This window comes from Capricornis sumatraensis, chromosome 1 (genome assembly GCF_032405125.1).
Source record: "Capricornis sumatraensis isolate serow.1 chromosome 1, serow.2, whole genome shotgun sequence".
NCBI classification, from domain to species: Eukaryota; Metazoa; Chordata; class Mammalia; order Artiodactyla; family Bovidae; genus Capricornis; species Capricornis sumatraensis.
The window spans coordinates 163,845,508-163,917,596 of NC_091069.1; the positions used below are offsets into that span (position 1 = coordinate 163,845,508).

General features: G+C 40.7%; 1 protein-coding gene across 1 annotated transcript; it reads right to left on the minus strand.

Annotated features, from left to right (window-relative positions):
* Positions 1–993: 993 nt before the first annotated feature.
* On the minus strand, positions 994–36,383 carry CCDC80 (coiled-coil domain containing 80). The gene is made up of 8 exons (XM_068965363.1): positions 35,627–36,383; positions 33,327–35,215; positions 25,284–25,440; positions 14,880–15,016; positions 12,983–13,131; positions 5,348–5,451; positions 2,713–2,793; positions 994–1,998 (listed from the first exon to the last, which is right to left on the minus strand). Exons 2-8 carry the CDS (start codon positions 35,202–35,204, stop codon positions 1,652–1,654), a joined length of 2,853 nt encoding a protein of 950 aa, XP_068821464.1. The 5' UTR covers positions 35,205–35,215; positions 35,627–36,383; the 3' UTR covers positions 994–1,651.
* Positions 36,384–72,089: the final 35,706 nt, after the last annotated feature.

Sequence of the window (72,089 nt, forward strand, 5' to 3'; positions counted from 1 at the left end):
TCCTTCATTATTGTATTTCCTTAAATTGAGACAATTTGGGCCCCTTACTTAGATATTGCCCCTATGTAATTTCAGAGGCAATAATAAATAAACCCATTTTTATTGGCAATTTTAAGCTGTGCTTCACCTTGCCAACAATTTAAGTGCAATGCACATCAGCCTGGTTCTTGCACCTGCCCTCCTCAAGCAGCTGGTACAGACTGCTTCTAGCAAAGAGGAGGAAAGATCTCCACCATGAGAGGAGGGGTGAACTGGAAGCATAATTTATACAATAAGAAAAGTATGCTCTGAAGTCACTTGTACTTTCTGAACTTCAGTTACCTGTAAAACAGGTAAGAATGAATGGTCTTTATGGAGAATAAAGGGCAGAATAAGTAATCCCTCAAGTTCATCTGAGGTAGAAATTCCACTTTTACTGTAGTTATAAGAAAGTTCAGGTGAAGTAAAAGACAGATTTGTGCAAATAGGCACAAATAAGTTAAATGCTGGTTGTATTCACATGTGACTTGAAAGCAATTATTAATATCTGGGCTCACTCACTAAGTCAATAACCAATAATCAAGATTATTTGGAAGATCAATTTTAACAACAGTGACAAAAAGAAAAATAAGCATCCCCATTACTGACAGAGGCTGACACTATCAGGATGCTAAAATCCAGGGACTCTGACTGCCTGCCTTCAGGCAAGCTCGTACATATTACTTGGTCATTGTTTGCTGGTAAAAAGTAAAATAGTATAGAAGGAAGGAGGGGAAAGAGGGAGGGAAGAAGAGAGAATATTTAGTTTATATGCCATATGTGAAAATCAATGCTCTATTTCAGAGACAAGGATTATATTTTGCACTCCAGTCATAATTTTATCCACTGTAATTTAGGAACACTTTCTTTTGAAGAAAAAAAGAATGCCTGAAAATAATCTCCTTTGTAGTTTTATTTTACAAGGTGCCATTAGCTAATGGGCCCATTAGCAAGCATGCTCAGGAAGTCAAGTGTGAAGAGTCAAGGTTTCCCATGCTGGGAATTCCATGGTACCTGATGGAACTCTGAAAGTGTCACCTTTAGCTGCACAGCCAGTTCTGGAGGTGATTGAGGGTTTCCTTTCCCCTGACACTAAAGATAAGAGAAACAGGGCAGGAAGTAGCTATGCTAACAAAGTGGAGTTTGGTACTTGCCCTGGCTTTGGAAGTCAATATCACTGGACTCCTCTGGTATCAAGCTTCAGGAAAGAAACTCACAGTATAAAGCAGAGCCATCTTAATCATTTTTAGACTGACATTTCAAAAAGGGTTAAGACGCTATCTGCTCTGTCTGTTCCATCTGCTCAGATGTTTATTTGAAAACATCTGTGCTGTGATCTTTAACAATCCTAGTTTTCACTTACCAATTAATACTTTTAAAAAAGTAAAACAGAGGTATAAATACTTATTCTCCAGTTAGAGAGGCAATTCTTTTGAACATCTTTATGATTTAAGGTTTCTTGACAACTCATGAGTAGGCAAAAGGTTGCTATTTATTTAATCTTGGAAGAACACTGAAAGAAAAAGGCAGGGAGTGCAGGCAGTGTGGAAGAACTCTCCTTTATGTAGCTGGCCACATGTGACTTTAACAGTTGCAGGGGAAACTGGCTGGGGCTAAGGTTACATATTTGTGTTCAGTAAGGATATCCATGGTGGTAACTCTCATGATGACGGTAGTCATCCTGGTAACCATCCTGGTATCCTTGATGGTAACTATGGTAACCATAGCCTGCATACTCATCTTCTGGACAGCGCATCCCCAGTGACTGCTGAATGGCCATTTCCTGTCTCCGGAGTTGCATCGAATCAATTAAATCATATACAATCACCATGGACCACATTGGGGAAGGATACCAGGATTTCACATTTCCATCTTTTCCAACTAGAAGCATGGAGAAGTACTCTGGGCTCACTTGGAAATAGTTGCGTATGTCTTTCACCAAATGGGCTGGTACGTCTTCTCGCTCCACAACAGAGCTCCCTAGAATAGGATTAGAAAAGTTGTTAGTGGATTAAAGAGGCAACACTCAGGAAAGCATCAAATGAGAAGAAATCACTGCGAGAACAGAGAAAGGACCCAAGGGTCTGTTCTCTACAGCTTAAAAATCCAGTTTAGGAACTTTGCTGGTCTTTCTACTAGCAATGAAATGTTCCTGCTATTCTACAACATGGATCACATTTTGAGGCAAATGTCTCTTTATAGGAGTATTATAAAATATAAAACCAATTTCTTTATTTAATCCTTGCAAGATCAACTGCCACATCAAGATCAACTCTGGCATCCCTTGTTCACTGATATGGCAGGAAATATTTAATTTCTCACGCTTTATAAAACTACCACAAGAATTAAATGAGATAACATAGGTGAAAATGCTTTGTAAGCCAATAAAGCCCCATGCAGACAAAAAAGAATTACATACCTCTACTAAGAAATGAATATCTTTGCTGTCACTTGTGAATGGTTTTTTAATAAAAACAACATGAGTGCTTATGCTCCCCTTCACATTCTGTGTATACATAAATTCTCACACCCACACACCCACCCACACACACACACACACATACACACACACACATGCATGGGGCACACACCAGGACCTTCAACTGAGGGTACATCCATTGCTTACATATGAATTAATATAACTTCATTGAACTTATCAGTAGTTTATACTCTTTTAAAGTAACAAAACTTTACCATTAATTGGGAACAGTTCTAAAACGCCCCCTACTTCCTCTCCAACACCTAAAAGCTTCAGAACCGTTATGTGGCGCAGACCTGAGAGAAAAAAGAAAGCCATAGAATCTGTAGTAAGTCTTTTGCTTCCAAAGACTGGATATCTGACAATTAAAATCTCTTAAGTTTAAAAGGAATATAAAACATAACCTGATTAAGTAAAACAAGTCATTAACATTTTTTCCATAAAAAATGCATTTAAACATTTATAAAATCTTGAAAAGAGATTAATTGCAGATTTTAGGATTAATAACAGGATCAAATGTGATTTTGTTTTGTTTTTGCAGATTGAAAAAGAATTTGCTCTTAAACTGTGGTACTCACTCTATTAAATGACAAAACAAAAATGAAGCCATTGGAACTTTAAAGTATCTGAGATGATCTAAGCTGATCAGTGTTCTGGAAAAAAGTCACGGCTGATGTTATAACAGCTTACATGGATAATTTAATTTTCTCTCAAAGAAAAGACTACAGAGCGAGCCAATATGATTGCTGAAGAAATTGCTCTGGCTTCCTCAAACGAAAGTTTGTCTGCTCATTGGGCGGGTTTTTATCCCTTTTTTAGAAGACTCAAAGGGGTGGCACTGAGGGAGGCACAGCTTGCTTCCTGCCCACCCTCAGCTAAAGTTTCAGGAAAGGAAAGAAGGTCACGGCTTGGTAGCTTGCTGGAATTCTTTTGAAGACGAAGCCCTTATGAAAAGGTTCAGGAGAAAGAACATAGGAAGGCAAGGGGGGTGTGGAGTCATCCTATTTAGATTTCATGGTTTTAGACAAAATCCAAGCCTAGTCACAGTAGTAACTTGGAACTATTAATAATAAATATGAACATTGACAGTGTTGATTGTCCAGGAGAGAAAACTAAAGAAGAGCTGAAATCCAGACAAAATGCTATTCAAAAAAAATTTTATGGGCTTTACTCTTCTCCCAGAGAAGTGAAGCATTTCTGTTCTGCATGTTAAATCATGTTTTCAAAAGGGAAGATCATGAATTTAATTATCCCTTTAAAACATGACTTGTTCACATTCCCCTGTCTACTACAAAAGAGTTTGACTTAGAGTCTTTGTGTAACGATTCAAAATGAAACATCACCTAATAGCTGCTGCAAAGATGTCTTTAGAAAATTAGCAAGCCATGATCTTATTTATATATTCATATCATGGAGGGTCATTAACTGCTCTAAGAACTTCTGTCTTACCCACCACTGTTGGTGGCTGTTAATAATTTAAATTATGCCTAAAAATACTGGCATAATCAAATCTTCCTTACATATGTTGATATAAATTTTTAAAGCATTAATCTTGATAATAAGAGTATAAATAAACATTTACAAATTTTCTAATTATCCTTACTGTTATAAGCTTGTTTTCTGCCTTTTTTTAAGTTATTATTTTACATCTTAAAACTAAAAAGTTTTTATTGTTTATAGGTACCTGGTCATAGCAAGGACCCAGTCTCTGTTAATGTTTTACAAAACTTATACAACCACCCCTCCCTTTTATAAATCAAACACAGTTTTATAACTAAAAAATGATTCTTCTTCCTAATAGAAATATCAGAATAATGTGGGTTCATCTATGTTCCAATTATGAAGTTTTAAATATGTGGCCACTAGCTACTTTCCACCTCTCTAAGTGAGTGAAGTCGCTCAGTCGTGTCCAACTCTTCGCGACCCCATAGACTGTAGCCTATCAGGCTCCTCCGTCCACGGGATTTTCCAGGCAAGAGTGCTGGAGTGGATTGCCATTTCCTTCTCCAGTCCACCCCTCTATTGACTCTCAAAAATTCTTCCTCTGCAGAGGTGTATCTTAAATAAAATTTTTGTAGTGATTCCAACTTTTGAAATTACCATTATCTCTCTGGTTCAACATTGAACTTATTAATAATGTTCTATGTATTATGCATTTCTTTTCTATATGTACATATTCAGAATAGTATTAGCCCTTTCTGACCACTAAGATAATAATGTTTGGTAAAGAAAGCATATATTCGTTTTCAAAACATTGAGCAATTCACTGCAAATAATGATAGTATAATAAACAGCATTTCTCTTTGACCTACTTGTCTTAAGCATAAGGCACTGTTTAACAAATCTTGCTGTCTTCCTAGTACTTAGTTAGAGATCAAAATCCTTTCAAAGGGACTGGTAATATAGTACAGTGGGGTTCAGTTCATTAATTAATTCTCAAAGGCATTCCTGTCTTACAAAAAATACTTAAATCTATGGAAAAGTACTCAGTGTTGGTACCTAATTATTACCTAAGTAATTGATGATATCTGAGTTATATGATCTTGAGACAATTTTTTTAAAAGCAAATAAGAAGACACATAATACAGATCACTGTAAGTAAAGCAGCAGGTATTTTCAAACATTTCAGTAAAAAACCTGAGAGGGGAGAATATTGAAAAAAGAAAAACAGACCCCAGTTGACTAAGATTCCAGTCTGAAAGCAACTTTATCCTCAATATAACTGAGTAAGTGTCTGGGAATCTACAGTCTGGGCTGGGGAATATTTGGATGACCTAAGCTTCTGTGTTCCATTTTAGACCAGGAAGAGGGTGGTATGGGAAAGCAGTGATGACGAGGCTTCCCACTCACCAAAATTGCATGCCTGACCACTGAGGGCAGAGAGCTGCTGTGAATAGGCCCAGTCTTCATCATTAGGGGCCGAGATCACCAGCAACCGCCTTCTCCAGCGGAACCTGGAAAAGAAGTAGAAGACCACAGTTACTGCTTCAAACAATAGAGGCCAGTGTGAAAAAGCAGAGTAACGTCGACTGTCGCTTTTTCCCTATGCCTCAAATAAAACCCAGTAACCTTAGAAACATTTCATAGCTCCTCAAAGCCTAACATTAGACTGTATGACCACCTTTCTTGCACTTTTTCCTCTATAACTTCATGGTCTGCCTATCGTAGCATTTGCCTGATGTGTCAGGCATGAGTCTGGTCACCAGGCCTGACGAGGTCACTTAGGGAGAGAAGACATTCTCAGATACAATGAAAAATAGCTGAAATTGTTTGTCAAATTATAGCAACAGAAATAAAGGAATTAGAAAATAACTGAAGAAAACTGAAGTTCTGGTCGAATTCCCTCCAGTTTGGCAGGGGGGGTGGTGGTGGTGGTGAATATGGACAGGAAATAGTACCAAAAAAAAAAAAAAAGTGACAGTAAGGAAGGAAAAGAGATAAGTGTCTTAAAGGGTCAAGCAAGGTTCCTGGAAAAATAAAGCTCTATGTACCTTCTTCAGTAGCCAGTGGTTCTTGCAGAAGCAAATGCTAGTTCTAAGATGTACCCTATCATCATAGTAAGAACCATCACTTACAGAGTACCCCTAAGAAGTAGAATGGAGCTAAACCTACAGTCATAGGATTTGAGAATATATAGTAAACTTCTTCCTGTTCTTATAGTTCCAACACAATTGGGCAGTGGAAAGAGATTTTGCCTTGTAGCCAAGAAACTTGACCTATATTTTCTCACTGCTACATTTTTTGGGTTCCTTGAGCATGCCACTCTGTTCATCTAAGCTATAGATTTTCCTTAGCTTTAGAATCAAAAAGAGCATTACCTCAAAGAGGTGTTATACGAATTAAACTCCAGGGACTTCCCTGGTGGTCCTATGGCTAAGACTCCACACCCTCAACGCAGGGGGCCTGGGTTTGATCCCTGGTCAGGGAACTAGATCCCACATGCCACAACTAAGAGTTCACATGCTGTAACTATACATTCAGAGTACTGCAACTAACACTCAGGCAGTCAAATGAGTAAATATTAAAAAAAAAAAAAAGAATTAAAAATCCATCAATGTAAGTTATCCATGTGTTGGCATAGATATTGACAGTGCCTTAGTCTGCAAGCTTTAGATTTAGAACACTGACAGATGGATAATGTCCGTTGTTCATTAACAGATTTTGGACATTATCTATCATGATGCATATGAAAATCAATTTAATCCTTATATTTGTATATCATTTCGCAGCTCAATTTCACCTACACAACACACATTCCTCACTGGAGGGCTTCTCTGGTGGCTCAGTGGTAAAGAATTGGCCTGCCAATACAGGAGGCATGGGTTCTATCCCTGATCCGGGAAGATCCCACGTCCTCCAAGAAGCTAAGCCCGTGCACCACAACTGTTGAGCCTGTGCTCTAGAGCCTGGGAACTGAAACTGCTGAGCACACTCGCCCTAGAGCCCGTGCTCCCCAACAGCAGGAGCCACCGCCGTGAGAAGGCCACGCACCTCAGCTGGAGAGTAGTCTGTGCAGCAAAGAAGACCCAGCGCAGCCAAAAATAAATAAGTAAATAAACAATAATTAAAAAAACAAAAAACATACATTCCTCACTGGAGTTCATCGAGGGCATGGCTTGCTTTCCCCATTTTGCATATAAAAAACAAGGTTTAGAGAAGTGAAGTGACTAGCCTAACCAATAAATCTAAGAGGTGGTACCAAAACTCAGATTTCTCTAACTCCTGGTCCAGTGCTTTCCCTAGTCTACCCCTCTCAGAGGTGCTAATGCTTGGTGGGCACTGTCAGGGTCCCTAAGGGGATATGAAGGAGAGGGGGTGTGCATCCAGAGAGAGGCTGAGTGCAGTTGTCTCAAAGTCCACCTTCACTGGAGAAAGGGCTTTTGCTTTCTGCCTTCAATGTTGCTGACTGCAGGGTGTCAGTGCATTCAAGGAACCAGAAGCCAGTTGATTATATTCATGGCTTCTCTCCCTGTGCCCCTTCTAGCCTCTCAGTGAACAGGAGAGTTTTCAATCCCAAAGAAAATGGCCTCTTGGGGGAATAGTGGTTTGGGTGAATGAGAGAAAATGATAGTCTGATGAAATACAGCATGTGAATGGATGCCTTAGCAAGACTCGCCAAAAGCTGCTTGCTGTGACATTACGTTAGCTTCCTCCGCTTGTTTTTCTTCAAAGGGAAAGAAAAACTTAAATCTCCACTGAGGATAGAAGATGAATGTATCTGGCACAAAGGAGGGAGGGGAGAGTCTGAGACTGTCCGAGGTTTCCTGGGAAAGGGAACAGGACTGGTGTTGGGTCACAGAAGACGGTCTCCTGTGCTTCCCCTGCCTCCTTAGGAGGCCTGCCAGACCAGCATCCCCCACCCCCACCCCTTCCCAGCCAGCACCACACCAGGCCAGCTTTTCTGGCCCCCATACAGAGCTGCAGGGTATCCTGGAGGGAGCTATTTTGGGTGAGGTCTATTTTGGCTTGTTTACCTGTGTGCACCACTGAATGCTGTCGGATTAGAGAGGGCTGGGATCTGAGACTTGTGGCAGACACAACGGAGAGAGGGTCGTTGCCCCTAAGTGGTGATTCTTTATCCCACAGACCTTCTTATTAAGATCCAAGGCCCCAGCTCCCAGCCCTAAAGGAACAAATGTTAATGGAACTACTTCTGTGGAAGTAAGAAGAGATGTGAATGTGGCCCAGATCCTTACTTTGCACAGATTGGCTTTTTGTCACTATAGTGTGTCAGTAAATAAAAACTTCAAGCTGTGTATGTATTTGCTTTTCTTAGCTGGCATTCCCAAATTAGTGTGCATGTGCCCACTCTTTGGGGCTTCTGTCTTAGAAAAAGATAATTATAGTCTGAACCAGATGAGTGTCACTAAAGACTAGACTGGCTTCAGAGTCTGGTCAGCTGAAACCAGGCTTTGTAGACCCACCAACTCAGCAAATTTGAAGGAAAATTCCCATTTGGATACTAGTTTATTTATAGAGCTGTTATATAGAAAAGAAAGGAAAAAATTCAGTTCTCTTTGCTTGGGTTTCAGTTCTGAAGGTGTTTATTAAGTCTCCTCTTTAGATTTAAGGGACTAGATCTGATAGACAGAGTGCCTGATGAACTATGGATGGAGGTTCACGACATCGTACAGGAGACAGGGATCAAGACCATCCCCAAGAAAAAGAAATGCAAAAAAGCAAAATGGCTGTCTGAGGAGGCCTTACCAATAGCTGTGAAAAGAAGAGAAGCAAAAAGCAAAGGAGAAAAGGAAAGATATAAGCATCTGAATGCAGAGTTCCAAAGAATAGCAAGAAGAGTTAAAGAAATCCTTCCTCAGTGATCAATGCAAAGAAATAGAGGAAAACAACAGAATGGGGAAGACTAGAGATCTCTTCAAGAAAATTAGAGATACCAAGGGAATATTTCATGCAAAGATGGGCTTGATAAAGGACAGAAATGGTATGGACCTAACAGAAGCAAAAGATATTAAAAAGAGGTGGCAAGAATACACAGGAGAACTGTATAAAAAAGAACTTCATGACCAAGATAATCATGATGGTGTGATCACTCACCTAGAGCCAGACATCCTGGAATATGAAGTCAAGTGGGCCTTAGAAAGCATCACTACGAACAAAGCTAGTGGAGGTGATGGAATTCCAGTTGAGCTGTTTCAAATCTTAAAAGATGATGCTGTGAAAGTGCTGCACTCAATATGCCAGCAAATTTGGAAAACTCAGCAGTGGCCACAGGAATGGAAAAGGTCAGTTTTCATTTCAATCCCAAAGAAAGGGAATGTCAAGAATGCTCAAACTACCACACAATTCCACTCATCTCACACACTAGTAAAGTAATGCTCAAAATTCTCCAATCCAGGCTCCAGCAATACGTGAACCGCGAACTTCCAGATGTTCAAGCTAGATTTAGAAAAGGCAGAGGAACCAAAGATCAAATTGCCAACATCTGCTGGATCATGGAAAAAGCAAGAGAGTTCCAGAAAAACATCTATTTCTGCTTGATTGACTATGCCAAAGCCTTTGACTGTGTGGATCACAATAAACTGTGGAAAATTCTTAAAAGAGATGGGAATACCAGACCACCTGACCTGCCTCTTGAGAAACCTGTATGCAGGTCAGGAAGCAACAGTTAGAACTGGACATGGAACAACAGACTGGTTCCAAATAGGAAAAGGAGTACGTCAAGGCTGTATATTGTCACCCTGCTAATTTAACTTATATGCAGAGCACATCATGAGAAACGCTGGGCTGGAAGAAGCACAAGCTGGAATCAAGATTGCCAGGACAAATATCAATAACCTCAGATATGCAGATGACACCACCCTTATGGCAGAAAGTGAAGAGGAACTAAAAAGCCTCTTGATGAAAGTGAAAGAGGAGAGTGAAAAGAAAGAAAGAAAGTGAAGTTGCTCAGTTGTGTCTGACTCTGTGACCCCATGGACTGTAGCTTGCCAGGCTCCTCCATCCATGGGATTCTCCACGCAAGAGTACTGGAGTGGGTTGCCATTTCTGGTTGGCTTAAAGCTCAACATTCAGAAAACTAAGGTCATGACATCTGGTCCCATCACTTCATGGGAAATAGATGGGGAAACAGTGTCAGACTTTATTTTTCTGGGCTCCAAAATCACTGCAGATGGTGATGGCAGCCATGAAATTAAAAGATGCTTACTCCTTGGAAAGAAAGTTATGACCAACCTAGATAGCATATTGAAAAGCAGAGATATTACTTTGCCAACAAAGGTCTGTCTAGTCAAGGCTATGGTTTTTCCAGTGGTCATGTATGGATATGAGAGTTGGACTGTGAAGAAAGCTGAGCGCTAAAGAATTGATGCTTTTGAACTGTGGTGTTGGAGAAGACTCTTGAGAGTCCCTTGGACTGCAAGGAGATCCAACCAGTAAACCCTAAAGGAGATCAGTCCTGGGTGTTCATTGGAAGGACTGATGTTGAAGCTGAAACTCCAATACTTTGGCCACCTGATGGGAAGAGTTGACTCATTGGAAAACACCCTGATACTGGGAGGGATTAGTGGCAGGAGTAGAAGGGGACGACAGAGGATGAGATGGCTGGATGGCGTCACTGACTCGATGGACATGAGTTTGAATGAACTCTGGGAGTTGGTGATGGACAGGGAGGCCTGGCGTGATTCATGGGGTCGCAAAGAGTCAGACACGACTGAGCGACTGAACTGAACTGAATACTACTAATCACCAGTGTTTATTAATTACTTGCTTTGTGCTAAGTTCTAAGCTATCATTACCTTTAGTATTTCCTTTCATAATGATCTTAAGAATAGATAAACTTATTATCTCCATTTTGCAAATGAAAAAACTAAAGCCCAAAGAGATTTAGCAATAAATCCAAGGTCACACGGCTGATAAGTGTAAAACCAGGAATCAACCCATGCCTTTAACTAACATACTATTCCACTTTAATTTTTAAGATCAATGATTATTATCAGCACAATGAGTCCATGAGTTGTGACCATAAGTCATAGATAGCCATAGGACATCTAAATTATAATCATAGGCTATTCTGAATATCCATAAGAGATGTATATTCTTGAAACAGCAGTGAATATGAGAACTTGTAGCCTTCCACAATGGAAGGAAAATACATTTGCTTATGTGTTGTAGGGCCCTATCTAGTTCAAAAGACTTTCGATGCAAAATATGTATAATTTCTTAAGAATAAAAAAATGCAAATGCAAATCAGTGACCAACTTGAACGAGCATTGCAAGCTTTGTGAGTGAACAAAAGTGAGATAATGCCAGCTTTTCCTTTGAAGTTTTGAAACCCGTGACATTGCGATTATAAAAAGAACCTCTGTCTGGATGGCACGAATAATTCTTCATAATGTTTGAAACTGCAGGTCTCAGGGCTGGCCTAAATCCTGAGTTGTAAATAATATCAATGAGCTAGACAATAACTGTCTGCTTTACAGATCAGGCTATCTGAGTTTAATGGGTTGGTTCAATAGGTATATACCTTTCAGTCTTGGAAGATTTAGAATTAAGAAGAGGAAGTTTGGAAAGAATCAAAATTATAGGAATAATATATTTTTCTAAGAAGGATCCTGATTTTCTTTATGAATTTATGTTCTTGGGAAACTTAAGAGTATCTGGCTTGAAATGATAGCCTTGAAACTCCAAACTAGGAAGTGTGATTGAGTATGTGGTTTAGTTGTATGGTTTTAGGTTGAAATCTTACTAAGCATATACAGTTACTGGAACATGTGAGAAAACTTTACCATATTTACAAGATTAACTTATTAAATTTACGGATCAAATAAATACTCAGAAAGATTGTGTTTATTTCAAGCAATTGAAAGAAATATGGTAAATGTAAAATGACTATTTTGACACCCAAAACTCTGTCTCCAAGATTTGATTCGGCACTGGTGCAAAGAGGCCGAGCTTTCAGTATTATTGACTCTAACTCAGTGATGGAAGTTATTTGATCTCCATTAGCCTGAGTGGTCTCCATTAGTGTGAGACTAGTTACAGTATTTAGATCATGGGATTGTTGTGAAACAACAGGAGGGAAGATGAAGTGCTTGGCACAAAAGGTGATATGGCAACACTGGAGTGGAGGGAGGGCTACTTGCTCTTGTTATTCTCATGAGTGAGAGATTTTAAGACAGGTTAATTGGAAGCATAGGGACAACATATCTAGAAAATTATAAACTGAAAACTTGGATGAATGGTGAGTCCTATGCTCTTTAGACATCATGATGTTATTTCCTAAGAGACCCAAGCTTCCCAAATCTAGAGGAATTCAGATTATCTGTTTCCTAACCATAGAATTTTTGCTGCTGTAGGTGAAATTTCTGCATCCCTGCACCCCTTAAAGTCCCAAATATCTGTAGAATTTTCATCCATCATGGGGGAAGTGATGAAGAAGGGAAAAAGTAGAGTGATTTTTTTTTAAACACTTTTTTGTGTATGTACCAGAGTTTCCCTACAAGGGTTTTCAACAAACCACACTCCCCAAGGAATCACGGATCTGGGTCAAGAGAATTTCTCCTTTTAAGGTCTTAGTGGAACTTCTGTTGTTCTCTGCGGAGTTGGAAGGAAGCAGAAAGTCAAGCAGTGTTCCAAATCCCATTTGGAACTAGAAAGGGCCCAATAAATATAAGTACAATATACAAAGCTCCCCAAATTGACTGAATGAATTAACCCTCACAGAAGGTCAGAAGTATGTATCAGTGTCCCAAAAAAAGCAGAAGAGAAAGAAAAGACTTATCCAAAGCCACCAAATCAACACTCAAGCTTGGAACTGATCCCAGCCAGCCTTGCAACCAGAGCCATTTCCAATAGGACAAGAATAAGCCTACTGGGCATAGTGCTGTGAAGCAGACAGACACTTCCCTTCTCACAGGGAAGGTCATCCTGCACAGATGCGTCTGCTTTGAGTTTCTCTGGGGTTTTCATTAGCTCAGTCAGAACGCTCTCCTGCCTTCCTCCTCAGTGTCTCCAAAGGAGATGTACCTGGATAGGAAGTTTTCCAGTGACTGCTTCTTGTCTTCCTTGCAAATGATGCCATCCTTCTTCTGCTTTTCCATGTCTTTGATTCGGGACTGGAAAGTATCGATCAAATCAAACACAGACTTCATTGCTATAGGCACCTCATAATATTGCTGTTGAAGGAAAAGTAAGAAGTATATAATGCATTAAAGGTGTTTCTTCCCTCTGTCCAGAGGGTGGAGAGCCTGGGAGAATTCATGAGAGCTATGGGGAAAACAGAATCTGGAGGGCTCATTCGTTTATAAACTCTCTCCTGCAATAGTACCTCTGCTGATGTTTTGAGGTTCTGAATCCATGAAACAACTGCCTTTACCTTCCATGAGGATTTCTTCTTTACTTAACACTTTTTACTGGAACGGGTCCATGCCCTCTTTATCACACATATCCTAGATTTACTTCCTTATCTCTGGGACTAACCTGGTTCCTGTTCATTACACATCTGGAAAGTCAGAAACTCTGTACCTAACACAAAAAATCAAATGTAAGAACATGTAAGAGTATCTGACCTCAGCAATAAGGGTAATTTTCCACCAGAAGGATGCCTGCTCTGTGGTCATCAGGAATCTACATGGGACGCCCCTAGTGGTCCAGGGCTAATTAAGACTCCATGCTGCCAATGCAGGGACTATGGGTTTGATCCTTGTTGGGGGAAGATTGCACATGCCTTGTGGCACAGCCAAAAAAGTAAATAAATAAATGAATAAACAATCTATATAAACTCTTTGTGATTCCCAGGGACTATTTTATTGAGTGAGCATTACTTAAAATTAGGTAATGTTTGCTAATGTATTCTCAGAAAAAAATTTTGGAAATCTAAGTTAAGGATAATGAAATTCAGTTTCCTGCCTCAAAGCTGTCTGGACTTCGAACAGCAACCTGAAATGGATTTGGGAGCTGGCTGAGCGTAATCAGCATAAGCTAGAGAGAGAAGTCTGGACATGGCTTGGAGCTGTGCCCTGAATGGGAATTCAGTAAATCATGAAATGTGTAAGCTGGCAGACACCTTAGGCATCATCTAGTCCAAACTTTCACATTAGAGGTGGCAAAACACAAAAGCAGAATGAATTATTGAAGGGATCTCTCTCCAGATCCAGAAAAATACTTCAGGCTGAACCAGGTATTCTAAAGCCCAGGCAGCCTTTTTCTTAAGGATTTTCATGTAAGCATGGGCTCTGGAGCCAATCTGTGTGCATATGAAGTCTAACATTAACTGGGTAAAGTTAGGCAAGTTACTTAACAACTCTAGATTCCTGGCCTCTCTGAAACAAAGATAATACTTGTTATTTCTCTTAGAGGTTTGAGATAAGAATTGTAAACATTTGAGGTGAGTGCTTGGCATAATGAAATAACTCAATAAAGTTAGGTATTATTGTTATTATGACTACATGGCATAATTTTTCATGGTTCAGAACTTTTGTCCCTATCATAGGAAGAAATTAGGTGTAAAGCCCTACCGTCTTGCCCATGCTGAATCAGGAGATAAATTTCCAGGTTCTTCCAAATTATGCCTATATTAAATCTGAGTTTTCTTAAAACAGAAGCTAAATGCTCTTCACTTTTTCTCACCAGGGTCTGACACATCATAGCTATTCAAAAAGTGTCTGGTGAATTCATGACTTTAATGTTATAGAAGAATTTAGTCTGAGTCAAGTAACTGAGCTACACGGGGGTCATCCAATTTAATATTTTCCATAGACCACAAATTCTAGAGGACAGTGGTAACTATTTGGACCATTTCCAAACTTTCCCGTTTATGAAATAATTTGTGCTCAGTCGTATGTGTAATAGACTCACTGATCCCCCCAAAATGAGTTTCTCTCTTAAGGAATGGCACTGCACCATCCCAAACAGGAACCCATACCTTGACTCTGAGGTCCACGTCCGTGAGCACCATAAAGAAATCATTGTAGGTCATTCCATACTCCTTCCTCAGCTCGCTGATGAGATGCTGGTCTACCAAGTCCTCATCATCCACGACTCGCATAGGTTTTTCATTGTCTTAAGGCAAATGAAATGTGAATAAATATGGATGTGACAAAAACAGAAATCAGTGGGAAACCAAAGAGTGGAGGATCTGAGCCTCCATCCCGAGTTAATTAGAACTGCTTTCATTAGTTGCACACATTCAAAGAGTACTTTGTTTGAACTAATGTTTCCAAAGTGAACAAATATATAAACAAACGAATAAATAAGCTCATTTTGAAAGTCACTCTTCCCAAGATGATCGAACCCCATCTCTGCCCACCCTGGTTACAGTGAATCAGAAGGAGCAACATTAGAATGAAGCTACTGAGTCATTCCTGGAAGAAGATTGCCAACTCAACCTGGGATGAGTCATTATTATGACTTACCAGGGAAACAGACCCAGATTCTTTGGTTAAGCTTTATTTCACTTAAAATTTTATTTTAGTTTTAGTTATTTATTTAAGTCTAAAATTGGTGTCTGTTCCTTCCTTTTATTAGAGCATTTTTTGGGACACAGTAAACTATGTCATTGCTATGTGTGTGTATATTAGTCACTCGGTCATGTCTGACTCTATGTAACCCCATGGACTGTAGCCAGCCAGGCTCCTCTGACCATGGAATTCTCCAGTCATTGCCATAGAGAAAAATAAAAAGCCGATGTTTAAATCTGGTCATTTGACTCCAAAAAATCAAGCTTTTCATAAAATAAATTTTGTAAGTGAATACAAGGTTAAGTAAAATGTTACCGAATTTCTAGAAGTTCTTAATGTTATATCTATTTTCAAATATCAAGCCCTGAAAACTATTATAATTCACAGTGGTTCCTGCAGGTGCCACTGAGTTAATGGGAAGTATGAACATGACAAACTATTAATACCATGCCTGGAAAACACTTTGAAATGATAGAAGGGCTTATTTACTTCTTTCCTCCCATACAGGTTACAATGCTTCCCTCAACCCTATTAAAATTTTCATTGGTAGAATAATTCCCTGTATTAAAAAAATTACAAATATTAAACCTAGCAAATATGTAATAATAAACCTATTACAGAAGGAAACTTATTGGTTATTATCAACACTGTTACCCAATGAATAGCACTACTGTAGAAGAAAAACACAATTTTGTAGCTACAAAGGGAATCTAGCCAAGTATCACAGACTATTCTGCTTTTATTGATATAAAGGGGGCAATTATAATTTAGGTATTACTTTGGTTTACTCGATTAAAATTGTTGAAAGTATATAAATAAGACGCTTGATTCTCCCAAGTAGATCACAATGAGAGGGGAAAGAATACTATCATTAATAAAATATGTTAATTTAAAAGAATTGTTAGGTTCTTCATGCTGTTGGTTTCTTTTTTAATTTTTTAAAATTTATTTACTTTTTTTTTTTAATTTTACTTTACAATACTGTATTGGTTTTGCCATACATCAACATGCTGTTGGTTTTTGTTTAGTTTATCTATTGAGTAAAAATAGCAACTTGAAGAATAAAATACAAAGTATGATGTTGCTGCTGCTGCTGCTGCTGCTGCTAAGTCACTTCAGTCGTGTCCGACTCTGTGTGACCCCATAGACGGCAGCCCACCAGGCTCCCCCGTCCCTGGGATTCTCCAGGCAAGAATACTGGAGTGGATTGCCATTTCCTCCTCCAACGCATGAAAGTGAAAAGCGAAATTGAAGTCTCTCAGTCGTGTCCAACTCTTCGCGACCCCATGGACTGCAGCCTACCAGGCTCCTCCATCCATGGGATTTTCCAGGCAAGAGTACTGGAGTGGGGTGCCATTGCCTTCTCCAAAGTATGATGTTATTCTTGGTTAACAGGAAATAAAGCAAAAGAAAACACATCCATATGGGAATATACATAGGAAAAAGTCCAGAAGGACATAGAGCTAATAATAATAGTTGCCTCTGGGGAGTGAGAAGAGGTGAGGTAGAAACTTTGACTGTTTACTTTATTTGAGCCTATATTATTTAAATTTTAACAAGGAGCATATTTTATTTTGTGATTAATAATATTAATATGAATTATGATGATGAAGGAAATCATTAAAAAACTGATTTGTAAGCATCCTTAACAACTAATGTTCTGATTTTAACACTTTACAAATCAGATTTTATCTTGAACCTAGGAACTGCTATTTTTAATTCTCAACATACATTCATTTTTGGTTTTTTATTTGGAACTTCTTATTAAATTTATCCAGATTCTGCCGAAGTTCTCTCGTCTTCGTCACGGGTGGCAGGGCTTAAAAACAAACATTCCTTAGAATACATCCTATAAATTGTCCACTTGGTCCCAATCCAGCTAAAATGATTCATGGATCCAAGCCCATTTTGTGGGATTTGGTCATTTCACACAACCTGCCCCTGGACCTAAGATTTTTGAGGAGGGCCAGCAGGAAGGGTGAGCTCTGCTGTGTGCTGATGAGGACTGGCCCTATAAATGATAGGACTTGCCTAGTTTCCCACCCTTTAAGAATTCCAGCTCCAAAAAGTCAGTGGTTAAATTCAGGTAGTAGTAAATTTCTTCATGCATTTGTTTTTCCATGTCTGACTATAGACAGCAATGACACTGCAGAAAAATTCAGCTTCAAAGGCAACTTATTAAACACCAACTGTATGCCAGGCATTGTATCTAAAGCCTCCATCTGTGACTGCTGCCTCTCTGTGACACCCATGGTTTCTCCTCCTCCTCCTTCTCATCCCTATATTCAGGCCATTCTTCCAATGTCCTGGGACAACTTCAGCTCTCTGTTTGCTTCAGGAGCTCCAAATCTGCTCTGGCAGTTTTTCAAAGTAGGATTCACTGTATACCTTCATCATGAACACCTGGAGTGCATGTTAAAATTACAATCCTTGGACCCAGATCTATCTGGCTCATGGCCCCAGGAGCACCAATCAGTTGTCTCAGGGTCAGGAACCGGGCAATTAGGAAATATCCTGCAGCCCCAAGCCTAACCAGCTGTTCACCCAGCTCATCTGTGTTTCCCATGGAAACCCCAATAATAACCATGGTCTAGGCTCTCTCTTCACTCTGGCTTCTGCTTCCTGACCAAAACTTGGTGTTCCTCCCATGACCTTGTGAGGTGTGGTGCAATTTCCTCTTTGAGTAATGAATGAGTAATATATTCCATTTTCCTTTGGCATTCTGACTTTGCTGCACCACCAGACCTTAATAAACCCTGTCCTGAAGTAATGCACAATGTAAATAAAACATACTTATAAGGCACTTAAAATATAATTATCCTATTCAAGAAGTCAATATAGACCAAAAATCTCTTGGTTGCATTTTGGATAAATCTGGAGGTAAAGACTCCAGCAGAGGCTGAATTGTTTTTAGTTGATAATGGATAAATTTAACTTTGTTATCAATCCTCTTGTTCCTTCCTGTTTTACTCTGTGAGTGAGTTGTTTCCCTGCCTAGCACCCAGTTGTGGGATGAGTGAGTGACTGAATTGAATGGGTATGTGAGACTAGCCTGGACATTTCTGATCTCAAAGCTGAAGCTCGCATTTGGTTCCTAGAAAGAACAATTTGTCTTATCCGTGAAGAATGTGTCCTGTCAGGTGCTTTTCTGTCCTACAGACTGACTACTAAGAAGTATAAGAAGTTATTTAAAATTTATTTGAAAAATATGTTTAGAAATCTTTAGTGACTTCACTTAATTTACCAAATTAAGTTTGAATTCTCTCTCCTGGTATTTGAAATTCTCTAAAATTGGGTGCCAATCTACATTTCTAGACTTCTCTTCCATTCTCTCTGCCACTGAACTTTCTGCTCTAGGCCAAATTTAACTGCAAATCAGAATCACTTGAGAAACACTTTTAAAACAAACTTCTGAACTCCACCCCCCAAACTGGGTCAATATCTTATAAGGAATACCTATAAATTGAGATTTAAAAGACCAACAACTCAATACAGAAATAAACAAAGGACACTAAAAACAAAATATAAAGTTGCCTGAAACATATGAAAAAAATCTTCAATCACATTTATAAAAAGAGCAATGCAACCCAATACTATACCACACTAAGATACCATTTTTCACATACAGCATTAGCTAAAAACATTCACAAGTCTGATCATACATTCTATTGAAGATGTTTGGAGATACAGACATTCTTACACATTTCTGGTGGCTTTGCAATATCATACAACTTGCATGGAGAGAAATTTGGTGATATCTACCAAAGCTAGATATACTTTCCATTTGACCCAACAATCTTACTTCTCAGAATCTATTGTAAAGAAATGCCCTCATACATACAGTGATATGTGTACAAGGTTAATTCTGAAATTTTTTATAATAACAATATACTGAAAGCAATCCAAATGTTCCTCAACAAAGGGAGTGGTTAAATAAACTACGGTAGAATCTCAGAATGGCTTAATAAAGAATGAGAAAGATCTCTGCGTACTCATAAGAAGAGATCTCCAGGAAATACACTTAGGTGAAAAAAAAATGCAAAACAGATATATAATATACTATTATATGTACCAGAGATCAAATTACCAATATCAGCTGGATCATAGAAAAAGCAAGAGAATTCCAGAAAAACATCTACTCTGCTTCACTGACTATGCTAAAGTCTTTGATTGTGTGGATCATAACAAATTGTGGGAAATTCTTCAAGAGATGGGAATCCCAGACCACCTTACCTGTCTCCTGAGAAATCTGTATGCAGGTCAAGAATCAACAGTTAGAACTGGACATGGAATAACAGACTGGTTCCAAATTGGGAGAGGAGTACGTTAAGGCTGTATATTGTCACCTGTTTATTTAACTTATATACAAAGTACATCAGGCAAAATGCCAGGCTGGATGAATCACAAGCTGGAATCAAGATTGCCCAGAGAAATATCAAAAACCTCAGGTATGTAGATGACACTACCCTTATGGCAGAAAGCAAAGAGGAACTAAAGAGCCTCTTGATGAAAGTGAAAGAGGAGAGTGAAAAAGTTGGCTTAAAACTCAACATTCGAAAAAATTAAAATCATGGCATCTGGTCCCATCACTTCATGGCAAATAGATGGGGAAATAATGGAAACAGTGACAGACCTTATTTTCCTGGGCTCCAAAATCACTGCAGATGGTGACTGCAGCCATGAAATTAAAAGACACTTGCTCCTTGGAAGAAAAGCTATGACAAACCTAGACAGCATATTAAAAAGCAGAGACATTACTTTGCCAACAAAGGTCCGTCTAGTCAAAGCTATGGTTTTTCCAGTAGTCATGTATGGATGGACCATAAAGAAGGCTGAGTGCCGAGGAATTGATGCTTTTGAACTGTGGTGTTGGAGAAGACTCTTGAGAGTCCCTTGGACTCCAAGGAGATCAGTCAATCCTAAAGGAAATCAGTACTGAATATTCATTGAAAACACTGATGCTAAAGTTGAAGCTCTAATACTTTGGTCACCTGATGTGAAGAACTGACTCATAAGAAAAGACCCTGATGCTGGGCAAGATTGAAGGCAGGAGGAGAAGGAAACGACAGAGGATGCCATGGTTGGATGGCCTCACCAACTCAATGGACATGAGTCTGAGCAAGTTCTGGGAACTGGTGATGGACAGGGAAGCCTGGCATGCTGCAGACCCTCTGGGGCAAAGGGTCAATTTTTCAGATGCTTCTGTGGGGTCACAAAGAGTTGGACACGACTGAGTGACTGAACTGAACTGATTGTTTGTATAAAAAGAAAGGAAAAAGAATAAGGAACTACCGTGCAGCACAGGGAACTGTATTCAATGTTCTGTAATATTCCGTAATGGGAAAGAATCTGAAAAAGAGTTTATAATTATATATACACAAATCACTTCGCTACACACCTGAACTAATACAACATTGTAAATCAGCTATATATTTTTAAAAAAATATTTTTCCTACTCAAGGTAATAAAACATTCTTCTGTTTAAAAAAGAGAGAGAAGGGGAATATAGGTGTCTATATTGATTAGTGTTTGCATAAAGAAGCCATTAAACGGATCAAGATGGAATCATAAATATTACTGTGGGAGCAGAGAATAATAAGGGTCAAGAATGGGTGTAAGACTTGTCTGTTAATGCCTTTTTATATAGTGTTGACTTCGGAATCCAAAAAATGTATCATTTGTTTAAAAACCTGAATAAAAACAAAAAGTACTTTTGATAGAGACATTATCAAAAAAATCTACTCAGTTTCAAGGCTCCTCCTTTAAATCCACTCCCTTTTCAAAACTCTGTGATACATACAATACTGTGATAACTACAACATAGAAGAGCTTGTCCCTTCACCACATTCTTCAAGCACTTGTTTTATACACTTGACTTATCAGGTACTTTTAACCCCTTGTTTGTCAGGGTTGATCTTGACAGCGATAAGCTTGATGTTAGAGGCAGTGCAATGGGTGATCACACAAGTTAGGGGACAGGGTGATAATCAAAACCTGAATAAGCAGAGAGGGACACCAAGGGGACAGGGTGATAATCAAAACCTGAATAAACAGAGAGGGACACCAAGGCCCAGCCTTGTCTCCTAGCACAGAGTGGCAGGGTCTGGAGAAGGCAGCTGCCAGGCATTGTCACCACTGAAGAAGGGAGGAATTGGGACACAGGGTCAATTTTTCAGATGCTTCTGTGGGGAAGCAGCATTTCTGCCTTGTTATGGATCCAGATGGTTGTGAGGTTGTCCATAAAGGACAATTCTCAACAGGATCAAAGACAGAGTATTCTAGGCTCAAATGGATTCTATCAGTCTCAGGTATAAAAGTTACTCCAGAGACTCACCTAGGAATTCCCTACTCATGAATAAGGAATCAGTGCTGCCTCTCCTTGTGGCCACATTCCACTTCCACCAACTTTTCCTCCTTCCTTTTTTCCTTCCTTCAGAAGAAGCTATCAAAAAATTGCCTTCCCCTCCAAAAAATGTCCTATGTTTTAGCTCTTAAAGTTTAGTGATCAATACCAGTGTCAAAATATTTTTCACCTATATATTTTGCTAAGCATATAAATATACAAATATTCATGCCCGCTATGTGTTCATCTCTCTTCTCTTTTCATTCTGTAATAAAATGCCTTTAGCCAGCAACTCCTTCCCATCTGACAAACTGCCTCTATAATCTATCCTCTTAGCATAGACACAATATTCCTATCTCAAATTGATATTTTAAATATCTCTGACAATTAAGAATGCCTTTATGTGTTAGGTCACTCTATCTTTTATCTTTAATTTTTTTTCTTTATTTTTAATTTGTGTGTGTGTGTGTGTGTGTGTGTGTGTGTGTGTGTGTGTATGTTAGGTCATTCTTAACCCTCACATATAATATACTCTGGACTGCCAAAACTGGATAGGCTTATTCTGCACTGGAATTCGCTCAAGAATGAATAACTTTCATTAGGCTAATGACTGAAATCTTCAGTCTTCCTGGTGTTTGTAGGTCCATCACCTGTAATTCAAAATACATTTAGCAAGATGGACCAGCTGGTGAGTATAGCCCACACTGTAGCTGGATGTGGGCCTCTGTTTTTAAGGCCCTGTGAAAGTCTGGAAGAGTAGAGAGTGCTTGATTTATTTTTAAGGAAAGTAAGGCCATCTGACAGATTTCCAACTGAAAATCGGTCAAGGCTGGAGATTGGTTTACTGAGACCATGGCGCATGCCAGCGTCTATTTTCTCATGGCTGACTCCCAGTCTTGGCTGAATGCACTACAGCCTTTCCCATAAGGGTAACCTGGGACATGACACAAGGAGAGACAGGCCTTCCAGGAATTAGATGAGGAACAAAATCAAAGGCTCCTCAAATCATGTCCAAGCTGCCATTCAATGAGTGGCAAACACTCAAATCACAATACCTGACTTCCAATAAGGCAGAAAAGGAAATCTTCATTCTCTACAGTTCATATTCAATCCAGATGTCTACAAGACAGCAGGATTCATGCTAACATGTTGCCAAGGCAGCACCAGATGTTTGTAACAGTTAGGACCATGCACAGGTCGAGGTGGAAGACCTAATGATTTTTCCAAACTTCTCTGAAATAAGGAACGAGAATTCTTTGTGTGAGTTGGTGAGTGACACATTTGACACCAGGAACACCTGGTGGAGGATGGCTTTCATCACCAGCCAGCAAGTCTCTGTACTGGATTGTATGCCTACTTCCTCTCAAGACATCTGGATTATAATCAAGCTCACTGGCTCCTGCTATTTGACAAGACTGGAATCCAAAGGTTGACTCCCAGTTGAGCACCAAATATATGGCTTTGCAGTAATAGTCTCTCGGGCTTCAGTTTTGTCACTGACAGGATTAATGCAGCCTGACCCTGAGGAGCAGCTGTGAGGATTCCTTGTTAGTGAGCAGAAAGCAATTACAAGTATTTTTCAATTATAGTGCTCTAGGCCCTCTGACAACTCATTGACCACAGTAACAGCATTAAATCCTCATCATCACCTATGAAATGCATATAACCATGTTCTAAGCTGAGACTTAGGAAGTAACTTGCTCAAGGTTACATGCAAATACATTGTGACTGTGGATTTGAACCTCTTTGACCCTAGAACCTCTTTTGTGTCTTTTGCATGTATGACTATTGGTTGTTGTTGGTAAGGACACTCTCCCTTTTTGTTCTCCTTGAAAAACATATGCATTGTAAGAAATAAATGTCCACAAATCAATCACTGCTCCACTAATGACTTATGTTAAGACATTGGAAAAGTGAAGCTGCTCAGTCGTGTCCAACTCTTTGTGACCCCATGGACTATAGCCTGACAGGCTCCTCCATCCATGGGATTCTCCAGGTAAGAATCCTGGAGTGGGTTGCCATTTCCTTATCCAGGGGATCTTCCTGATCCACGGACAGAACCCAGGTCTCCTGCACTGCAGGCAGACTCTTTACCATCTGAGTCACCAGGGGGTCCTAAGACATTGGAAAAGATGCTATTTATTTTCCTTTTGAACTAGCTCAGGGAAAAATGAGCTAATAAAAATAGAGAGTGCACAGCTGAAACTTCATACCCAAATAAATTAGGGAGACCTGCTGGCCAACGCTGTACCTATAGTAAACAATACTATATTGCACACTTCACATTTAGTTGAGGATAGATCTCAAGCTAAGTGTCTTTACAAAAGTAAAAATATATATTTGATTTAGAAAGCTAGACTATGTTAAAAATCAACTGACATTATCATGACTCAATTACAACGATATGTGTTCATAGCACCAAGAGTATGTGACACAGAAATCCATGTTATATATACTGAAGTTAAATGTTAATTAATGGAGGGACTTCCCTGGTGATTCTGTACTTCCACAGGAGAGGGCAAGGGTTCAATCCCTGGTAGGTGAAGTAAGATTCCCACATGCCGCAGTAAGGCCCCCCACTCCCTCACAAATTGCTAACTAATGGGAAAAAGTATGCTTTATGTGCTTTTGGACAAAATATATTTTATGAAAAATACCCAGGATATGCAAATGGCACAAGAAGGATTTTCATTATAGTTGAAACAACAGTAAACAAAAGTAGAGAAATTGTGTAAGAAAGAAAGAATTTTGTTTTTAAATAAAGCTCTAGAGATGTAATAGTTATAAAAGACACTGGGTGGGTCAGATCTGGGGCTTCTGACCATGAGGCATAACTACTCACAGTAAATTTGCCATGTTCCCACGAGAACCGTGGCGAGTTAGACCTTAGCTGCCCAACACTGAGTTGTACGCCTCATATGCATCATTAATATGAAAAATTGTGAAAACTCTACATTCAGCCAAATTCTTCTGCTTTCCAAAAGGACGTGGGCGCCATTCAGTCCATATTTCCACTGACTTTTCATTTAGTTTCACAGCTTCTCTCAGCCCCCACTCACTCTCCCCAAGCCTGGCCAGAGTCAAGGACTCCGAAGGGTGTGCGGGACCCATTTATGAGGGAGTTACCTACAGCATAGAGGCTGAAGGAGGATCAGATGGTGCTGCTCACAGGCAAGAAGACTCAGGATACAGAAGAAAGTGTTAGAATATCTCTCTGGCTATTCTTTATCAGAATACCTCCCCCACTCTGCCCCACTGAATTACTTCTCTCCTTTTCCTCCATCTTACTGACTTTCAAACTGTAGACTGTTTGCATATTTTTCATTTTAGTGTTCAAAACTTAAGCCAGAACCATCCAGGACAGTTATATAAGTAGTTAGGCAGACTAACCTTTGTTCCCACAAGCAAATAGCCCTCTGGAAACCCCAATTTTCCTTTTGATTCCCCACCGACCTCTCCCATAAGGTATGCCCCACCTTAGCTAAGAGAAAAGCAGTAATATAATCATTAAATTGTTTCAGAGAACCTAGCTGGAAGTGGTCGATTTTCATGGTGCTGTTGCTGACAGGACCGAAGATGGTGATCACGGAGACTTTCCTGGTGGCCATCTTGCAGAAACTTTCCAGATACTCATCTCGCTGCTGCACATACATGCTGTTTTCAGCCTTGGGAGCAGTGATCAGCTGGAGGAGGGCCAAAGCAAGCAAAAAAATTAACTCACAGTGATAGTTTCACACTGAGGGAAATGTCAAAGGGATGATCTAGAATAGAGGACTGATGGTGACTGACAGGGTGTGTGTGTTAGTTGCTCAATCACGCTCGACTCTTTGTGACCCTACGGACTGTAGCCCACCAAGCTCCTGTGTCCATGGAATTCTCCAAGCAAGAATCCTGGAGTAGGCTGCCATTCCTACACTAGACTGACACCTAAACTGGATCGTTTTGTTGGATAGTTAGCATAATTAAAGCCAAAAGAGACCATTTGGAAAGGCCTTTTAAAAAAAATGATTCCAGACAGTTTAGAGTTTCTACTCACTTCCACTATCATCTACCTTCATTATCAGTCTCCACGTGTCTTGGTTTTCTCATTTATGAACTCTGCACAGGAATACTTCTTTCACAAGGCTGTTTGTTGTAAGCATTACATGACACTTAGCATGCAATAATTGTCCAATAAATGCTATCTCTCTCCCTTTATTTTGATCTTCATTACCTTAATTGGCTGCTCAGACACTTGTGAATTCAGTGGCTACCACTATTATTTCACATCTTACAGGGCAGAGTTTCATAGCCAGGTCTTGGGCACTATGAAACATTCCACGGCTTAGAATTTTCATTAGGTAAAATTCAGAGAATTTTTAGAATGGCTCTTTGGCCCAGTTCTGTCTCCGAACATAATTATTGTCACATTGGGCCTGCACAGAGCTCCTGGTGGATGTCTGTGATGCTGAAACCCTCCAACAGGATGAATTTTTCTCTTTCAGTTCAGCATTCTTTCCAATTCAAACCTGGCATTTTTCACCTAGCCCCTGTGTCTCTCACTCAATTTGACCCCCTGACTTCAGAAGACAGAGCAATAAAAAGAGATGCTTTGGTCACCAGCTATGTGGGAAAACACAGACTTCACTATTTTGCATAAAATGAGGATACTCTTATTTTTCCAGGTTCCTCTTGAACTCTCTCCCTAAGAATGCCTCAGTGTTGTAATCTAGCCAGATATAAAAGCCTTTCTACTATGGTGATTATTTTTGTTGCCTTTTCCTGAGTCTTCTCCAATTTTATTAGCTTCTTCCTGAGCAGAAACCAGGATTGTGTAGCACATATGACGAATGTGTGGGCATGTGCTGTTTGCCCTGAGGTGGAAGGACATGAAATTTTATTCTGATGATGACTAGATTTTTTTGATCTCTCTAACCCTAAACAGCGTAATCGGCTGATGTCTGCAAAAAACACAGTTTAGTCACCCTATGCAGGCTTCTCATTAGCTCAGAGGCCAGCCTCTAGACCAGAGATTGAATTGGACCACCAGAGAGTTCCCCCATCTATACACTTCCTTTCATTTGACCAATTTATTAAGCACTTTTCTACTTAAAAAAAGTTAGTCCCATCTAACCTCACAAAATATTCCTGAAGTTTGTGGCTATTAGCTTGGCATTTTGCAGAAGGGAACTCACCATGTTGTTAAACTCTTTATCAAATACTTTATCAAGATAGTAATAAATCCAGTCCCAGCTCGTTTTGCTGTTTATTTTGCTCTGTCTGAAATGTATTTATTGTGGCCTGCAGGCGTTCCCTTCGAAGAATTATCTGTGCTTGACAAAAATACTATCCTTCATGGAAATCAAAATGAGTTCAATAGCTTTTGAGTAGAACATTAAAAAAAATTTTTCCACGATGAAGCTTTTGTTTATGTTTTCTCAGATTGTTATTTATTTTAACAAGACATGATTTCATCTATTTTTGATTTTGTGTTTATGAACCTCTTCAGATGGACAGGGTGGGTAGGAAATGCTTGGTTTAGAAATATAATTCCCCAAGAGGAAAAATAATAAAATTTCCCTTAATTTATTCATTGATTCACACTTAGCCTTAAAAAAGATTTAAGGAGGCTGTAGAAAGATACAGTGATGGTATTTTTGCTTTGTTAGTTTTTTAATTAGCTACATGGCATTTGAAAATATTTCTTTATGTTTTGATGGTAGTCCACATCCAGGTGTTTTGTTTTCAGTTGGTATATTTCAGTCTTTTCTTGTTGGCTTTTCTTTGCTCACAGATACACTATTTTGAAATACATAAAATGACTGTTTAAGTGAGAACACAAAATAGTTTTTTTTAAAAAAATTGAAAGTAACATGTCCTGGTAATGATTTTGGACTCCCTGACCTAAAGGAAGGATGAAAGAAAGTAAAAGTGTTAGTCGCTCAGTTCTGCCAGACTCTTTGAGACCCCATGGCTGTAGTCCACCAGGCTCCTCTTTTCATGGAATTCTGAGGCAAGAATACTGGAGTGGGCGGCCATGCCCTTCTCCAGGGGATCTTACCAATCCAGGCGTTGAACCCAGTCTCTGGCACTGCAGGCAGATTCTTCACTGTCTGAGCCACCAGGGAAGCCCCAAAGGAAGGATAGGCTCATATTTAGAATATATACTAGATGATTGATAATTCCCTGGCTCTGAAACTTCAGATCCATGCATAGACTCCATTCCATTCATGGACCCTTGCAGTCCATGGACAGATCATGCTATGACAAGATTTTAAGAGTTCTCAAAGCCCCTTCTGCTCTCTTTCTTCCCCTTGTGCATAACTGAGAATTTCAGAGAATATACAATCATACCAAACCGTATCCTGCCAGGCAGCTTCTCCCATGTGTCTCTGAACACAGTAACCTTAGACTGTGGATACCCAGTGGGAACTGCACTTAAATAAGTAGAGGGCTCTGATGTTTACTTTCATCTCAGGCCCTTTGCCCAGGGAAGCCTTAACCCACCTGGGAGGTGACATTCATTTCGCATGACTCACTTCCTAGATTCTAGCCCTCCACAACCTGGCCTCAGGCTCTCTCTTGCTAAACTTTCCTCCTATTCCTCCCTTAAGTGACCTCTTCACCCTGTAGCTGGACTGTGGCCTAAATTATGAAATGAGAGGAGTCTGAGTGGCACAGAGAAAGGGTGACAGTAGTCAAAATCCGAAGATCTGCATTTTTGTCCTAGTTCAACCCCTGGCTACTCTGTAGCCTCAACAAAGCCTTTTAACCTTCTAAACCTTGGTTTTCTCATCTTTGGAACAACTTCCCTACGAACTCATAAAATAGTGAGAATCAAGCATACATATTAGTATATATATTACATAAATATATACAGGCTATGTACACCAAAGCATCATAGATGTATGCTGCCTTTGAATAATTCACTCACATTCCTTCCTTTACCTTCACCCATGTCACCCTTCTCACCCAGAATCTCCTCCCCTCCCTTCCACCTTATCAGAATCTGAGTCATTCTTCAAATGCAGCATCCTCCTTAAAGTCTCATCTATTCCACAACAATCACTTTCTCCTTTTAATTACTGTTCTTATTATGTGCATGGCTCACCTGGAATTTATGTGTTTCCTTGATTTACCGTTTTGTTTTATGTTTATGTCACATCTCGGTAACTAGAGTGTCAATTCATCAAGGCACTGAAGCCCCAGCCCCACTAAGGAGCACAAGGCTCCTCAGGTTACATCAATCTCTCCTGCTGGAGGTGTGGTTCCCTGCTAGATGCAGCCCACAGACCATTGGTAAAGACACTCTCCTTTACATTAAATCTGCTTTTTGAGTTTGCAGCACAGAAAGTGCTGCAAAATGAAGGCAGCTGATCATCTGAACATATTTCAGTGACTCTTTCCCTGTGTACTGACATCTATGTCCCATTCATTTTCTAGCGTGGCAGTACTTCAAACAGAGTTTAAAATGGTAACCATTTCCAGTCTCCTCTTTTTAAAAAGAGCATTTTAGAAGACTGAAGAGACTTAGCACAGAACTTCCCAGTAAACATTATTGTCTGGCACTTGGCCTCTTTCTAGTCTGGTGGTGATAAATCAGGGCATGTATCGTGAAGCTAGAATTGTGTTGTTCTTTCTTATGTTTCTGTTCCAACTTTCCAACTGGCATGTTGGCACAAGGAGCCTCAGGCTATAAGGAAGCTAGTTTGCATAAGTAAAGGGTGCAAACGGGAATGGGAAGACGCTGGGGGGAGGTTATTTTAAGTCAGCTTACTCCAAGTACTGTGTTAAGCTCAAAACATTAGACTCTTACAAGATTCTGAGAAAAGGCATTCCAGCTGGTAGTCTGCCTCAGAAAATAGGAGGTTTATATTCTTTTCTAAAATTAAACCAAGTAAGTAGATTATTGTCCCAATATCCAAATTTCTGTAGTAAGGTTAAAAGTACTAACATACTTGAATTACGGGAGATCCAATCTCCAAAGAATACTTAACCTTGAACTTGAATCTATGTATTTCAGTGTGATGAGGCTTCTTGTTCATTGACAAACAGGTCAATGGGCACAGAGAACAGCATGATGACTTTTCAGCTATACCCTACGTATTCCAATGTTTCCCTGATAAAAGACTCATCCATATTCTCAATTTTGTCACCCCCAGACCAGCATCAATCAGTCTGAGGGATTAGATTAACTGGGATTCAATCTATTGTTCTCCACTTGACTAGGTGGAAAGCCAGTGAGTTGAGGTACAAAGAACTAGCTGAGTATTAAAGGCAGAAACTCTACATTGGTGCTCAGCACAAAATGTTGACAACTGGTATATCTTACTGTTTTTCTGAGTAATTCAAGATTGAAAAGGAATTTTAAAACACTTGTATTACTAACAGGTTCATTTCTCAGTTTCTGGTTCCCTTTATGGCACAAGCCCACAGTAAGCTCACATCCCTGGGAAGGCAGAACGGGGAAGTGATTGACCCTGAGTTTACACTCAAACATATCTCAGTTTTAATTCTGGCTTTGTCATGTATTGATTGGCTATACACCTTGGGAAACTTCTCAATCTGTCTAAACTTCTGTAAATGGAGTTAATTAGTCCTTCCTCATGGGATTGTTGTGAAAATTAATCCACAGTCTCAGCTGAGCACCTTGCAGGATGTGCCCCTCTGGATTGACAGGCTGAGAGACAGAAGGTTTGGAGGTGTGACCTCTGACCTAGCTCTACCTGTAGCTCCTCTGAAGACCACTAGGATGCTATTCATCCAACTATAAGCTGTACCATCACTGCCAGTGTTTCTCTAAGTAGTTAAGTATTAAAGAAGGATATAAATAAACACAAAGGACTAGGTTATTGTCACTGAGCACCAGGTTACTGAAAATCCGGAAAGAGAAGCTAAAAGGCCTGCATAATTTCTTGAAGTGCAAATCTCACTTCAGTTTGAGCAAACTGGGTTAGGTTGAGGCCAGTTGGGGGGGCTATGTTGTCATCTGTACTTTAATAGCTTGGAAGCTGCTGTGCCTTAATGAATATTAATTAAATCACTGAAACTTCCTGAATAACATCAGCCATGTTTGGCAGGAAAAATGAATGGAAAAGAGATAAGCGGTACCAGCAAAATATTTTTCCCAGACACTGGTCTCCTCTCTGTCTGGTTAAAGACTCCTCTCCATCTTTCAACTTTCCATTGCATTTATTTTATAATGTCTTTTCTAATCCATTTTTATTTTTTGACATTATTAGCTCTTCAGAGAACACAGTTCTGATATGACCGTCAGCCAGGCACACATGGGACTGAAATGCAAGGCTAAAATATCTCCTGTTGGTATTTTCTTTCTAATAACAATCCTAGATCTTGGTCCAACCCCAAAGAGCAACACTGTCATGAGCAAGCCCAGCTGGTTTCTGTTTTGCCTCACATGACATCAGCAGAAGCTGTTGTCTGAATTTTCATTCGCTAGAAATTTATGATCAGGGATACTGTTAAAAGCAGAAAAGACCCAGCCGGGCTTTCAAATCCCTGACTAAGGGAGTGGAAAGAAATGAAAGACATGACTAATATCAGGGATATAGTATGAAAACCCCTTTCTTCTGACTCATGAGCTACAGGCAGTGGAAGTATTTGCCAGATGGGTGCACAATTACAATCCTGACATTTTACCCATGATTATCCCCCCCCGGTTAAAACCTGACCATGCCAGACAAAGTTCCAGGTACTCAGAAAGAGAGCAACAGAAAATGCTACTGATGATTTCCCATACCCCAAAGAGAGCAGTTTGCCTCCAAAAGTTCTGTACTAGGTAGAATTCTACTCTAAAATCAGTGGTTCTTCTGGTTTGGGCTGGGACATTCCCACTTAAACCTGCGTACTCTGGCAATAACCAAATAGTTGTTAAACTACTCTAATAGCCTATCTTCTGTTAACCTAAGTTTATAGAGTTACTTTAAGGCTCTGGTTAGAAACGAGTACCAACATACAAAATATATATAACAAGACATACACACACACATGAATCTGTAGAATCAATCAAAATTTAAGTTTTGTTCGATTACAAAGATATACTAGATGGAACAGCTAAGAGAATTTGGGGACATGCCCCATCCATGATAACTCTCACAAGGGATTCTGCTCTGAATAACATTTCAAAGTGAGCACATTGAACTTTTTGAAACCCCTAAAAGATAAATGGGCACCAGAGTCACTTCGCTCAGATCATTAATCCAAATTTAGTTAGAAAAATGAAAAGACTCTCTAAGAGATGCCTTGAGAAATGAGCATCTATCTCTTTTGGCTGTGGGAATGCAGGGCATGGAGTCACCTTGTGTCTGCAGCAGGATAGATGCTGTCCTCACATGAGACAGCTCCCTCTTAGGCAGCTAGCTGAATTAATTCCTGACTCAGGTTACCCAGCATTAACTTACAGATCTATTTCTCTGAATTAACCACATCATGCCCTTTTCCTCCTAGTCATCCTGGATTAAAATGCAGCATTAAGAAGCTAGGGGCAAAATCTTGGAAGGGCACTAAAATAAGGGCAAGGAGACACTGAGAAAAGATGAATCATTCCCATCAATGATGAAAATTTCCCATACCTTTAAGATGATGCTTATTCTTGCCCAAAGCGCTCTTGGGTCTGACTAGACTCTGGTGTCATTCTTTGGATGGTGGCAAGGAACGGCCAAAAGAGTTAATGAGATGGACCTGGGACTTGCTCAGTACCCAGGGCACTCAGAACCACAGGCAGAGTAGAAATAGGACTGCATGTCTCCTTTTTCACACACACACACAATTTCTAGAGGCCCAGGAGAAACTGACATGACATCTTGACTCCAAATTCAGATATGCCTCTAAGGCATCAGAAAATGGAGCAATTAACCCAGCTTCCACACTTTGTTCATTTTGCTTCTTACTAGTAGCTGGGCAGTTGTGGGGGAGGCAGGCTTTAGGAGAGATTTCAGCTAGCTGGTTTAAAAAATATATTTGTGGGGCCAGACAAACAAGGACCCTTCCCCACTACCAGTCATACCCACTCCCCAACCAGGCTGCTACACTTTCCCCCTTTAAGTCTCCCAATTGTTGGTATAGACCTAACTGTTGATATAGACCTGCTATTTTCCCATACACATGCTTCTAGTTTTTAAGCTCATGCAGAAAGAAATCCTTTTCCTAAATTGTGACTGCCATCAATGCATTCCATTTTATTAATTCTTTTATTCTTCTTTGAACTTGGCAGAAGGGAGTTGTATTTAGAACCATCTTGTGGAAGAGAGCCATAAGGAGGGGATGGGTCTGGTGGGTCTGGAAGAAGTTGAGCACAGAAGAAGCTGAGTGCTTCCTGGGCTCGTGGCTAAGATCCCCAGTCACCGACTGCTTAGGGCCATGGGTCTGTGTGGATAGAGGTTCACAGAATATCTAAGTCAAAAGGAGCTACTGGCCTGGCTGTCCTTCTTTGACAAACCTCCTGATCTTCCTGACAGATTACCTGTTTAGCCATAGCCTGCTATCCAATAATGTGATTTTAGAAAAATAACACTCCAAGTCCTAACACTGCCACAGCCTACAGAGCAATACCAAGGAGAAGATTACTTACAAGCAGCCTTCGTTTGCCTTCAAAGGGCCCCAGTAGGTCCGTCACCGACTTCCTGGGATTCTGAGTGAAGGGTTTTGCGGGTTTCAGGTGGCCATCCTGCTCTGTCCTCCCCACCTTTTTCTTCTTGCTCTTCTCTTTCTCCTGCCTGCTCTTTTTCTCAGCCTTGTCCTTCTTCACTTGCTTTTCACTCTTGAGTAACTTGTCTGCTTTCTCACTCTTCACCTTTTTTTTCTTCTCCTTCTCGGGTTTCTCAAGCTTTTCGTGCTTTTTAGACTCCTTCGCCTTTTTGGGGGGCATATTTCCCCCCTGCAACTCCTCCTCCAGCTGAGAGGTGGTCGGCCGGCTGAGGTCATACTCATTGCTAAGAATTTTGTCCTGGGCTTTCTTTTTGGGAGGTTTCCCCTTTGCTGGCTTGTGAGGACCTGGCACCACATTGGGGTCCCGGGGGCCATGCTCCCGCCTGTCTGTGCGGTTGTCCCGGAAACGGCCCGCGCCGGCCCTGGTGCTGGGCTCGGAGATGGCGATGGAAGGGGCAGCTGTGAAGACCTCGAAGCTGGTGGCCTTGCTGGGCCTCCTAGTGGTCGGCGGCCTCTCCCTGGGCTGCTCCTTCCTGGGCGGAGGGTAGAGATTCTCGGAGGCCACCGGCCCCTTGGCAGTAATCACCTCGGCTGTTGCTGGGGGCCGGTGGGGGGCCGAGGAAAGGTGCACCCGGGGGGTCCAGGGCCTCTGGGTGGTCGGAAAGGCCGTGGTGGTTGTGGGTCTTGCAGCTACCGTCACCACCCGAGAGGTGGCCCTCGTCACTGTTGTGACCGGAGCTGGAGGCAGTGTGGTGGCCCGTGGGGTTGGAGGAGCGGGGGGAGGGGCCCCTGCAGTGGTGGCCGGTTTTCTCACCACCTTCACCCGACTCTCTCTGGTGGGTGGCACTTGCGCTCTCCTCTGCTCCTCTTTCCTCTTCTCACTGCTCAGGCCTGGCCTTCCTGCCTCTCCACCATTATTCCCCTCCTCCACCACTTGGCCCTCGACTCCAGAGGCCTTACATTTTTGCACAAAACCCTTCTGCCTGATCTTCTCTATCCTGCGGATGGGTCCCTGGTCGATGATTTCATACATGGCCTCCAACCTGACCGGGTAAGGGTAGCGTTCCTCCACCTGCAGTGTCTTCTTCAACAGCACCATGCCGAATTTGCCCTTCTCCAGCTTCAAGAAGCTCATCAGCTTTGGGATGAGGCTGGGGTCCAAGGGCTGCTCCAGGACGCGGCCCTCACTGGTGATCCTTCGCACCTTGCCTCCTTCCTCGCCTGCCTGGTGGAACAGCACGATCTGCTGGATGTGTCTCTCAGCCAGCTCACAATACACGTCGTCCTTCAGCAGGCTCATCATGAGCCGGTAGTAGCCGTCCGAGGCGTGTGGGGCCGAGATGACCCATACCCTGTTTTTCCCTGCAAAGCTGGCAAGGATGTTGGGAGAGCTGGACCCAGAGGGGAAACGCAACATTCTTGACCGAGCTGAGGACCCCTCATCTCGGACCATCTCACGGGGAGAGTTCCGAGCTGCTGGGCTCTGCTGAGTTCTCACTGGGGCCCCACGGATGCCCAGCGAGGCTGGCGGCACGGTGGCATGAGCTACTCTCAATACCGGTATGCTCCTCCTTCTTTGGAGAGGCTGAAGGTTTGGTTCTTTCAGAGTGGTTCTCTCAATTCCCTGAGACCTCCCTGTGTGCCTCAGTAACCGAGCTGGCCTTCTGTTGACGGCGGAAATCAGAGGCACTTTCTGCCCTCCGCGGCTCCCTCTATTCATGGTCTGCCCGTGGGGTTCTGATCCACACACCAGCCACAGTGCCAGCAGCATAGTAAAACTGGGTCCCATTCTCCATGTCATTGTGCAGTCCTCTTTGGGGAGACAGCAGGGTCAAAACAGAAAGGGGAGGGCAGAGAAAAAAAAAAAAAAAGAAAATCATTTAATTGCAAACAGAGCTGGGCATTATATCTTTATCTATCTTGGCCAAGGAGAGGGGGCAGGGGTGGTTGGAGAAGAAGGAGGGAGGTCAGAGAATGGAAAATCGGATGAGATCCTGTTGCTTTTAAGTCCCTGTAATTTGTCAGTGCTTAGCAGAGACGGTTACATTAAGCAGGAAACTCAACTCAGTTCCCCATTCAGCATGCTTGCACTGTTTCAACTGTCTGATGCTCCAGAGAAAATGCACACTGAGCATATTAATTATGACAACATTCCTATTTCATTTCTTCAAATAAATGACAAAGAAACAAACACAGTAAAGACAGGCAGGATTACACACTTACATAGTGGCTCATGGAGATGGAATGCAGAGGTTTTAAAAAGCAATCTGAAGTGTGCTCCCAGGACAGTTCCTAGACGAAATACTTTTCCTCCCAATTCTCCTTCTCCTTTGCAAGGCTGGCTGATACAAAGGGGTGTGCTGCAGCCCCAGCTCCCAGAGCCGCACACAGACCACCGCCTGTCCGGTCCTGAGGGCTGAACTTTCTTCTTTTTCTTTCTGGCTGTGCTTTTTTACCTTCTTGACAAGTAGAATGAGGTGAAAGGAGCTGTCCTTTTAAGTCTTTGCATCTCCATTTGTCTGCAGCTTCTGCTCGGCGGTGTGTCTGCGAATGCCAATCCCCCCCGGCCGGCCGACAGCAGTGGACGCCCCTTAAAGTGGAGTCTCAGCTATTTCTAAATCTCGCTCTTTCTCTTTTTCGGGTTCCAGGATCCTTCTTATCACCCTTTCCCCCACAGTCTGGCTTAGTCTTTGTTTCCGAGCGTAAAAGCACTGGGATTAATATGTTTTCCAGGCCGAGGGAAAACACAGGAATGTGATGTTGAAAAGGACTTTTTTCTTTTCCTTATGCTTCTCTCCTCCCTTTATTTCTGCCCACCTTTTCCCTCCTCTCTTCCTTCTCCTTTTTCTTCTTCCTCTTGCCTGGATTCAGTCCCAGAAATGCCAGGACAACCTCAGTTTTGATCCAAACCAAACTCAAACAACAGCAGCCACTGGAAATCAAGGAAACTTCACTAAGAATTTAACAGATCAGCAAAACACCGCCTCCTTCCCATTTCAGCATGGTGAGCGGTGAGCCTGGACTGGGAGGGAGAGAAGGGGCTGTTCTTTGGGTGGGGGTGTTGAAACACTGCACATCATCATAAATCACTTTGGAACAGGATGGCTGAGGACTTAACCCCTTCCCTACTGAGTCATCAGGACACTGTCCTTTCCTGTCTGTACACACACTGTGCTTGGGAAAGGGAAAATTCTCAGATTTCTACATCTGACTGCTTGATTTTCCTAGAGACAGATAGTCATTTGGGTCAGGGTGCTTGGCTGTACATACACAGACAGTATATATATATATTTATAGTTCTATGAATGTATTTTTATCTCTTTCTCCCTGCTTCGTGTGTTTCATTTGAGGTTGGAAATGCCGATGGAAAACATGGCTGGGTTGTTTTTATTTTATGCTAATTGGGGATCATATTACTGTATTCTTATTCCTAGTTTCTCCTTGGCATGAAAGGAAGCTGGTAAAAGGTTAGAAATGCAAGCAATGGCTGCTGTTCCCCTGAGATTGTGGTCAGCCATTACACAGGGAAAGGCCACTACGACCTCCAATTCTGAGATCTGGCTGTGGTAGGCTAAGAGCTTCCTCAGAGGGCACAAGTGTACGTACGTGTGTGTGTGTGTGTCTGTGTGTTGCAATATCTTGCACTCCAGAGGCTTCCAGTATCCAGAGGGCTTTAAACAGTCCTTAGAAATAGCTCTATCAGAGATACTGAAGCATCTCTGTGGATCCACCTCACAGATTTGCCATGAGGAATCAGCTTTTAGCAGGGAGGGAAGGTGCCTTGGGTTACACAGATATTTCTTCCAGCCTCTCCAAGTGCATTCAGTCAGTATTAACTGCCCCAGGCAGTGGCAAGTCAGTGTTTTCAGGAGGCCCCTTGTAAGCTAGATCATGTTAATGTCTACCCTCTCTGGAATAAACCTGGTCCCTGGTTGTTCCTTTTCATCAGCACCATCTCCGACTGGTCATTTACCTTTCCTTCACATGAGCTCCGGGCACTGAATTGAAGATCTGTGGAGGGTTGAGTATCAGGTTGTCAGTCCACAGCATGAAGACCTGGGGGTGCCAAGCAGGAAGAGCCATGGGCTTCAGGCAGAGACCTTCTGTCCCCTGAAGACAGAGATTTCCCCTTTCATGGGATTCACCTGTTAAGTTGATCAAACTGCACAGTCCTAGATGTGACTTCCTTTCTCACATCATAGTGTGTTCTACACAATCCCTTGCTGAGCCTCCTTCCTTCCTTCCTTTCTCTTCCTTTTGTCTTCTCCCTGCTAATAATAACTACCATTTATTGAGCATTTTCACATGAGGCTCTGGGCTTGGCACTTTCATATATGCTTTTATTTAACCCTCACAGCATCCCCAAGAGACAGGTGGGATCATCCCCTATTTGCAGATGGGCAACCTGAGACTGAATGAATTTAAGTAATTGCTCACTGTCACACAAATGCTAAGACGTGGCCCTGAAATTTGAACCCAGATATAGAACTATCTACAAAGCACTGGGTTATCCTGCTTCTTCCTCCTTTCATTTTCTTCCCACACCTTCTCTTTCTTCTTTTCCTTCAATTGGTTTTTGTTTCCTATATTCACAGAAAAGTCTCATTAATTTGTTCAACTAGACCATTTATAATTTTAGAGTCTACTTTCTAAAATAATTGTGTAGCAGTACTTTTTGCCTTTCTTAATAGGTCCTTAACATTCAGTTCAGTTCAATTCAGTCGCTCAGTTGTGTCCGACTCTTTGTGACCCCATGAACCGCAGCACGCCAGGCCTCCCTGTCCATCACCAACTCCTGGAGTCTACCCAAACCCATGTCCATCGAGTCAGTGATGCCATCCAAACATCTCATCCTCTATTGTCCCTTTCTCCTCCTGCCCTCAATCCCTCCCAGCATCAGGGTCTTTTTAAATGAGTCAGCTGTTCACATCAGGTGGCCAAAGTATTGGAGTTTCAGCTTCAACATCAGTCCTTCCAAAGAACACCCAGGACTGATCTCCTTTAGGAAGGACTGGTTGGATCTCCTTGCAGTCCAAGGGACTCTCAAGAGTCTTCTCCAACACCACAGTTCAAAGGCATCAGTTCTTCGGTGCTCACCTTTCTTCACAGACTAACTCTCACATCCATACATGACCACTGGGAAAACTATAGCCTTGACTAGCCGGACCTTTGTTGGCAAAGTAATGTCTCTGCTTTTTAATATGCTGTCTAGGTTGGTCATAACTTTTCTTCCAAGGAGTAAGCATCTTTTAATTTCATGGCTGCCATCACCATCTGCAGTGATTTTGGAGCCCAGAAAAATAAAGTCTGACACTGTTTCCACTGTTTCCCCATCTATTTCCCATGAAGTGATGGGACCAGATGCCATGATCTTAGTTTTCTGAAAATCAAGAGGCTTTTTAGCTCCTCTTCACTTTCTGCCTTAAGGGTGGTGTCATCTGCATATCTGAGGTTATTGATATTTCTCCCTGCAGTCTTGATTCCAGCTTGCGCTTCCTCTGTAAGGCCAGACCCCAGGGCCATGATGGGCTGCCCCTCCTCTCCCTCCCGCCAGCAGGGGAAGTCTCTAACAGAAGGAGCCTCCCAGATCCCGGGGACCAATGACAGCACACTTCACCAGCTAAAGCCGCCCCACCCCAGCCAGGTAGAAGAACCTATCAGTCCGAGACGCCATGACCTGGCGACCTATCCGAACCCCCGTCCATCTAGCCTGACCATCCCTCGCAACGAGCATATAAACGCCACCCCCAATACGGTCCGAGCGTGGACTTCCTCGACCTGCCTCGCTCGGGTCCAGGAACCCTGCCTGGGAGCGCTTCGCCATTAAAAAGCCTGTTAGACATTTTTTGGTGTCCTGGTCTTTTACCTAACATCCTCCAGTCCAGCGTTTCTCATGATGTACTCTGCATATAAGTTAAATAATCAGGGTGACAATATACAGCCTTGACGTACTCCTTTTCCTATTTGGAACCAGTCTGTTGTTCCATGTCCAGTTCTAACTGTTGCTTCCTGACTTGCATACAGGTTTCTCAAGAGGCAGTTCAGGTGGTCTTGTATTCCTATATCTTTCAGAATTCAGGTCCTTAACATATTTTATCCTTTTTCTTTAATATCTCATGGCTTCTAGAAGCCTCCCAACGGTGTGCACAACATTCGTCACCTTTGCCACGTGTAGAGTTGAAATAAAACCACTTAGGTTTATTTGACCTGTACTTAACCTTAAGGGGAAGCCAGCCCAACCCTGAGCTGTGTCTTCTGGACTCAGGCTTTCTTCTCTTTCTTCTCTTCCCTTCCCTTCTATGAGCTTCTGCCACTAGATGGCGCGCTAAACACATATGCGGGAGAGGGACGCTCCAGGGACTCCCCAACGCCCCGTACCCCACAGCCACCCCACAGACACACAGGCAATATGCAGCTTCTCCTGCCTGTTCAGGATTTTTCAGCCTCAAAACCTAAGGCCTTTTCTAGGACCTCAGAAAAGCCTGCCAGGCAAGTTCTGGGAGCACATGTCTGATAAGAGCTGTTAGGAAGCAAGTTAGTTTGTACCCCTTCTGGAAAAGCCCTTAATGATACAGGATTTGTAATAAATCAATTTCTAGTCCATGATTTAAGAGCGTCTCCGACCTAGATCTGTCCATTTTTTTCTGTAACCTAAGAAAGAAACGCTAATGGCAGATAGAAAAGGGAAAGAAAGGAGAGAGGTGGGGGAATTGATGCTGAGTCAGAGAAAGGTAAGAAGAACAAAATTCGAAACTAGATTTTAGAAATGCTAATTTAGGAATTCACTGACAAGACCCTGCCCGACACTGGTAGCACAGTGATTTGGAAGCAGGGAAGGAAAGAATAAGCAAAACACATTTGCTTTAGAGACTCTAGGATGGGGGTGATTATTTGATGAAAATGCGAGTAAGTGGAAGGAGGCTTCTAGAAGAGGATGGACTAACTGATCGGAACCAAGGCTCCAGTGACCTCAGACCAAGATTTAGCAAGATATCCTTTCCCAGGCACCGGAGAGAAACTTTGAATTCTAGCCTAGTTGGTTACCTACACAGAGTAACACCTGAGGGACCTTACTGACTAGATTCATTGCGTTATTCCATTGCCTGAAAAAACCATTTGCTTAAGAGGAAACCAGAAAAAACATAAAGAAGAAAAAAACTTGTAAACTCTTCAGTGTGGTCTTGAAGGGAAACCACCTCTCCCACTCTGTGATAACCTATACCCTTAGCAGGAAGAATAACAGAGCCATTTTTTCACATTTTTGTGACAGAGACACAAAACAATATTCACACTAAGGATAATGCTGTGTGCTTTTCCTTTCCATTTGTAACTCTAACTAATGTTCAGTCTCCAGCCACATTTATGTCATTATGAATGAAAATGAACCCTTCTCCTTCTCAGGATTCACATTTTTTAGTATTTGTAGCACATTCATTGTAGCATTCTTTAGTTTGTGTAGGACAAACTAAAGAAAAAAAAAAGGCAAAGTCGAGGGGAAAGCCCACAGTGACCATGAACTCAGCCCAGAGAAATCCTGAGAAAGGGTAATCCCCACAAAGAAACACTCTGAAATCATCTCTGAAATGTCAACAAACTCACATGTTTAATCTGAAGTGGAGGTATACATATACTTCCTTAAAAAATAAAAGTTATTTGATGGTGGCCAAAACTATTGGGAAGAATAGTTTTAATTTTTTAAAAAATTCACTTAGTTTTGATTACATTCAGAGATTTTTTTTGGAGGGGGTCTTGAAGACTTTTATTTTCCAGATGGGAAGTTGTTTAATTAAGAAAATGTTGAAGTCTTAATTAGAGCAAATTGAAGGGTTCCCCCCCCCCCTCAGTAGAGATTAAGGGACTTTGTGAATGACTTAATGGCTCTTTTAAAATCTTTAATGCTTAAATTTTAAATCTTTAACCACTCAACTTGATGCTTGAAGGTTTAGTTGTGAATTGGGAGGGGGTGAACTATACTGAGTTCAAGGTTAACTATTGGCTATTTAATGCATACAAAAGTTTATTTCAATCAGGTTTCAAGAGGACAATTCTGAGTATGTTGCTCTCCATGCCTTTAGGTATAGCCCGGTGAAGAACAGTGATCCAATATCTTTCTCCCTTCTTTTCAACCTTTCTCTCAAATGTTTGTCAAGAGTTCAGGCTTCACACCAGGAATGAGATAGTACCAGGCAGTCTCTTCTCCTAAGGAGCCCACAGCCCATTGGAGAAGATAAACAAGTATTAGTCAGTTATACTGTCTGCAGCAGTACTGCCAGCTTTCTCTTCATGTAAAAATTCTGCGCATGACTATGGCTCCATTCCTAGAAGACTTTGCCTCTTTGATTCACGGGGCAGGCTTTATCGTGAAAGAGGCTTCCCATAGCAGCCACTATGTGGCACCCAGAAAACTTGCTTGGTTTATTCCATCAGTTCTAAAGTACGCTAGAGCCTACAAGAGTCCAAGATACTCTGTCTGGAAGGATGTGCTGGATTGCCTGACAGGCCTTTAGTTCTCATTGCCCCCGTTCCCATCTTGGCTCCATCTCTGGCGTCTGCCCTTCTAGGATTGCCCTGTCTCTCACTCATTTCTCCGTACTGACCTGGCACTTCAGGCTTCAGTCTCATCACTCGGAACATCACCTTACTCACACAAGAAGGGGTTGACCATGAGGATGGCAAGTCATTCATTCAACAAATATTTATTCAATGCCAGGCATTGTTCTAGTCACTGGGGATACAGCAACAAACACTCCCTGATTTCGTGGAGCTTCTTTGCCAATAATAGGAATCAGACAAGAATATTGAATAAATATACATAGACATGTGCTTGAAAGAGAATTTTAAGAGGGAAGGGAGTGAAAGGTGATGAAGAGAAGGAGGCCATTATATTGGGTTGGCTAAAAGGTTCATTTGGTTAATGAATACATTGTCCAATAAAATTCTTGGCAAAAATGAAAGTTGTATTCAGTTCATTCTGCAATGAGCAGGCCCTGTAACTATCTCTTCCACAGAGTTTCCCCAGAAACTCCAATAGGAATCTCTTTCCTTTCTCTAAGAAGATATTCAGTAGAGCACATCACTTTCCTGAAGTTTCCATCCTTAAAATATGGATTCTTGTCCTTCCAAGCAGATCTTTAAACTTCTGAGAACATAGAATAGCTTTACATTTATTTTGCATCATTCCTAATACCCTGCATATAGTTAAGGGGAAAAGTATTATAAACCTATACCAATCAAATGCAGTTATAAGAAGCAATGACAAGATACCAGAACACAACCCAAGTACAACATAACACTTTAAAGAAGAAAATAAGAGAAAAGAAAAACAAACCACACTGTTAATGAACCAGAGCATTTCTTTATCTTGATTAAATAATATTAGAAACAAAAGATGTAGCACTATAAACCATTAAAATTAAACCTTATACTTGTATTGAGTTATGAAATTGTGACATTGAGGCATAACATTTTATGTAACAATATAAATCTTTTATTCATTCATTTGTTTGAAAACCACTTATAGATCACCTTTTATGTATTGGGCTTTATTTCATTGTTGGGAATACAGCAACAGACAGAGAAGTCTCTCCTCTCATAGAACTTACATTCTGTTAGTGAGAGATAAGCACTCTAAAGAAAAGCAATGAAGGGAAAAGCAATAGTGAATGAAGAAAGATACCATTTAAGATGGGGTGATCAGACGTGGTCACGGGCTAGTTTCACCAAAGTGGTTTTATGCTGTATGTTAAAGAATCAGGCATGCCTTCAACATTGATCATCAATTCTTCAACCTTTGATGCTAGAGTTGAGTTTTAGTCATATTCTCTAGGAGCTAAGTCTGTCGAATGAGGTGGATGATCAAATTTATAATTCTGGTTGGGGTCAAAATAATAAAAGACCATGAAGCAACAAGTTTCCTGCACAATTCACTAACTGGCTTTGGAGGAAATATGAAAAAGGAATTTAAAAAATGCTCTGAATGTCTAGCATAGAATAAGGACTTACTATGTGTTTCAATGAATGAATAATTGGTACATCATTATCTACAGTCTCCCAAGATGACTACATTGAAGTCAACGATATTAATTTGAACTCTAGTTTTTTTTAAAGTCACATTCATTTGTAATCACATTTCAAAAATCTCTGTTTAAAAATGGTATTGTTCTAACTTGAATGCTTTTAACCAAAATCTGTTGCAAAAATTCCAGAATGAAGTTCAAATATAAAGTGGTCTGCAAAGCAAGTTAAAAAGCTCAAAGTAGAATTCCTTCTGAATATGTTAACAGGTAACATTCCAAAGTTTTAAATAATATTTTTACTTAAAAGTTAAGTATGGGAAATAAAAACATGTGGTCCCCTTTACAAATAATTTGTGATGGTAGATTTTGGCAGAAGCCTTGGCAATAACTATTGGGAAAATACAGTCAGCAGGAATAAAGGTTAGTGAGTAACTGCATCAAAATGAGAGGACCAGCTTAGATTGAAAAAATATCCTGATTAGAGAACTGTTTCCATGTTTGGAGATTTCACTCATTCATTGGATAAGATTTGTTTTGCCTTTGAGAAAAGAGCACAAAATTTGCAGCCAGACAAACCTGAGACTGGAGTCTTCATTTCACTGTTCACCAGCTGAGTGACATGGGCAAGGTGTCGCCCTCTCTGAACTATTTTGTAGTTTCCTCATCTACAAAAATGTGAATAGTTTTTTTAATATAAATAATAGGCTTCAATTTTCTCTAAAGATTATTTTATTAGAGTGCTTCATGGTTCAAATACTAGCAAATTTACTGCTAACTGCTGTAAATGACAGGAACATTGTCAGCTCACACCAATAAAACATCCTGAAGTATGGGAAGATTATTGGTTGATCTGCTTCAAAAGTTCTAAGTCTTTTTTATTTATTGTGGTAAAATACACAATATTTTACCAACTGTATTTCAATGATTTTAAGTGTAGAGTTTGACAACATTAACTCCATTCATGTTGTTATGCAGCCATCACTTTGTCCACCTGCTAAACTTTTTCATCTTCCCAAATTGAAATTGTGTACTTATTAAACAATAACTGCTTGTTCCTCCTTTTTCTCAGTCCCAGGTAACCACAATTCTACTTTCTGTCTCTATGAACCTGTCTCTATTGAGAATGGCTATTTTTAATGTATGAAATATGGCTAATAGCAGCTCAATGGTGGGAGAAATGGTGTTCACACCAGAGCAGTCATAAACTCAGACTTCCAGCCTAAGGCAAAAGGCAAGGGAAACAACATGGGAAGCAGCTAAAGGGTCAGACAGAGGTGCTAAGCATCAAACATAAAGAAGAATGATTACGCATTGGATGGAGATTCACTTATTATGTATTTTGTGCCAATCTGTCATGAAATCAGAAGCCAGAGCAGTGTTTACATTTTGTGTCTTCTGTTGGCTCTCATTTCTAAGGCTGCAATAGTCTTCCAATTGGTTTTCTGGCCACCAGACTCATCCTTTCCAATCCATCCTCCAAATGATTGTCACTCTCATTGTCTTCAAACATTGATGCTTCATTCCTGCTGCAGATTCCACAATAGTGAGCAGAGAACTTCAGCTCAAGGTTCCCCTGGCCTAGAAGTGAGATGGGAAAGTTGACATTGATGCTAGCAGTAACAATGGAAACCTGGTGATGCTGTGAAGTTGGATTAAGTTGAAAGGAGGAATGAGATGGTATGCCTGCAAAGTTATACCCAAGTGGGGCTTGGCACCCTGAGCTTGCCTCCTGCAAAGAAGATTTTGAGCTTTAATCAACAGATGAATATGGTGTAGAAGATGCCTTGAGGAACAAGAGAAATGTGTGGACTCAAAGCCATGGTCTTCAGGAAAAAACTACTTGATAGTTTGAGTATTAGCAGCACAGAATTCACTGGAACTATCAAACCCCGTAGAGATACATCTCACCGGGTACACTGAAAAAAGAACACCACCATATTTGAAGGGAAAGCAGAGCCCAGAGCCTCTGTTTCCAATTAAAGAGCAGCTCAGTTGTATGATTTGGAAATTGAAGAGCACTGATTTCATTAATTATGGGGTCTTAACAGCTTGGCTATTAGAAAATTTGCCTGAGTGTAAACTTGGAATAAGATGAAAAGAATTTCTTTTCACCATGGTGGACCTAAATTAATCCAGTTATATTTGAAACTTAGAAAAAGGAAAAAGGCAGTAAAAGAAGATTGTGGTTTTAATTTTATTTTTATAAATAAAATAATTTATGTTATTTTTAAAAGAAAGATTGTGACTTTATTTTTAATTTAAGATCTATCAAGGTAGAAGAACATTGTAATGTTCTTACATTAGTAGCGTTATAGAATGTATATACACTATTCATGGTAAGCTAGTATGTCTAAATTTTCAAGATTTCTGTATGTGATTATAAATAGAAATATAGCATCAAGCAATATTTTAAATCCAGAATCATCTTTAAGAAGTTTTTAAAATGTTACTTATTTTAAAAATTCTTTATTTTTTAAACTATGAAAGTTTGATAACACATTTACAGGAGACTTGGAAAATAAACAGGGTTACATATAGCTCCACACTATATATTACAATTATTTTTTAAGTAGGTAAATTAAAAATTTTAGTAGGAATTTTGATATCAAACTCTCAAAAATTAACAGAATGAATATATAGAGAAATAGAAGGATATGGTAGACCTGAAAAGCTGAACTGAAAAGACCTGAACTGTGAACCAATTCAACATAATTAAGATTTATACAATTTTCACACAACAGTAGGATAAAAATTCTATTCTAGTTCCCACAGACTATAAACTAGGAGACACTGGAACGCATCCAAGGACATAAAACAATGTGCAGATTTCATGGTCTAAAGGTATTGAAATCGCACAGTCTCTTCTCTTATCCCTGTGAAATTATGTTAGAAATCAATATCATATTTGAAAACAGCACACACATTTTCAAGTGCAATGTGACATTTGCCAAAAGAAATCTTTGATGCTGAAGCTGAAACTCTAGTACCTTGGCCACCTGATAGGAAGAACTGACTTATTTGAAAAGACCCTGATGCTGGGAAAGGTTGAAGGTGAGAGGAGAAGGGGATGACAGAGGATGAAATGGTTGGATGGCATCACTGACTCAATGGATGTGAGTCTGAGCAAGCTCCTGGAGTTGGCGAAGGACAGGGAAGCCTAGTATGCTGCAATCCATGGGGTCACAAAGAGCTGGACATGACTGAGCAACTGAACTGAACTGAAAGTCTGTCCCACCTCTGCCTCTGACCTCTGCTTCGTTGACCCTGTCTTGGCCTCTTGACCAACCTCTAGTGTTTTGGGGTCCGGCGCATCAGTCTGAGTGCCTACTAGAGTTAATTTCTCCTCTCACAATCCTCACAGATATGTTGACCTAAATAAAGAGGTAAACTGAGTCAAACTCAAAAAATGAGTTTACTTGGAAATAGCAAAGTAATTGCAATTGGGATATGCAAGTTGCAACAAGCTACAGGTGAGTCAAGTGAGGCTGTATTATAGGCAGCGGATGTTGAGGGGAGAGTTCAGTTAGAGTCAGTTAAAATAAAAAACAAGTGGAAGGACTTCCCTGGTACTGCAGTGGATAAGAATCCACGTGCCAGTGCAGAGGCACTGGTTTGATGTCTGGTGCAGGAAGATTCCGCATGCCACAGAGCAAATACACCCATGCGCTATGACTACTGAAGCCCGCAAGCTCTAGGGCTTCTGAGCCACAATCACTGAACCCCTGTGCTGCAATTACTGAAGCTCTCAAGTCTAGAACCTGTGCTCCACGAGAGAAGCCTCGGCAATGAGAAGCCCATGTACTGCAATGAAGAGTAGCTCACCACAACGAGAGAAAGCCCTAGCATAGCAACGAAGACCCAGCGCAATCAAAAATAAATAAATAAATAAATAAAAATTGAAAAGCAAATGAAGATCAGCCTTGAAAACTTTCTGAGCAGACAAAATCAGTCTAGCTACACAAAGCTCAATTCAACTCACTTTGTGAGATCCGACAATACCTGACTCATCTCTCATTTGTGCTTTTGACAAAACTTCTTAAGGTTCTTATGAGACAACCTCTGACCAACCCCCATCATATCAGAAAATTCTGACACCATCAGTTTTCTGTAAATCAAGAGTTTATTGTAATTAGACTCTTAGTTCTTATGTTTTGTCTTCCTTGAGGGCATCTGTGAGATTTTCTTTTTATTTTCCAGTTCTAGTTTAGATTAAATTCTTCTACAGGTATTACCTAGGGTTCTTAGAGTAAATATATCTCTACCCCAGAGTTCCATCTTAACAGTAAATTATTAAGATAGACTGTTTTGGCCAGTCAAAATTTCTAGTTTAGTGGAAGCCAATTTGGTTCCTCCCTAGTCACAGAGAAATGCCCTGGAGAGAGTTAGGAAGGTCAGAAATCCTGGCACAGAGGTGGATGTTTAGGTCTTCTCCTAATTGAGCTAGGAAGGCTTTGGAGGAAGATTCAGATAAGACAGAGCTTCAAATGTAGGCAAGAGCCCAAAGATCAATCCAAACAGCATTTCTTGACCTTTCTGGTATCTCCCTTTCTCTTTACAGAACTCATGATCTCACATGATGACCACAAATACATTGGCATTTGGGCCAAGGCAGCACAGTGCAACTTTGGAAGAAAGACCCTAAGGTAGCATTCTCCTTGATGGCAATTTTTCACTTATTTGCTCATCACTGCAAGAAAGGACTTAACCTCTGGCTGCCTCCCTTTACAGTATTACATAATCCATTCTTCACTGAGGGCCCAACCCTAGTTGCTGGTTGCTTAATTGGATGAAGAGAATTTTAAATATTGGACTTTAAATTTTTAAAAGGCTTATCTGTGTGGCTTAGTGTCATTTCCCTCTATGTTGGTAAATTCATTCCAAATGTGTTTATTTAACAGGATGACTTTTACATGAAGTAATAGGATAAAGTCTTCAGCCACCTATCTTGCTCCTACTTAGTTCTCCTTGTTTTAGGAATAGAAACCCAGTCCCCTGTTTCCCCTGGCTCTAAATAAACCCAGAGCAATCCCTGAAAGCTCCTCTGTGGGACATACCAAGACAGTGTCTCACACTCTGTGGAGTTCATCATGGAAACAAGACGTAGATTAGAAATATGTAGACCCTTCTCTGTGTCTGTCTTCCAGACACCCTGTGAGGGCTGGCAAAAGTGTTCTTATTCTCCAAATATTCACTGGCAATGAATTTGTGTAATAAAATTATGTTTGGGGTTTGTAGTTGGTTCTTTTAAATGAACATCTGTTATTCTCTTTCAGTTGAAAGTTTCTGAACACTGGGCGGGGCAACTTGGCTTCCTTCACCACCTCTGCAGAGTGACAAATGGAGCCTGTCGGCTGTCAGCTGCTTGTTGATTGGCTGACCAGTCATCATTGTCTCCCACAGCTGTTTCGCCTCTGAGAGGTTGGAGTGTGGGGAGGGAGGAAGTCAGAGTCAGCTTGTTCTGTGCCTGTAGCCCATGGGAGTTCCAGGAGTAGGAATATTTCATTAAACTGCTCTGATCAGCCATTATTGGATGATGTGTGGGTGAAGCAGACAGAGGATTTGTACTTTTTGGAATGGGGGGTCATAGCAGTTTTGTTTTCAGAGCAACTGTTTTTACCTCTTGGTGTCTCTCTTCCCTTTGTCTATGGTACAGATTTTAGATAATGTGACCTGTGCAAGGCAAATGAGAGATGTAATTACCGAGTGCTTTATTTTCACCAAACACATGTGTGTTTTGGATCTACCTTATGAGTTCCATAGTATTCAGAAAAGGAAGCTTATTTTCTTTATGCTTCAGTACCAGCAAATATTGGGTTGGCCCAAAAGTTCATTTGGGTTTTTCCATTACATCTTATGGAAACCTGAACGAATTTATTGGCCATTGGCCAACCCAGTTCAAAAAGACTTCAAGTTCCCCAGACCACTCCAACTGTGTTAGCTTCAGGTCTCTGGCTTTCAAGAGGACCAACATCAGTTCAGTTCAGTTCAGTTCAGTCACTCAGTCGTGTCCGACTCTTTGCGACCCCATGAATCACAGCACGCCTGGCCTCCCTGTCCATCACCAGCTCCCGGAGTTCACTCAGACTCACGTCCATCGAGTCCGTGATGCCATCCAGCCAACTCATCCTCTGTCGTTCCCTTCTCCTCCTGCCCTCAATCCCTCCCAGCATCAGAGTCTTTTCCAATGAGTCAACTCTTCGCATGAGGTGGCCAAAGTACTGGAGTTTCAGCTTTAGCATCATTCCTTCCAAAGAAATCCCAGGGTTGATCTCCTTCAGAATGGACTGGTTGGATCTCCTTGCAGTCCAGGGGACTCTCAAGAGTCTTCTCCAACACCACAATTCAAAAGCATCAATTCTTCGGCACTCAGCCTTCTTCACAGTCCAACTCTCAATCCATACATGACCACTGGAAAAACCATAGCCTTGACTAGACGGATGTTTGTTGGCAAAGTAACGTCTCTGCTTTTGAACATGCTATCTAGGTTGGTCATAACTTTTCTTCCAAGGAGTAAGCATCCTTTAATTTCATGGCTGCAGTCACCATCTGCAGTGATTTGGGAGCCCAAAAAAATAAGACCTCAAAAGCTGTTTCCCCAAAGCCTTAAGTAAAATCATAGCAGCAGTGGTTAACATCCATTGGATACACTGTTGGTGTTTCTCTTCCCTATGTCTATAGTATAGATTTTAGGTAATGTGGCCTGTGCTAAGTCAAATGAGAGATGTTATTAGAAAGAGTGTTTTATTTGTATACATTTGATATACTGTTGTAGGATGATTGCTCTTCCAACTCAGCTCCAGTCATTTTACTGTCTTACTCAAACTCCGTTAATGGCTTGCAGCTGTCAACAATACAAGTCACATTCTTTCACCCTGCGTTTAGAGTCTGCTAGGATCTGATCTCAGAGAAGGCAATGGCACCCCACTCCAGTACTTTTGCCTGGAAAATCCCATGGATGGAGGAGCCTGGTAGGCTGCAGTCCATGGAGTTGTTAGAGTCGGGAACGACTGAGCAACTTCACTTTCACTTTTCACTTTCATGCATTGGAGAAGGAAATGGCAACCCACTCCAGTGTTCTTGCCTGGAGAACCCCATGGATGGGGGAGCCTGGTGGGCTGCCGTCTCTGGGGTCACACAGAGTCGGACAAGACTGAAGCGACTTAGCAGCAGCAGGATCTGATCTGGGAGAAGGCAATGACACCCTACTCCAGTACTCTTGCCTGGGAAATCCCATGGATGGAGGAGCCTGGTGGGCTACAGTCCATGGGGTCGCTAAGAGTTGGACACGACTGAGCGACTTCACTTTCACTTTTCACATTCATGCATTGGAGGAGGAAATGGTAACCCACTCCAGTGTTCTTGCCTGGAAAATCCCAGGGACGGGGGAGCCTGGTGGGCTGCCATCTATGGGGTTGCATAGATTCAGACATGACTAAAGTGACTTAGCAGCAGCAGGATCTGATCTCAAACTTCTTGTCCAATTTCTTCTTGCCAACTACTGCCATTAGCACCTTCGTGTTTTATATATAATTTTTAAAAATTATTTTTTATTGGAGTATAGTTAATTTACAATATTGTGTTAATTTTTCCTGTACAGCAAAGGGAATCAGCTATATGTTTACATTTATCTGGTTTCTTTTGGGATTTCTTTCCCATTTAGGTCACCACAGAGCATTGAGTAGAGTTCCCTGTGCTATAGGTTCCCTGTGCTGTAGGTTCTCGCTAGTTCTCTATTTTATACATAGTAGTGTATATATGTCGATCCAAATCTCCCAATTCATCCCATCCCCTCTTCTCCCCTTAGTATCCTTATCCATATGTTTGTTCTCCATGTCTGTCTCTATTTCTGTTTGGCAGCTAAGATCACCTATACCATTTTTCTAGATTCTGCATATATGCATGAATATGCAATATTTGTTTTTCCCTTTCTGACTTACTTCATTCTGTATGTCAGTCTCTAGGTCCATCCATATCTCTGCAAATGGCACAATTTTAATCTTTTTTTTTTTTGACTGAGTAATGTTCTACTGCACATATGTTCCACATCTTCTTTATTCATTCCTCTGTTGATGGACATTTAGGTTGCTTCCTTGTCCTGGTTATTGTAAACAGTGCTGCAATGAATACTGGGTGCATGTATCTTTTTGAATTATGGTTTTCTCTAGGTATATGCCCAGGAGTGGGATTGTTGCATCATACGGTAGGTCCATTTTTATTTTTTAAGGCACCTCCATACTGTTCCCTTGGAGAAGGCAATGGCACCCCACTCCAGTACTCTTGCCTGGAAAATCCGATGGATGGAGGAGCCTGGTGGGCTACAGTCCATGGGGTCGCTAAGAGTTGGGCACGACTGAGCGACTTCACTTTCGCTTTTCACTTTCATGCATTGAAGAAGGAAATGGCAACCCACTCCAGTGTTCTTGCCTGGAGAATCCCAGGGACGGGGGAGCCTGGCGGGCTGCCGTCTATGGGGTCGCACAGAGTCGGACACGACTGAAGTGACTTAGCTTAGTTTAGCTTATACTGTTCCCTGTAGCGCCTTCTTCAGTCTGTCAAAATGCACTACATACTGTTTCTTCGTTGCCCCTTGATGATCTCCTTCTATACTTTGCTTATTTTTTTGGCTGATCTCAAGTCCATGTGGCCCCTGTCAAATCCAAATGCACCTGCTGCACAGAGTCTTCCCAGCTGAGTCCACCTCTGCCCCTTCCAAATATCCAGTGGCTCACCCTTCCCTCTTTCAAAGCACCTTGAGTAATTTATGTCTGGACAACTGGCTCACGGTGCCCAGTTGTCCTCCCTCCCTCCATAGAAGCAGGAAGAGCCTGCATCCAGCTATTTTTTCTACTTTCTCTGCTGCTGCTGCTGCTGCTAAGTCACGTCAGTCGTGTCCGACTCTGTGTGACCCCACAGACGGCAGCCCACCAGGCTCCCCCGTCCCTGGGATTCTCCAGGCAAGAACACTGGAGTGGGTTGCCATTTCCTTCTCCAATGCATGAAAGTGAAAAGTGAAAATGAAGTCGCTCAATTGTGTCCGACTCTTCGTGACCCCATGGACTGCAGCCTACCAGGCTCCTTTGTCCATGGAATTTTCCAGGCAAGAGTACTGGAGTGGGGTGCCATCGCTTTCTCCGGATTCTTCGCCCTAGGGCCTTGCAATTACTACATACTTGATCATTTTTCATTACAAATATAGCAATAGACTTTTGTAGAAAGCTTTAAAGTTTACTTAATTGATTCACTTTACAAAGTTGATTCACTTAATTCATTGAATTCTCATAAGTGAAAGTAGAAAACACAGGTGTTCCCTTTACTATAAATGAGGAGAAGGGAAAGAGAATTAATTTTTAGTCAGAATTAACTTTTACCTATTTATCAAACTATTTATGACCTTCTTAATGTCTGCCTCTTCTGCCATATTTTTAAGCTTCATGAGAGCAGAATCATGACTGTTTTTTCACTGTTGTGTTTCCAATGCCTGGCACATTGCTGGATGTAGTGTAAAAGCTCATTGAACATAGCTGAATGAATGAACGAGTGATTATGAGACAAGCAGTGGGCTAAATGTTCTATATGAACTATTTTACTCTCAGGGCAGGCATCATCTCTATCTCACAGGCAAGGAATCTAAGTCTCCAAGGCACACAGAGTTTATGTGTTTGCTAGAATTGAAACCCAGATCTCATGATTATAGATATTATGTGCTTATCATCACACCATCAGTGACTTTAAGTTGTCTTTCTTTTGTTGTCATTTTTTCACCTTTAATTACTTTATAATTCTATTAAAAAATAAATTTCAAGAATTATTTTAACTCTTAAACATTTAGTTCTGTTACTTACAAACTGTTACAAAATACTGGAGAGTATATTAGTCACTATTGCCAAATTCAACAGTATCATTGAGGGTAGATGAGAGTGCATCTTTGAAAGGGAGGAAATAATTTTTTACAGATTTCCCTGCCTCTGTAGTTTCCGGCTTTTGAACTAAAAATGAAATATAATTAAATTCCTATCACCATTTATTTTCTCCTAAGTGATCTAGAGGAATATGCAGGAATTACATTTTGATAGTTGTCACTGAAGAAAGGAAATGAACATATAGTGAGCAATCTCGTCATGCCAGGACTTTATCTAGGTCAATTCTTGATGAGGTAAGTATTATTATCTCCTTTATTTTATGAAGGAAAACAATATTGCTTTTATTTCTAAGCACAGTTTATTTTCATATCTATTCAAATAAAAGATTGAATTTATCATTAAATTGTCCAACTATCCTGCTTTCTCTCTGTGTGAAATTTGGTGAAAGATTTTCTTCTGATTAAACAACATTTTTCATACTTAAAGACAAAAGGGAAAGCTTGAAGTTTGTTTTCTCTTTGTCATAAGATCTACATATTTCTCTTTAACTTCTCAATATACATTTGAGAAGCCAAGTCTAAAACTACTTGCTTTGAAAGGTAGACTATTTCAACATTATTTCTAAGAGAGAATTGAGTTTATTTATATTTTACAAATCTGTGTTAATCTACCTTTACTATCTAATTTGCATCTTTAATATTTATTATGTGTCCCAAGGAAACCAGAATTGAAAGAGACATGTGTATCCTTCACTGCAGCACTGTTTACAATAGCCAGGACATGGAAGCAATCTAGATGTCCATCGGCAGACAAATGGGTAAGAAAGCTGTGGTACATATATACAATGGAGTATTACTCAGCTATTAAAAATGATGCATTTGAATCAGTTCTAATGAGGTGGATGAAACTAGAGCCTATTATACAGAGTGAAGTAAGTCAGAAAGAAAAACACCAATATAGTATATTAATGCATATGTATGGAATTTAGAAAGATGGTAATGATGACCCTATATGCGAGACAGCAAAAGAGACACCGATGTAAAGAACAGTCTTTTGGACTCTGTGGGAGGTGAGGATGGGATGATTTGAGAGAATAGCATTGAAACATGTATATTATCATATGCGAAATAGATCGTCAGTCCAGATTCAATGCATGAGACAGGGTGCTCAGGGCTGGTGCACTGGGATGATCCAGGGGGATGTGATGGAGAGGGAGGTGGGAGGGGGGTTCAGGATGGGGAACACATGTACACCCATGGCTGATTCATGTCAATATATGGCAAAACCCACTACAATATTGTAAAGTAATTAGCCTCCAATTAAAATAAATTAATTAATTAAAAAATATTTAGTATGTGTCTTCAGTCACAGAAACTAAATGTGTTCTGTTTTGCTTTTGTGCAGACCTTGATTACTAAACTGCTGGTAAGCAGTTAGTTTTCACAAAGTATATTTGATCAAAAGACTATAAAGGCAAAACTTTATTCTCTAATACCAGTCCCATGAGCCTGGTTGGTTTCCACAGCATGTTCTTATCATTGTGATATGGATTTAAGGAAAACTTTTAGAACCATGGCAGATTAGCAACATTTAATCGTTCCTGGATGAAGCCTACTCTCAAAGGCAATTCAAAACTGATGTTACAGAGAATCTTTTGTAGAAATTTCTATTTTCATGATTACTCTTGCAGTGCAAAATATTTTATGAACTGAAATTCTTCAAAGTGACTATTGAAAGGATATCATCTCATGTCTTCTTACTTCTGTCTTCATGGTCTCACCTTAAATTTATGGACCTTTTATATTCAGGGATCCTTGAAAGAAACATCTGCAAAGGGAATTTGGGACATTGAAATGCCAACTGTAAAAAAATAAAAATGTACCTTCTAAATAGAGTTTTCTAAATGATTGCATCAATTAAATAGAAACAAAAGTTCCTTTTCCAATGGTAGGAAAGTAGTCTTTTCTTTGATGGGCCCCTATATCCGCACACATAACAGCAGAGCTCCAGGTCAGTTCTGCAGAGTTCCCAGGTCCAGAGATATAAAAATCCTTCAAGAACAATAAGGGAAGGGAAGGTCCTTGCAAGTGCCTCTGGAGCCCTGAACATCACTTGCTGTCTCTGCCTGCATGTGATGAGCACCATTTCCCTTCCTTACTGTAGTCTTTAGGCCTTCTCAGGATTTATAACTGTCATACACTTAGATGTTAACTGTCATTTCTTGGCCATCAAGTTTAACATCATTCCACTTCAGTTGCCTGGTTCTGGTCTTTGTAGAGCTCTGACCTACTTTGTCCTTACTCCCTATTTGTAAACTTCTGTAGTCCCCCATTTCCACTGGAATTTCCCACTGTAATAGCTACTTAATGCCTCCTCCCACTCAAAGCAGATATAACCCAACATGACTGACCCAGAGGAAGTTCATCCTTCAGGTTTTGACAAGATATACCCAGAGAGTGTGGGTCTTCCCTGATGACTCAGTGGTAAAGAATGGGGATGTGGGTTCAGGCCCTGGGTAGGGAAGATTCTCTGGAGAAGGAAATGGCAACCCACTCCAGTATTCTTGTCTGGGAAATCCCATGGATCAAAGAGCCTGGTGGGCTACAGTTCATGGCATTGAAAAAGAGTTGGACAAGACTTAGTGACTAAACAAGAACCCAGTGAGTGTGTATTATAGTAAATGCAGATAATGATTTTTGAAGTTAGTAGTCGTCTAACTAGGACTTCCCTAGTGGCTTAGATGGTAAAGAATCTGCCTGCAGTGCAGGAGACCCGGGCCACCCTATACTGCTTATACATATATTTTATTTTATTTTCCCTAGGACTCTACTTGGATGTGTTATTGGACTTGGGGGAAAGTAGCAGGTAAATGTGGACAGAGGGTTTGACATTCATTGTAGCTGCAACCTGTAGGGATGATGCTCTAGAGAACCAGGTGGATGAGAAGCAATTCTTCTAGAAGTTGAAACAGTTCTAGATTACATGCTGAATTGTCTACCACTTTACCAAAGACACAGTAAAATACATAAATGTTATTTTTCTTCCTTAATGCTAAACAAATATATGTGTGTATATGTCTGTGTGCATGTATAATTCTGAATATGTTAACAATTCTTATTTTCTCATAAAAATTAAATGAAGTTTCAATTTTATTATTATTCTTTTACTTTAGTGATTGACCACAGGAAATCCTAAGGTCTGAGTCCCTGGGTCTGTGTTCAATTTTAACTCTAGGTTCACCAGTTCTTCATTTCTAAAGGCAAATTCTCCAGTAACTTTGAGTCCTAGAAAGAAAAGTCTGTACACTTGAGACTAACACCCATTGTAAATCAACTATCCTCCAATAAAATTAAATACATACATATATATATATATATATATATATATTTGCAAAGTTGAAATAAAAGTGCTCACACAGTTGGAGCCATAATTTCCTGTTTGGAAACAAATAGTATGACCATGCATGTGTGCTCACTTGTGTCCCACCCCAAGGACTGTAGGCCTCAAGGCTCCTCTCTCCATGAGATTCTCCAGGCAAGAATACTGGAGCGGGTTGCTGGTTCCTTCTTCAGGGGATCTTCCCAGCTGAGGGATAGAACCCGTGTCTCTTGTATCTCCTGCATTGGCAGGTGGGTTCTTTACCTGGTGGGGTCCAAATGGGGTTTTTAAATATCATTTTTCCCCCACTGACTTCTTTTCAAATAAAATTCAAATTAATCAATATGGCATTGAGGTATATTGAGGGCTTTCTGCTTCCTGGGGGGCTACAGGGCCAGACAAGATAGCTCAGCCTGGACCAGGGGAAGAAGCAGAGTCGGGGTATTGGCCACAAATTTTCTGATAGTCAGAGATGGTGACAAGCTGGTCTGGGATGCTCATACAGACATATCTAGAACAATAATTTGACAAATCTGAAGATAGACTGTGCTAATTCATATCCAATTTATAACTTTAAGTGTACTCATGATTTTTCCTCATGATTTTCTAGGAAAAGAAATGATCACAGTTTAATTGTCTTATTTTCTAGTCTTTCTTCAATGTTCTTTCTTAATTTTTAAAAAAATATCTTAACCTTTAGCCACCTTGTAATTGTCTTCATTTTGAGATAATTTTGTCATTTTCTTCCATTTCTTTCCTGAATTCAATCAATACTCATTTCATTTCTTTCTGACTGGTGTTTGTTTCTTTTTTTGACCACTTTTGCTTTGAATTTTTAATTTTTGATTCATCCCAAATACTGGTAAGCAAGGCTTGCAGGAGACATCAGGGGGTGGGGATGGGGGATTTTGTCGGGTAGCTGTGGAAGCCAGGGCCACACAGAGAATATTTGTAAAGGCATTCAGTCAGGTACGAACCTGGCTTACTTGAGGAAAAGCACCGAAGCTACTATGAGTCTTCCCAGGTGGTGTGGTGGTAAAGAACCCACCTGCCAATGCAAGAGACACAAATTTGATCCCTGGATCAGGAAGACTTTGGAGTAGGAAATGGCAAACGGCTCCAGTATTCTCGCCTAGAAAATCCCATGGACAGAGGAGCCTGGCAGGCTACAGTCCATGGGGTCACAAAGAGCTGGACGTGACTGTATAACTGAGCATGGACACACTGAGGCCAGCATGGGTGAAGCAAGGGAATAAAAAGATTCTGCTTTTTAAATATTAAATGTTTTGGCTTCATAGCAACACTATGAGCAAGATAGGATGATTAGCTTCATGTTACAGATGAGGAAGTGAGACAAAGAACCGTTGAGTTACTCACCCAAAGACACACAGAAAACAGAGCCAGGGTTTGAATCTGTGTAATCTGTGGAAAGAGGAGGAGGGGGAGGAAGAGGAGGCAAGGGGGTGCCCCACCATGGAAGGTCTTGCAGAGGACTTCTGGGACTCTGGTTTTTACTGTGAGCAAGGCGGGACATCATGGGAAGATCTCAGTCAATGGAGTAACATATTTTGATTTACACTGCAAAAGGATCTGCCTGGCTGATGGGTATAAAACAGACTGCAAACAATAGTGCCTGTTAAGAAGCTGTTAAATACGGGTGAGGTTACCAGATCACCTGATAATCATGAAATCTGATTTTTTAATGTAAAATCTATTTTTTTTTAAGTTGAAAACTAATTTAGACCTTTCTGTACATTGTGACTGCTGATCTAAGGACATGACTGCTGACCTCTCTGCCCTGTACACACATCTCTGCTCTTGTAGGAGGTGCTCTGTGGCCTGTACCTGCTCTTCTCTACTTGAAAAGGGATGTGCCACAAGTGAATCAGCTTAGTCATCGCTGAAGTGAGGGGGCGACCTAGCAGAGAAGAGGCGTAGCAAAACTGTCCCCTGGGGGATTTCACTTCCCTTACAGTGTTTATTCTGCTCCCCCGCCTCACCCTGCATGGACTGCCTGAGAGAGGCCCCCGGTGCTTTCTCTTCCTCCTGGTCTACCCCTTGCCCTTCCACATGCAGTCTCAGAGAGGGAGCGGCTGAGGCAACCCAGACTGGTGTTTGAGATCATCTCAGTTCTTTTTTTCCCACCCTTGGAGCCTCAAAATCCTGAGTTACAAACTCCCCCCTCTGCCAGTGCTGCCTTCACACTGATAACTATGTTTTGCCAGCCTAAATGAAGTAGCTGTACAAAGCTTGTGGGGAGAGAAGCATGCAAGGATTTGTATTTCTACTTTTTAAATTGGAGTTTAGTTGCTTTACAATGTTGTGTTAGTTTCCGCTGTATAGCATGGTGAATCAACTTACATATACATATATCCCCTCTTTGTCACCACAGAGCATGGAGTTCCCTGTGCTATATAGTAGGTTCTCACTAGTTATCTATTTCATACATAGTAGTGTACACATGTGAATCGAATCTCCCAATTCAGCCCTCCCCACCTTTCCCCTTTGGTATCCATATGTTTGTTCTCCGTGTCTGTGTCTTTATTTCTGCTTTGCAGATAGGTTCATCTGTACCTTTTCCCTAGATTCCACATATATATATATTAATATGTGATATTTGTTTTTCTCTTTCTGACTTCATTCTGTATGACAGTTTCTAGGTCCATCCATGTCTCTGCAAATGGCACAATTTTGTGTTTGTTTTTTTTATGGTCTGAGTAATATTCTATTGTATATGTGTTCCACATCTTCTTTATCCATTCCTCTGTTGATGGATATTTAAGTTGCTTCCATATCCTGGTTATTGTAAACAGTGCTGCAATGGACATTGGGGTGCATGTATCTTTTGTAATTATGGTTTTCTCTGTGTATATGCCCAGGAGTCGAATTGCTGGGTCATATGGTAGGTCTATTTTTAGTTTTTTTAAGGAACCTCCATTTTATTCTCCACAGTAGGAGCCTTTTTATCTCCTCCAAACAGAATTATATAAACTAATGCAGATGAGCCCATTAGCCACTAGGGTATAACCGGTGTTGGTCTGAGAAGATCTCAGTGGGATTCCTGAGGGGTCTAAGAGCTGAGGTTCTATTTAGAAGGAAAATCCTTGTCTGTTCTCCATGCATTTCTTTTTGATATGGTCACAAAAGCCACACATAGATTCACCTTAGGAAGTCTGCCACAAGCTTGGAGACTTTATCTTCTCAGCAGCTGATATGAGAGCTCCTAAGGTAGAAATGATGGGCTTTGATAGGCTTGTGAGGAGGCTGAAAGTCATGGTCTCAATTCTAAGTGGGCTTCCTAGGTGGAAATAGTGGTAAAGAACCCACCTGCCAATGCAGGAGACATAAGAGAGATGAGTTAGGTCCCTGGATCAGGAAAATCTCCTGGAGGGCATGGCAATTCACTCCATATTTTTGCCTGGGGAATCCCATGGACAGAGGAGTCTGGCGGGCTATGATCCATAATATGACACGACTGAAGCAACTTAGCACTCAGCATGCACAGGTTTTAAGTAGAGAAGGAAAGTTTTAAAAAGACTGGGACCAAGTCCTATAGGACAAACATAAAGAGACAGGAGACTGGCTGGGGAAGGGGAGAGAGATTTAGAGAAGTTTGTGTTGCTTAAGGTGGAGGAATTGAGTAAATGCTGTGCACTGGAGGGTGAGCCCCTTTCCCATGAATCTCCAGATCTTCGTGAAAACTAAAAACAAAATTCTGGCTATTCTTAGTGTGATAGAATTCTTGTGAGAACTGGTGAAGTGCCTTGAGCATCAAGTCTGGCCTGGGGCAGAAACAGTCAACCTGCACAACCCAGGGGAAGAGTCAAATTCTAGGCTAAGGTATTTGACACAAGCAGTGATATGAGCCGGGGGGGACCCTTGCAGGACAGCTGTGCAGACAGATCTGGATGCTTCCTGCACCTCATTCCATCCTTCTCCCTGGCTCCCTGGAGGTCTCTCTCCTAATCCTAATATTTCTATTTCAAGCCAGTAAGCTCAGTCCCCAAATATTGGAGACTTTTTTCTGAGAGGTGCTCAAGCGTGAACATAGTTGAGAAGTTCAGTCTGGACTGAGAGCCTGGCTTGGCTGATTTTAGCAGCGAGTCCATGTTGGAGTCTATCCATGCCTCAGTTTCTCCAACTATAAAATGTTATAATCAGGTTACCAATCTCATAGGGATATTGTGAGTATTAAACAAGCTGACACATGTAAAGTGCTTAAAATTAGGCCTTGTTCGTGGTAAGCTTTCACTAGAGTAGACCTGTTTGTTATTACTTAATACTGGGAAGAATAAGGGAGTTTAGCCACAATACCAAACTTTTATTTTTTTTCATCACTGAAATTTCTTTTAGGTTTCAAATTAGTCATAATTCTGTTATTTAAAAATTTTTAATTTTGAGGTATGATTGACATATGATAAACTGCACATATATAATGTAGGCAATCTGATAAATTTTGAATATATAAATGTATAATGTAAGAGGTTATATACACCGATGAAACCATCATCAAAATCAAGAACGTGGACATACACATCTTCCCGAAAAGCTTCCTTGTGGACCTTAACAGCCTCCTTCCAGTCCTCCATGCTCTCCTCTACTCCCTGTTACCAATGAACAATTGCTTTTGTTGCTGTCACCGTAGATTTTTTTTTTTTTTTTGCACTTTCTAGAATTTTATATAAATAGAATCATGTGTGCTCTTTGGGTGTTTTCTTTCACTCAGAAGGATTATCTTAATATCCGTCCATGTTGCAGTACGTGTCAGTAGTTCATCCCTCTCTATTGCTAAGTGGTATTCTGTTGTATAGATACACCATAATTTACCTATTCATCTGTGGCTAGAAAAGTGGGTTGTTTCTAGGTTTCTACTACAAAATAGTTGCTATGACTACGTGCCTGAACCTTTTGGTGTGAACCTTATGGTTTTTGTTTCCTTTATGTAAATACCTAAAGAGAAGAAACAGCTAGATCATAAATATATTTTTACTTTTTGAGAAGCTGCTAAACTGCTTTCCCAAGTAGTTCTGTCAGCTTTATTTTCCCATCAGCAGTTTCTCATCCATGTTACACATCGTCAGTCTTTTTCGTTTTAGTCCTCCTAATAGATGTACAGTGTTAGCTCATTGTGACTATATTTGCATTTCCTTAATGACTAACAATGCTGAGTGCCTTATCGTTTACATACTCGTCTATCTTTTTTAATGATGGGAAACGTCTGTTCATGTACTTTGCCCATTTTTTAAAATTGGATAATTGGCTTTCATATTATTGATTTTTAAGAATTATTTATATATTTTGGATACAGTGCTTTTTTTCAGATATATGCTTTGCAAATATCTCAAGTCTGCAGCTTGACTTTTCATTCTCTTAACAGTGCTTTTTATTTTCTCTTATCTTTAATGAAAAATAATTTTTTTCTTCCTTTTGTCATGCCCCATGGGCTAAACTCTTGCCCACTCCAACAGTGGAAGCTTAGATTCTTAACCACTGTACCACCAGGAAAGTTTCTTAACAGTTCTTTTTAAAGAGTAGAAATTTAAAACTTTTCATTAATCCCAATAAATATCTTTCCTTTATAGATAGTGGTTTTGGTGTTGGACAGAAGAAAACTTTCCCTAACCGAAGTTTTATTTTATGTTTTGTACAGTTTTATAGTTTTGATTTTACAGTTAGGTCTATGATCCATATTGAGTTAATTTTTCATATGTTATGAGACAGATCAAACTTCTTTTGTTTTGTATAAAGATATCCAATTATTACAGCATGGTTTGTTTTTATTTTGTAGCTTGTTAATATAGTTAATTATGCTGATTGATTTTTGAATATTAAGTCAACACTACACTCATGGGATAAACACAACTTTCTCATATTATCCCTTTTATATATTTTTGGATCATATAGCTAAATTTTTGTTTAGATTTTTTGTGTTTATATTCATGAGGGATGTTATTCTATAGTTTTCTTTTTTATAGTCTTTGTCTGGTTTTGGTATCAGAGTAATGCTGGTCTCATAGAATGAGTTGAAACAATTTTCTCCTCTTCTGTTTTTTTTTCTTTTTTTGCAAGAGTTTGAGAAAGACTGGTTTTAATTTCTCTTTTAACATTTAGTAGAATTCACCACTGAACTCATTTGGTCCACAGTTTTTCTATGTTAAGAGTTTTAAAATTATTGACTCAACCTCCTGATATAGATCTTTTCAAATTTTCTGTTTCTTCTTGAGTTAGTTTTGATAGTTTTTGACCCATTAGTTATTTAGGAATATATTGTTTAATTTTCACATATTTATGAATTCCCCAAATTTCCCGATATTGAGTTCTAATTTTATTCCATTGTGGTCAGACTATATTTCATATGATGCAGTCATTTAAAATGCAGCCTCTCAGGCAGGTTTAAGTGAAGGTTGCTGAGGTCACCCTCTTGCCTTTGTCAAACTTTTTTCTTGGCCTATTGGGAGTTTCTTTAGATGCTAAGTTGGATTCTGCAGGCATCATGCAGCCAATGAGGCCTTGGCTCAACTTTCCTAACTGGGCTTCTTCCTGACTCAGTTCAGCAATCATTTGATTGGGATAAAGATAGTTTAGTTCAATTCAGTTGCTCAGTCATGTCCAACTCTTTGTGACCCCATGGACTGCAGCACACCAGGCCTCCCTGTCCATCACCAAGTCCCGGAGTTTACTCAAACTCATGTCCATTGAGTCGGTGATGCCATCAAACTGTCATCCTCTGTCATCCCCTTCTCCTCCCACCTTCAATCATTCTCAGCATCAGGGTCTTTTCAAATGAGACAGTTCTTCACATCAGGTGTCCAAAGTATTGGAGTTTCAGCTTCAACATCAGTCCTTCCAATGAACACCCAGGACTGATCTCCTTTAGGGTGGACTGGTTGGATCTCCTTGCAGTCCAAGGGACTCTCAAGAGTCTTCTCCAACACCATAGTTCAAAAGCATCAATTCTTATGCTCTCAGCTTTCTTCACAGTCCAAGTCTCACATCCATACATGACTACTGGAAAAACTATAGCCTTGACTAGACAGGCCTTTGTTGGCAAAGTAATGTCTCTGCTTTTTAATATGCTATCTAGGTTGGTCATAACTTTCCTTCCAAGGAGTAAGCGTCTTTTAATTTCATGACTGCCATCACCATCTGCAGTGATTTTGGAGCCCGGAAAAATAAAGTCTGACACTGTTCCCACTGTTTCCACATTTATTTGCCATGAAGTGATGGTACCAGATGCCATGATCTTCATTTTCTGAATGATGAGCTTTAAGCCAACTGTTTCACTCTCCTCTTTCACTTTCATCAAGAGGCTCTTTAGTTCTTCTTCATTTTCTGCCATAAGGGTGGTGTCATCTGCATAACTGAGGTTATTGATATTTCTCCCTGCAGTCTTGATTCCAGCTTGTGCTTCATCCAGTCCAGCATTTCTCATGATGTACTCTGCATAGAAGTTAAATAAGCAGGGTGACAATATACAGCCTTGATGAACTCCTTCTCCTATTTGGAACCAATCTGTTGTTCCATGTTCAGTTCTAACTGTTGCTTCCTGACCTGCATACAGATTTCTCAAAAGGCAGATCAGGTGGTCTGGTATTCCCATCTCTTTAAGAATTTTTCACAGTTAGTGGTGATCCACACAGTCAAAATCGTTGGCATAGTCAATGAAACAGAAATAGATGCTTTTCTGGAACTCTCTTGCTTTTTCAATGATCCAGCAGATGTTGGCAATTTGCTCTCTGGTTCCTCTGCCTTTTCTACATCCAGCTTGAACATCTGGAAGTTCACAGTTCACATATTGCTGAAGCCTGGCTTGAATAATTTTGAGCATTAGTTTGCTAGTGTGTGAGATGAGTGCAATTGTGCAGTAGTGTGAGCAGTCTTTGGCATTGCCTTTCTTTGGGATTGGAATGAAAACTGACCTTTTCCAGTCCTGTGGCCACTGCTGAGTTTTCCACATTTGCTTGAATATTGAGTGCAGCATTTTGCAGCATCATCTTTTAGGATTTGACATAGTTTAACTGGAATTCCATCACCTCCACTAGCTTTGTTTGTAGTGATGCTTCCTAAGGCTAACCTGACTTCACATTCCAGGATGTCTGGCTCTAGGTGAGTGATCATAATACCATGATTATCTGGGTCATGAAGATCTTTTTGTATAGTTCTTCTGTGTATTCCTACCACCTCTTCTTAATATCTTCTCCTTCTGTTAGGTCCATACAATTTCTGTCCTTTATTGAGCCCATCTTTGCATGAAATATTCCCTTGGTATTTCTTCTTTTCTTTTTTTTTTTTTTTTACATTCTTATTTTCTTGAAGAGATCTCTAGTCTTTCCCATTCTATTGTTTTTCTCTGTTTCTTTTCAATGACCACTGAGGAAGGCTTTTTATATCTCCCTTCTATTCTTTGGAACTCTGCATTCAAATAGGTATATCCCTTTTCTCCTTGGCTTTTTGCTTCTCTTCTTTTCACAGCTATTTGTAAAGCCTCCTCAGACAGCCATTTTGCCTTTTTGCATTTCTTTTTCTTGGGGATGGTCTTGATCCCTGTCTCCTGTACAATGTCATGAACCTCTGTCCATAGTTCATGAAGCACTCTGTCAGATCTAAACCCTTGAATCTATTTCTCACTTCCACTGTATAATCATAAGGGATTTGATTTAGGTCATACCTTTATGGTCTAGTGGTTTTCTCAACTTCTTCAATTTAAGTCTGAATTTGGTAACAAGGAGCTCATGATCTGAGCCATAGTCGGACCCTGATCTTGTTTTTGCTGACTGTATAGAGCTTCTCCATCTTTGGCTGCAAAGAATATAATCAATCTGATGTTGGTGTTGACCATCTGGTGATGTCCATGTGTAGAGTCTTCTCTTGTGTTGTTGAAAGAGGGTGTTTGCTATGACCAGTGCATTTTCTTGGCAAAACTCTATTAGTCTTTGCCCTGCTTCATTCCGCATTCCAAGGCCAAATTTGCCTGTTACTCCAGGTGTTTCTTGACTTCCTACTTTTGCATTCCAGTCCCCTATAAAGAAAAGGACATCTTTTTGGGGTGTTAGTTCTAGAAGGTCTTGTAGGTCTTCATAGAACCATTTAACTTCAGCTTCTTCAGCATTACTGGTTGGGGCGTAGACTTGGATTACTGTGATATTGAATGGTTTGCTTTGGAAATTAACAGAGATCATTCTGTCATTTTTGAGATTACATCCAAGTACTGCATTTTGGGCTCTTTTGTTGACTATCATGGCTACTCCATTTCTTCTAAGGGATTCTTGCCCACAGTAGTAGATATAATGGTCATCTGGGTTAAATTCACCCATTCTGATCCATTTTAGTTCACTGATTCCTAAAATGTCAATGTTCATTCTTGCCATCTCCTGTTTGACCACTTCCAATTTGCCTTGATTCATGGACCTGACATTCCAGATTCCTATGCAATATTGCTCTTTACAGCATCAGACTTTGCTTCCATCACCAGTCACATCCACAACTGGGTGTTGTTTTTGCTTTGGCCTTGTCTCTTCATTCTTTCTAGAGTTATTTCTCCACTGATCTCCAGTAGCATATTGGGCACCTACCGAAGGTTCATCGTTTCAGTGTCCTATATTTTTGGCTTTTCATACTGTTTATGAAGTTCTCAAGGCAAAAATACTGAAGTGGTTTGCTGTAAAGTTAGGAATGTCCTTATATCTCTGGTTGGTAGAGCTGAAGAGTATTCCAATCCTAGGAACACTGATAAGTGGAAATGAATGTAAGGTTAAATTTATTAGGTTACTTTATAAGAGCTGTTTTACAAAATTCAAATGAACATTAGAATAGATGTGGTTGGATTTCTAATGGTGGGGTTTTTTTGTTACAAGTTTCATTTCCTTATCTAGAATCCAGCTACATGCACCCCTCCCCTCACTTACTGTGTTGAAATTAGAACAGTAAAACTTTCCTTTCCCTCAAAAGTCTCAGCGAACTCCCCCAACTCCCCAATAACAGGGCTGTGGTGTTTCCTGGCTTCTGACAACCCATTAGGATGTTTCAGAGTGTTTTATCCTTCTTCTCTGAAGCTCTTAGATTTGGAGTTCATAGAATAGTGTACTCAAATACTCTGAGGCAAGTATGTATGAGAGTCCATGATGGGTTTATTTACCTGAGGAAAAGTCTAAGCCAGTACAACTGAGATCAAATTGAGCTCCGCAGATGGAAGGGAAGTAAACTGGGTAAATAGAACACATTGGTACCTAGAATAGCCCGTAGGTTCTTCCTTTGGCATCCTGCTGTGTGATTATGGTCAAATCAAAGAAACCCTTAGAGGCTTTGTTTTCACCACTTAGAAACAGGAAAATTAAGCCCAGCTAGAAAGGGTCTTGTGATATTTGCCCCAAGTAAAAAGACTGGCATTTTTCTTTTGTTGTGTTCCTTTAGCCGCTGCCACCAAGAGAGGGTTTTGCTTTAGTTGTGAATATGTTTGACCCATAGTATTTCTCTGATTCAATGAAACAAGAACATAAATTAAATGTTTGATTAAAAGTTTAACTTCATATTAAATATCAAGTTAGGGAATAAATGTCTAGTTACAAGCTATGCATAAGAAAGAGTTGTTAAAAGAATAGGATTTCAAAGAAACACAAATCTTTATATTCACATATACACTGTTGTATATTTTAAAGTCAACCTTTGTAGTTAGCATTTAATTCAATCATTTAACTCTAGTTCAAATTCTGAAACATAAAAATAAAAGTCACCCCACTTCTTTTCTAGATTCAGAAAATCGTATCCCAGACTGGGAAACAGACATAAATATGAATAAATAAATATACACATACACATTGCACTATGTCCTGCATCAGTTCAGTCGCTCAGTCATGTCTGACTCTTTGCAACCCCATGAATCGCAGCACGCCAGGCTTCCCTGTCCATCACCAACTCCCGGAGTTCACTCAAACTCACGTCCATCGAATCGGTGACGCCATCATGCCATCTCATCCGCTATAGTCCCCTTCTCCTCCTGCCCCCAATCCCTCCCAGCATCAGAGTCTTTTCCAATGAGTCAACTCTTCGCATGAGGTGGCCAAAGTACTGGAGTTTCAGCTTTCGCATCATTCCTTCCAAAGAACATTCAGGGCTGATCTCCTTTAGAATGGACTGGTTGGCTCTCCTTGCAGTCCAAGGGACTCTCAAGAGTCTTCTCCAAAACCACAGTTCAAAAGCATCAATTTTTCGGTGCTCAGCTTTCTTCACAGTCCAACTTTCACATCAATACATGACCACTGGATACTTGTCCTGCATAGGACAAGATAATTACAGAAGGTAAGAAATTTTAGATGCCATTTCAACCCCTTAATCCTTCTGAGTAAAATAAAAAGCTGCTCTTAACAAAAATGAAGAAGAGAAAATAAAAATTTTCTTGCCTGTGACCAAGAAGGTGAAGGTTTTATAATTGTAAGCCCCCTACTATCTTCTGTCCTTGAGGAGGACTTAGTGCAGGTATCACAATGGCTAAAAGCGTTAGGTGAAAAAAAAACACCCTGAAGTTAAAGACTGAAAACCACGAGGAGGCAGACAGCATCTGGAGGCAATCTTTCTACAATGAGTGGATCCATGCACTACGCACCCTTCTACTTCCAAAGTCATCATATAGCTCGTGGTGTTTGTAACAGCATATGAGCAGGAGAGAAAGGAGAAAGCCAATGTTCCTGTCTCTGCTCCATCACCAATTTTGAATGGAGGAAAGTGAGCTCTAGCCATCATGAGAGTGCTGAGGCATTATCTCTCACCATCTCACTCACTACACAGTCTTAGTGGTAGTGTTAGTTGGTCAGTCATGTCTGACTCTGTGAGAACCCATGGACTGTAGCCTGCCAGGCTCCTCTGTCCATGGGATTCTCCAGGCAAGAATACTGAAGTGGGTTGCCATTCTCTTCTCCAGAGGATCTTCCTGACCCAGTGGTTGAACCCCGGTCTCCTGCATTGCAGGCAGATTCTTTACTGTTTGAGCTAGAGGGAAGACCTTAAGAAATCTCTTAATCTGATTGAGTCTCAGCTTTTTTATTCACAAAACAAGATGATTGCCCAGGTGGTCCTAATGTTTGTCCGAGCTGTCAGACATGGAGATCCCAGAACTGGAAGCAATTACCATGAACATATGATGTAAAATATTAAGTAATAAGTATAAAACAGAGACTATTGAAGTAGTCAGTAGGAAAAACAGTCACAACATGAAACACGACATGAAACGAATGACCAAGATTTATTTTGTAACCTGGATGAGCTCAGCTAGCTAGCATCTGTTTCCATTACAGCTTATTATCTTCACTTTGCAATACTAATCATCCTCTTGATTTGGTCAACTTAGTTATTAGTGATCTCAGGGAGAGAAAACTTTCCTGAGGAGATTATTGTTCTATTTTTATGGATCCATGGCTGTTTTTATACTTAACTTTGGCCAGACACCAAAGAACATCTGGTATTTTATAAAATGTCACCTTTGAATAGAAATTTGGCAATCACGTGCTGAGTTCTGGAAAATGACATACTGTCTAACTAGAGTCCATGTGTGGGTTCCTGTAACAGATCTGAAAGGAAAGTGATTGGATCTGACCCACTCAGAAACCCCAACTGAGGGCTCTCCTCTATGCTGACTTTTCTTACGAGTGGACGTTTGCTGCATTCCCTAGCACCATTTCAAACATAATCAACCCATGGATTCCAACCGGTACATGGAGCAGCCTGACAGGTGAGAGAGAAAGGATAAAGGGAGGGAGGACTGGATTCCAGAGCCACAGAGTATCAGTGCAGGTTGAGACACAGTGGCTTAGTTCTTGTCACTCAAATATGAAGCATGGCCACCTAGATTAAAGGAAAGACATTACTGATGCTACTTTACCTGCTTTTACACTCTCTTTTTTTTCTGGTGAAAGTGAAAGCTGCACCTCAGATTGGAACTTGAATCATGGTCTTTTAATTCTTAATAAAATCACTCACCTTGTGGCCAGACTTACTGAGGCCTGGATTCTTTGCATCTCAGTGCAGAAAGAATTCAGTGAGAGACAAAGTAATAGGTTCAGTTCAGTTCAGTTCAGTTGCTCAGTCGTGTCCGACTCTTTGCAACTGCACGAATCATGGCACGCCAGTCCTCCCTGTCCATCACCAACTCCTGGAGTTCACTCAGACTCACGTCCATCAAGTCAGTGATGCCATCCAGCCATCTCATCCTCTGTTGTCCCCTATTCCTCCTGCCCCTAATCCTTCCCAGCATCAGAGTCTTTTCTAATGAGTCAACTCTTCACATGAGGTGGCCAAAGTACTGGAGTTTCAGCTTTAGCATCATTCCTTCCGAAGAACACCCAGGGCTGATCTCCTTCAGAATGGACTGGTTGGATCTCCTTGCAGTCCAAGGGACTCTCAAGAGTCTTCTCCAACACCACAGTTCAAAAGCATCAATTCTTCAGCACTCAGCCTTCTTCACAGTCCAACTCTCACATCCATACATGACTACTGGAAAAACCATAGCCTTGACTAGACGGACCTTAAGAAGTGGATTTATTTAGAGAAATACACATTCCATAGACAGAATGAGATTCCTCTCAAAAGGCTAGAACGGCCTTAGGGAGTAGGGATCATCTTGGAAAGTGAGAGCAGACAAGGGAGAAACACATTCCACAGAAGGCATCTCAGAAGGCAAGAGGCCCTGAAATATGGGGTGATTGGTTTTTATGGGCCAAGTAACTTCATAGGTTAATGAGCGGAAGGATTATTCCAACTATTTCAATGAAATGGGACGGAAGATGAATTTCCAAGAACTGGGTCACTGCCTACTTTTTGACCTTTGATGATCAGCATCAGAACTGTCACAGTGCTGGTGGGTGTGTCATTTAGATGCTAATTTATTACAATGAGCATATAATGAGGCTCAAGGTCTACTGGAAGTTGAATCTTCTACCATCTTGGACCTAGTTGGTTCTATCCAGTTTATGTTGTATCCTCAAAAACTCTTATTCTTTTAGAGGTTGTGCCCTGTCCCCTTCCCTCCTATTTCAAAAGCATTTGGAGTATCTTTAGCTTCTGGAGCTAGACTGCCTGAATTTAACTCTTTACTCTGCTCTTGCTCACTATGAAAGCTTGAGCAAGTTACTGATTCTCTCTGTGTCTTAATTATCTCATTTTAAAAAATGGAAATAAACCCTGCAAGACACATGACATGGCCAAACAAACAAAAAACTGATGTGTGTAAAGCACATATTATACTTGCTTGGCACAATGTTCAGCAAACAGTAGTTCTCATTAGGTATAGCCATTCTTTCCCAAATGACTGGAAGGGGAAACAGGAGAGACCATGTTTCTTTCCTCAGATACAATGAGCTTTGGCTCAGAAAACTCTTCATCACTGCTCCAATTTAATCTATGATTCTATCACCCTGCTTCAACCTCTGGGGCTTGGATGGCTCAGAAGGCACAGTTAGCCCCAGGGTTCTCATGAATACCAAGGCTCTGTTGAAAATTTCTGGGCATATCCAACCTGGTGGAATTACTGGCACTGGGTCAGCTGTGAGTCCCAGAGAAGCACCTGTTCCTTACCAATTTGTCTTCCTGTTCAGTGACCGCTATAGACAGAATGTTCCAGTTCAGTCCAGTTGCTCAGTCGTGTCCAACTCTTTGCGACCCCATGAATCGCAGCACGCCAGGCCTCCCTGTCCATCACCATCTCCTGGAGTTCACTCAGACTCACGCCCATCGAGTCCGTGATGCCATCCAGCCATCGCATCTTCTGTCGTCCCCTTCTCCTCCTGCCCCCAATCCCTCCCAGCATCAGAGTCTTTTCCAATGAGTCAACTCTTCGCATGAGGTGGCCAAAGTACTGGAGCTTCAGCTTCAGCATCATTCCTTCCAAAGAAATCCCAGGGTTGACCTCCTTCAGAATGGACTGGTTGGATCTCCTTGCGGTCCAAGGAACTCTCAAGAGTCTTCTCCAACACCACAGTTCAGAAGCATCAATTCTTTGGTGCTCAGCCTTCTTCACAGTCCAACTCTCACATCCATACATGACCACGGGAAAAACTATAGCCTTGACTAGATGGACCTTAGTTGGCAAAGTAATGTCTCTGCTTTTGAATATGCTACCTAGGTTGGTCATAACTTTTCTTCCAAGGAGTAAGCGTCTTTTAATTTCATGGCTGCAGTCACCATCTGCAGTGATTTTGGAGCCCAAAAAAATAAAGTCTGACAGAATGTTTATGTCCCCTTAAAATTCCTATGTTGAGATCCTAAATCCCAAATGATGGTGTTAAGAGGAGGGGGACTTTGATAGGTGATTAGGTCATGAGGGTGGAACACTCATGAATGGGATTCAGTGCAGTTCAGTCACTCAGTCGTGTCCAACTCTTTGTGACCTTATGAACTGCAGCACGCCAGGCCTCCCTGTCCATCACCATCTCCTGGAGTTCACTC

What these genes read in the sequence shown, in the direction of transcription:
- CCDC80 (XM_068965363.1), bottom strand. Translation starts at nt 35,204, where the DNA reads ATGACATGGAGAATGGGACCCAGTTTTACTATGCTGCTGGCACTGTGG. An exon ending in AATCGACCACTTCCAGCTAG is followed by an intron (nt 15,017 to 25,283) that starts GTTCTCTGAAAC and finishes ATTTGCCTTAAG; the next exon opens with ACAATGAAAAACCTATGCGA. An exon ending in CTGGAAAACTTCCTATCCAG is followed by an intron (nt 5,452 to 12,982) that starts GTACATCTCCTT and finishes CTTCTTTTCCAG; the next exon opens with GTTCCGCTGGAGAAGGCGGT.